General features: G+C 38.8%; 3 protein-coding genes and 1 long non-coding RNA gene across 5 annotated transcripts in view; 3 read left to right on the forward strand and 1 right to left on the reverse strand.

Annotated features, from left to right (window-relative positions):
- ccdc85al (coiled-coil domain containing 85A, like) overlaps positions 1–7,015 on the reverse strand; it is a 73,145-nt gene extending 66,130 nt beyond the window's left edge. For both annotated transcript variants that reach the window (XM_061988266.1, XM_061988265.1), the window contains exons 1-2: positions 6,767–7,015; positions 1–619 (exon numbers count right to left, since the gene is read on the reverse strand). The exon at positions 1–619 is cut by the window's left edge and continues 456 nt beyond it. In XM_061988266.1, the coding sequence (XP_061844250.1) occupies positions 1–619; positions 6,767–7,015 (868 nt within the window). The remainder of the gene's footprint in view (positions 620–6,766) is intronic.
- A 2-nt stretch (positions 7,016–7,017) lies between these two features.
- On the forward strand, positions 7,018–10,077 carry LOC133624583 (uncharacterized). Its single transcript, XR_009818024.2, has 3 exons — positions 7,018–7,162; positions 8,225–8,303; positions 9,608–10,077. It is a non-coding gene; the product is annotated as an uncharacterized lncRNA (long non-coding RNA).
- Positions 10,078–13,765: 3,688 nt separating this feature from the next.
- Positions 13,766–38,590, forward strand: sec23b (SEC23 homolog B, coat complex II component). Its single transcript, XM_061988264.1, has 19 exons — positions 13,766–13,945; positions 20,821–21,048; positions 22,385–22,442; positions 22,550–22,636; positions 22,785–23,021; positions 23,358–23,440; positions 23,537–23,681; positions 27,610–27,768; positions 27,883–27,998; positions 29,248–29,371; positions 29,501–29,581; positions 29,668–29,757; positions 29,934–30,040; positions 30,270–30,423; positions 30,512–30,589; positions 33,149–33,310; positions 33,414–33,500; positions 35,333–35,554; positions 38,105–38,590. The coding sequence occupies exons 2-19, from the start codon at positions 20,828–20,830 to the stop codon at positions 38,192–38,194; spliced, it is 2,301 nt and encodes a 766-aa protein (XP_061844248.1). The 5' UTR covers positions 13,766–13,945; positions 20,821–20,827; the 3' UTR covers positions 38,195–38,590.
- Positions 38,591–59,548: 20,958 nt separating this feature from the next.
- Positions 59,549–72,089, forward strand: part of LOC133624337 (germ cell-specific gene 1-like protein) — a 19,567-nt gene continuing 7,026 nt past the window's right edge. Inside the window, exons 1-2 of the mRNA XM_061987827.1 lie at positions 59,549–59,837; positions 66,022–66,069. Of these exons, the coding sequence (XP_061843811.1) occupies positions 59,549–59,837; positions 66,022–66,069 (337 nt within the window). The remainder of the gene's footprint in view (positions 59,838–66,021; positions 66,070–72,089) is intronic.

Consider the following 72,089-nt stretch of genomic DNA (forward strand, 5'->3'; position numbering starts at 1 on the left):
TATATGGGTACTCCAGGCTTGTACTCCGGTGGCGCCCAGCAGGGTGCTCAGGGCTGGACGCCTCCCTGTCCACCATTCCTCCTATGGCACTAATGCTGCTACACCTCGGTTTATGCACCAGCTCAGGACTCCCTTTTTCCCCTGCACTGCCAAGATTGCTCCCTCCAACCGCCAGATGCTTATGCTGATGGTGATCTGAGCTGTCGGCACTCCCTGCACTTGAGGTACTGCTGCCATCGCCAACATCCCTCATAAGGAGGCCTTGCCCAGGCACCAGCAGTAAACTATTTTGGCTGTCAATGGAGTTTCGCGACCCCACGCCTATCCCGGCGTTTCCGCCACTTCCTCCACTTCCACTTACTATTCCTTTTTCCTCATCCAGGAGGAGACAGAGTTCCTTCAGCTCCAGGTTCTCACGCATAACCTCTTCCTGCCGCAGCTCTAGTTCCTTGAGTTTTTGGAGATAAAGGGTCACCTCTTTGCGCATAATGCTCGAGCTGTAACGACCTAGACGCTGCCACTCCCTGGACACACGCTTTCCTTTCTGACGGTCGTCATCGAGGAAGCAGCATAAGTCCCGCAGCTCACGGTTGTCTTCCTGCAGCTTCTGATTGATGTCCTGACAAGGAGAAAGAGAAACATGAGGGGAAGAAAGATTCATTGGCGTGACCTTTCGGCCCAAGGACTGGCAACATTGTTAATGCTGATGAGGGCCAGAAGACAATGCAAATGTGCGTGTGTTTTGATACATTGCTAAATGCTTTGCCAGTGTTAATTGGATTCCAAAGGACAACAGTGGGTTCCAATGTAATTCCGTTGTGTTGTTATTTCATAGACATTCATATTGAAATGAAACCCTGATCCTCTCAGCTATCACTGACTCATTGTGTGAATTTCATTACTACCAATACATCAGAAATCTCTGCATTGGCCTAACCCTAAAGTACAATTATATAGTCCCTCCAGGATTTTGCTGGCTTTTATTGTGACGGTTGAGAGAGAAAAAGAAGGAACTTATTGACTACAACATCGGACTACAAAGACAGACTCGCACAAAGCTCTTCAGGTAAAACTTTACCATATATGGAGATATCCGCCGACGTCACAACTGTGAAAAAAACATGGGGCAAATTCCGAAAAGCTCGTTTGGAGGAAGTAAGACGGAAGGCAAGATTATTTTATAAATATCTCCGCCATGCCTCCACGGTTTAATTTCAAATTTCCGGGACCCTAAATACACATAACAGGTACCAATAAGAAAGAAAAATTGGTTTCGCAAAATATATCTCCTTTTGAACTAAATAAATTAGTACATTGAGTTATTAGCTTAAATCCATTCCATATTTTTAATTTCACATACTTATTTGTTAAAGGTAATAAGTGTTGTACGTACATACAAATGTTTGGGTATCAGGATATTGTTTTAGCTGTTTGCAAACGCACCAAATAATTGAATTTTAATATATTTGATTACAAAAATAAATTTAATGTTCTCTATCGCCGACAATATGTCTTATTCTCACTTTTTTGTTGTTAGTTGTGTTCTAAAATTTCTGAATTTGCGGCAGTGTTTTCAGAAAATTGCAGGAAAAGTTGCAATATTTTAGGCTTATTTTTGTCCGTTAATCAATGTTTTGGATGGTCCTTGTAACAGTGTCCTCAAATAACACAGAATACATTTTTGAAAAACAAATACCGTACCAGTTTTTTTCATAGTTTGGCCGGGGGTGCGTCTTACACTCTGGAGCGACTTATGTGTGAAATTATTAACACATTACCGTAAAATATCAAATACTATTATTTATCCCATTCACGTAAGAGACTAGGCGTATATCAGCAATCGTGACACACACACACACGTCAACTAATAAAAATTTGGCTGGGGCGGGTCATGGCAGAAGTGCATTGTGAAAAAAAAGATGCTTTGGAGTTGGCAGAGTTGTTTAGAAGCGACACCGAGGCAGAAGATTTCATCGGATTTAGCGATTAGGAGTGACAGATTGTTTGGTAAACGTATAGCATGTTTTAAATGTTATAGTTATTTGAATGACTCTTACCGTAATATGTTACGTTAACATACCAGGCACGTTCTCAGTTGGTTATTTATGGGCCATATAACGTACACTTATTCAGCCTGTTGTTCACTATTCTTTATTTATTTTAAATTGCCTTTCAAATGTCTATTCTTGGTGTTGGATTTTATAAAACAAATTTCCCCCAAAAATGTGACTTATACTCTAGTGCAACTTATATATGTTTTTTTCCTTCTTTATTATGCATTTTCGGCCGGTGCGACTTATACTCCGAAAAATACGGCACTGTATTAATGTTTTACGTGTTTTATACAGTACTAGGGCTGCAACTAAGGAATATTTTTATAGTCGACTACTACGACTGGCCATTGACTATCTTAACGATTAAGCGACTAATAGGATAATAAAGCGTACACATAATCATTGTCTATAAATTAGCCATCAACTTTTGAATTCAGCTTGAGTTATTTTGACCTTTCAAAAGAATTTGATACGGTCGACCATATCATTTTGGCAGACAGACTGCACAGGATTGGCCTATCTCAGCATGCTGTAAAGTAGTTGTCTAACTACTTGTCCGATACAACCCAATGCGTCCAGTTTGCTGGGTCCCCCTCACTCTTTTGCAAATAATTTCTGTGATAATGTGTCGGATGCTGCATTCCATTTGTATGCAGATGACGCGGTCATATATTGTTCATCCCCTGCTATAGCGCACACCTTTTGAGCTCCTGCAGTCTGCTTTTAATGTTGCTCAGTCCCAGCTGACTCAGCTGAAACTAATACTAAATGCAGAGAAATCTGAGGTGATGTTATTTTCAGGTGGCGAACGTCTGTTATTGAACATTCCAAAAATATAAACTGCTCAACAAGGTTGAACTTGAAATGGTCGCGACATATAAGTATTTGGGGATTGTTATTGATGAAAAAGTGTCTTTTAAATCCTACATACAAAAACTTAAACTTTTTTTTTTCCCTTTAGAAACAAGTCCTGTTTTTCCCTTATTATTATGACCACTTAAATGCCTTTGCTAGATTATGGAGACTTGCTTTTTATGAATGCACCCGACACTTATTTTTTTTAAAAACGGGATACTGTATATCACTGTGCCTTACGTTTTATTACTGGTTTTGGCAACCGTGTCCACCATTGCACTTTGTTTGCAAAAGGATCACATTATACTCAACCTCCTTGGTATCGTGCAAACCTTCCCCTTTATTCTGTGCAGCAATTTAACTCTCTTACTTGCACTTCCTAATTCCTATATCCTTGAGTCATTTCCATTGTAATTACGAAGCTTGGCTGGGTGGGGAGGTGACAATGTCTCAGAGAAAGACAAATGATTCCCATGTGATACTAAGAAAGGCTGGGTTTCTGCTTTAACTCTAAAACACAAGAAAGAAAAATAAAGACTGGAATTCTATTGCAATATAGATTAATTTTCCATGAATATCTATACAAAAAAAAATGTGACCACATCTTATTTAGAAGAGTGAATACATGTGCCCAAAAATCTGGCTAGTGCTGTATATGTAACCACAATTTTCATATGATTTGCTATCAATGTTGTGTTTGTAAAACCACAGTAAGGCCAAGAAGTACTTGGACAGTTTTTTTTAGTTTTTTTTATGGTTGTGCCTTTACAGTATAGACCACTACAATGGATTTAAAATACATAACTAAATGAAAGTATAGTTGTTTAGCTTTAATTAAAGAGTTTTGAAAATAATATGGCTTTTACCATTTAGGAATTGCCGTTGGGTATGGCGCCCCCTAAAGGGTATCTGTTTCGCAGCTCTGGTCCGTATGGGCCCCAACGGTACTCAGTTGTGATGCACTTTTCCACCACTTGTGGCAGTAATGACAATATCAAACAAACAGACAAAGCCTGGAGCTAAAGTCATAGAGAAGATTGTTAAGCGCAAAAATTATGACTACAGTGATGAAGCTGTTTTTTTTAATTTGCACTTTAATTTTTTTGACAGTTTAGTTGAGAAACATATTCAGTATTATTTTAGTTTATTTTTAACGCAACATAATTGTATGTACATTTATTTTTCATAAGTTATTTATGAGTGCCTTATTACGCAGTATATTTGGTTAGTACTTATTTTTTCTAATCAGCCTGACCTAAGTCTAAGGTCAGTGTCAGTTTCAGTTTCAGTTTATTTCAAACATGCATACATTACAGTGTAATTCATCACATATTTCCAGTTGTTTCATTACAGCACGTCCGAAAAGGAGTAGGAAGAAGCTGAGCTTATTTAATCCTACCCCTTGCGGAGCATGCGGGAGCCTACCCATCATCTGTGCTCTGTTGTGGGACCATAATACGATTTGATGTCTTTATATATTAGGCCCGGGGGCCATTTGCGGCCCGCAGGGCGATTTTTACTGGCCCGCGACACATTCTATAGACAAACTAAACAGGTCACAAATTACAACAAAAAACTTAATCAATCAAATTAGAACAAAAAACTATGAAAAATTCAAAGTACCGAAAAGTATCGAAATAATTTTAGTACCGGTACCAAAATATTGGTATCGTGTGTCCTGTCATGATGAAAAAGTGTACAAATTTCTTGCGATACATGATATGTTTTTGAGTGTACTAAAGCCCTCAAAAGTGTTTCAGTTGACGGTATAATAGCAATATTAGTAAATACAAGCTTACTTTAGAGCACAGTTAACATAAATACAAATAAAATCATTATCAAAATAATCATGATTGATTTTATTGCTTTGTTATCTATAACACAAAGCTAGGATGTAGAAGTGCTTTTCAAATGTTAGTATATGTTCACCCACATTGTTTTGGTTTGAGTATTTGTCATGTACAAAATGTATAAAAGTGGCCCTCGCGTCCTTCAATTTTTCTCTACGTGGCCCTCGCTGGAAAATGTTTGGACACCTCTGTGTTAGGCCAATACTAAAATACAAATCAATAAACTTCTCCCACGGATGATGGGTAGGCTCCTCCATCATTTTGGCTGTTTTACTTCCGGTTCACTAACATAGGAAAAAAAAACTTTTGCGAAATCTCTCAAAACATTTTTTTCCTCCATGTCCCTTTAGGGCAGGGTTGTCAAACTCCTTTTCATCGAGGGCCACATTGCAGTTATGACTGCCATCAGAGGGCCGCTTGTGACAATGAATAATATGAGTTTGTCCATGCATTTGTCATTATATATTTTTTTTTTTTACGCACACTGTAAAAAGAAAATGTAGACTGTAAATTGACACCTCACTCACAATAATTGTACTTTTTTTTTTTTTTTTTAAATAAAACTGTTTGGGTTTTTTTACGGACAAAATTGCCAGAATTTTACTGTAAAAATGTATGGCGGTTTTTACAAAATATTACCGTAAATTGAAAAGCAGTACAACTGTGTTTTCTAATTCTTGCAACTGAGCTGCCAGTTTTTCACAGTAAAAATAAAATAAAATGTGGCACCGTTTATTTCCGTAATGCATCGTAAAAACAACGGTAGGTTTAACGTTAAAAAACAGTGTTTTTTTTTTTTTTTTTTTTAATTTACAGTATCGTGCTATAAAAAACGCTGTAAATGTTGCCGTAAAATCTATCGTCATTTTATGTTGTACAATGTGATGGATAACTTAGCTTTAACATCATAGCCAGCTCCAGCTCGTAGTGCCCAAGACCAGACTTAAAACCAGGGGAAACGGGGCCTTCTCTGTGGTCGGCCCTAAGCTCTGGAACACTCTGCCCCTCTATGTTCGAACTGCTCCAACAGTGGAGTGTTTTAAGTCTCGTCTAAAGACACACTTTAATTCTCTGGCTTTTAACACTACGTGAGTTGTGTGGTCCTCTGTTGTCCTCTGTGTTTTTAAAATGTTGATTTCTATTTACTGTTTTAATTGGTTTTACCCTTTAAAATCGTTTTTGATCATATTTATTTTATATTGTTTTTATATTGGTTTTATATGATTGGCAACACTAAATTGGCCCTAGTGTGTGAATGTGAGTGTGAATGTTGTCTGTCTGTCTGTGTTGTCTCTGCGATGAGGTGGCGACTTGTCCAGGGTGTACCCCGCCTTCCGCCCGATTGTTGCTGAGATAGGCTCCAGCGCCCCCCGCGACCCCGATGGGAATAAGCGGTAGAAAATGGATGGATGGATGTATTTATTTTTTGTTTTTATTCAGTCATTGGTGGAGCTAAGGAGCTAAGTTTTTAATATTGTTGTGCAGCACTTTGGAAACGTTTTGTTGTTTAAATGTGCTATATAAATAAAGTGGATTGGATTGGATTGGATCATAAGTCAAACAGATATTTAACTATTTATTTTTACTTTAGCAAAATAATTGTTTGGAAAGTGTATTAATAATATTTGTTGCAATTTCATGCAGTGTGTATATTTTTTTCTGTCAAAATGGAAAAAAGCATATGAGTAAGAGCATATGAGGCACTTTTTATGAGGCACACAATTTCCAGGTGTTCGTGGGCCATATAAAACGATGTGGCGGGCCAGATCTGGTCCCCGGGCCTTGAGTTTGGCACCTGTGCTTTAGAGGCTCCGTTGAAAAGTACCGAAAAGTACCGAAAAGTATCGAAATAATTTTAGTACCGGTACCAAAATATTGTTATCGTTCCAATACTAGCCCATACACAATTTCATATTGAGCATCTCCTCCAGTTGACACCATGTTTGTCTGCTTCCACTCTCAGGTGCCTTCCTCCACACCTGCACCACGTGATCCTGCAGCCCTCACCTTCAAGCCCCGGATCTCGTTCAAGTGCAACTGCAGACTGCGGTTGACCTCGCGGATGAGATTCCCGTGGTCCAGGATGACGCTCATCTTGTCCGCCTCGGAGCGCCGCAGCCGCCGCACCAGGTCCTCCTTGGTCCACTTCAGCAGGTCCTCGTCGGACAAGCCGGTGACGTCATCCGCCGGACTGTCGGTTTTGGCAATGGACAGCTGCACCTGCGGCTGGGACGGAGGCGGAGTGGCTTTCTCCATTGGCACAAAAAAGGGCGGAAAATACTCGAGAGGCTCGTCGGCACGCACTGCTCCCGGTTACCGACTAAAGATCCGCAGCATAGTTGTTGGCCTGAGCCGACATTTCTGCATGAGCAACAGCTGACGGTGCCGGCTGGATGCTGGAAGGTAGGAGGGATGCTCCCCTTGTCACTGCAACATCCTCACCGCCGCGATGTCGAGCCGGCTAACTCTCTTCCTGTTTCCCCTTCGGTATCCAAAAGTGTTCGAACAGTCGACGAACAAACCGTCGGTGTGAGGTGTGACAAACTGTGCCTCAAAAAAAGGGGGGGGGCGGGAAAGCGGCGAGTCCTCAGCGAACGCGAGTGGATAGCATTGTCTCGCTGGAGAGATGGGCGGTTCATGAACGAGTCGTTGGAATTTACCGGGTTTTCTCAACCGAGTCACATATAGCTTTGTCCACTTACTGCTACTCCTAGGCGAGTTTAAAAAGAAAACCAGGTGACATTTTTAGGCCTTGATGTAACGCGAGGGATCCCTCCTCACATGTTCTTTGTGGAGTGACCCGAGTACCAATTCACCCGAGTTAGTAAAGTGAATCGAGTCAGCCAGCTTTTCCCCTCCTAACCGGTCTTTGCAGCTCTCTTCCTCGGGGGATGCTGGCTACCTATCAACGAACATAATGCGTAGTCGCAGCGCCATCTAGCGGTCATACCGGTCCAGCTTTCAGTATTGTCTTGTGTAATATTGAGTTTGAGTTTGAGTTTGAGTTTATTTCGAACATGCAATCATACAACATGATACATCACAATCTCCAGTTTCTCTTTTCAACATGTTCGAAAAGGAGTAGGAAGAAGCAGAGCTTATTTAATCCTACCCCTTTTCTTTTACATAACAGTTGCTAAAACTTTTGTTCACTTCCTGTTCTCAATTTATTCACAATATACTCCATAAGTAATCACAATAAAATAAGTAAATAAATAATAATTGGTGAAGTAAGTTACATTTCATATGTTGAGATAAGTAATATTATTTTGTGAGTGAAAGAATGAAAGAATGGATGAGTTAAATAAATTCAGAATGTTTATCATGGTTCTTTTTCTTTATACTTAATACTATAATATTGGTGTTTGCAGCATTTTTATTTTGCATTTGTTCAGTTTCAGTTTATTTCGAGCATGCATGCAATACAATGTAATGCATCACACAATTCCAGTTGTTTCTTTACAGCACGTCCGAAAAGGAGGAGGAAGAAGCAGAGCTCAATGGTTAACTGGACATCTTTATGTGCGCGACGCCTCAATCATTGGTATGTTTTTATCTACAAAACCATTCTGGGTATCACTCCATCTTATCTGTCTTGTCTTTTAACAAAGAAACAAAGAAGTCACAATCTTCGTTCAATGAATGTTCTGCAATTTGTCATCCCCAAAGTAAGAACTGAACTGGGCAAGAAAGCATTTAGGTTTTCAGCACCAAAGGCTTGGAATAACCTACAATCCAATATTATAATATAATATTATACTTGAATGACTTTAAAGCTTCTGTAAAATGATTGCAGTCTGTATGCACATGTGTTATGTGAGCAAATTTTAATGTTGTAAATGTGATGTTTTATGTATTTGTTTACTGTTTTTTAATGTAACTTTGCTGCTGCCCTCTTGGCCAGGTCTCCCTTGGAAAAGAGATCATTGATCTCAATGGGATTTTTACCTGGTTAAATAACGGCTAAATAAATAAAACATAAAATGTAATCCTACCCCTTTTCATACCATAGCAACGTTATCCAATTTCCTTGTTCTCTGTAACAGAACAGTGAACAAATAAATAAGAAATAAATAATTTAATATACCATAGTAAGCAAACCAATATTAAATACATGAATAATCTTTGTCTCAATAAAAAAAAAGGGTTCAAGATGTTCATCATAATGCTTGTTCTGTGTACTTTGTGAACACTTGTAGTTTGAACAGTCTCTTAAAGTGAATCATATTGGTGCTTTGTTTGATTTCTTTGCTTAATCCATTCCATAATTTAATCCCACATACTGATATACTGAAGGTTTTAAGTGTTGTACGAGCATACACATGTTTTAAATTAGATTTCCCTCTAAGATTATATTTCTCCTTTATTGTTGAGAAGAATGGTTGTACATTCTTGGGTAGCAGGTTATAGTTTGCTTTGTACATCATTTTAGCTGTTTGCAAATGCACCAAATCGTTGAATTTCAATAATTGTGATTTAATAAATAAAGGGTTTGTATGTTCTCTATATCCAACATTATGTATTATTCTAATAGATCTTTTTTGTAACACATTTAGTGAATGAAGCGCACATTTGTGGTTGTTTCCCCATATTTCTGCACAATAATTCAGATATGGTAACACTAGTGAGAAGTAAAGAAAATGAAGTGATTTTTGGTCTAGAACATGTTTTGCTTTATTCATCATTGATGTGTTTCTTGCTACTTTAGTTGTATAATTTCTACATGAGATTTCCAGTTCATTTAATCATCTATTATTACACCCAAAAATGTGTTTTCTTTTACCCTTTCAATATTTACTCCGTCTATCTGTATTTGTGTTTGACTTTCTCTTCTACTGTTACCAACAGGTGTAAAAGAAAGTGCATCTCTATCCTCCTTCAAAAAGAACACCTCCAGGCAACTACAACCCTAAATTAACACCCTCCCTTCCACATAATACCTCTTCGGATTGTAAATAATCAAATGTAAATAATCAAATGTAGACACTTTTTCTTATACTTTTTGATCTCTCTCTCTATATCCACTACTTGCTGTACATATCCTACCAAGTCAGTCCTACACTGTTTCAATGTCCATTTCTCTGATGATGCAATTGTTGATGCTGATTGTTGATGACTAAAGTGTTGATACCAACCAAACCTAACCCCCCCCACCCCCACCCCCACCCCCCTCCATATCCCACACCCCGGATTGTAAATAATGTAAATAATTCAATGTATATACTCTGATGATTATCTTGTGTGATGACTGTATTATGATGTTAGTATATATTTGATAGTATATACTGTATCTGTATCATGAATCAATTTAAGTGGACCCCGAATTAAACAAGTTGGAAAACTTATTGGGGTGTTACCATTTAGTGGTCAATTGTACGGAATATGTACTTCACTGTGCAATCTACTAATAAAAGTTTCAATCAATCAAAAAAAAACAAATAGCATTATTTTAGTCTTACTGAGATTCAAAGATAGTCTGTTTGTTTGTTTGTTTTTTATCGTGCAGTGTTTGTTATGTATGAGAATTTAAAATTTGCTGTATTAATTTTATTAAATCTGCACCGCAGGTTAGATAAAATAATATATTCTGATTCTAAAGACTTAGGAGAGGAAAGGAAGTAAGTCTACCAGAGAACACATACTATGGGTGGGAGCAAGATAACAACCTGTCAAAGGGTCCGCTTTTCCACCTTTTCCGGTCCAGTCACATGTTGTATGCGGCTTCTGCTTACACACAAAAGTGACTGCAAGACATAGTTGATCAATAGCCATAGAGGTCACACTGAGGGTGGCCGTATAAAGAACTTCAACACTGTTACAAATATGCGCCACACTGTGAACCCACACCAAACAAGAATGACAAACACATTTCGGGAGAACATCCGCACCGTAACACAACATAAACACAACAGAATAAATACCCAGAATCCCTTGCATCCCTAACTCTTCCGGGCTACAATATACACCCCCGCTACCACCAAACCCCGGTCCTCCAAACCCGCTTACCTCAAACCCCCCACCAATCTCTCGAATTCGAAGGTCTCAGGGTTGGCAAGTATGCCCTTGACAAATTCCAAAAATTCCCAGATTTCCCAGAATTCCAGGTTTACAGGGACATTTTTCCTATTCAAAATGAATTGGCCATTTTTCAAACTTCCACCATTTTCACATTTTTCAAACGATTGAAACCATTCCCTGCGATGAGGTGGCGACTTGTCCAGGGTGTACACCGCCTTCCGCCCGATTGTAGCTGGGATGGGCTCCAGCGCCCCCCGCCACCCCAAAGGGAATAAGCGGTAGAAAATGGATGGATGGATGAAACCATTCCACCTTCAACACATTCCAACATCCTGGAAATTTAAACTACCTCTTTTCCAAGTTCAAAAAAATTCCAGGTTTTTCCAGAATTCTTGGTTTTCCAAAGCCCTATTTCCACCCTTTTTTCTGGCGACTATAGTCCTTCCATATTTTTCAACGCATTCCACCGTTAAAACATTCCTCTAAATCAGGACAAAAAACAAAGTTGTTTTTTGAACTGGAAAAATTCCGGGTATTTCCCAAAATTCCAGGAATGCCGCAATACCATTTCCCAATTCAACATGTTACTACTTCAACATTTTTTGACCAACTTGAAAAATTCCAACACCAACCATTTCAACTCATTCAGACCATTTAAGTTTTTTTTACCATTTTCAAAAAAATTCCCGCTTTTCCCGAAATTCCCGCTTTTCCCGAAATTCCCACATTTTTGGAAAATTCCCATTGAAATCAATGGGACATTCTTCAAAGTTCCACAACTCCCACAGTTTTCATCTGATTCAAACTGTTGAGCCTATTCGGGAATCGCGGACTTTCCCTTGACAAATTCCCAAAATTCCCAGATTTCTCAGAATTCCAGGTTTTCCGGGACATTTTTCCCATTCAAAATGAATTGGCCATTTTTCAAACTTACACCGTTTGCACATTTTTCAACCGATTCAAACCATTCCACCTTCAACACATTCCAACAGCCTGGAAATTTAAACTACCTTTTTACCAAATTCAAAAAAATCCCAGAATTCCTGGTTTTCCAAAGCCCTATTTGCACCCTTTTTTCTGGCGACGACTCCTTCGACATTTTTCAACGCATTTCAACCGTTCCACCGTTAAAACATTCCTCTTAATAAGGAAAAAAACAAAGTTGTTTTTTGAACTGGAAAAAGTTCCGGTATTTCCCGAAATTCCAGGAATTCTGTAATACCATTTCCCAATCCAACATGTCACTACTTCAACATTTCTCGACCGATTTGAAAAATTCCAACAACAACCATTTCAACTCATTCAGACCATTCAAGTTTTTTTTTTTACCATTCTTAAAGAAATTCCCGCTTTTCCCGAAACTCCCAAATGTTTGGGAAATTCCCATTGAAAACAATGGGACATTCTTCAAAGTTCCACAACTCCCACAGTTTTCATCTGATTCAAACTGTTCAGCCTATTCGGGAATCGCGGGCTTTCCCTTGACAAATTCCCAGAATTCCCAGATTTCCCAGAATTTCAGGTTTTCCGGGACATTTTTCTCATTCAAAATGAATTGGCCATTTTTCAAACGTCCACCGTTTTCACATTTTTCAACCGATTCAAACCATTCCACCTTCAACACATTCCAACATCCTGGAAATTCAAGCTACTTTTTTTCCAAGTTCAAAAAAATTCCAGGATTTTCCAGAATTCCGGATTTTCCAAAGCCCTATTTCCACCCTTTTTTCTGGCGACTACTCCTTCCACATTTTTCAACGCATTTCAACTGTTCCACCGTTAAAACATTCTTCTTATTCAGGACAAAAAAACTAGTTGTTTGACATTTCTCGACCGATTTGTAAAATTCCAACAACAACCTCTATCTATCTATTTTCAACTGCTTATTCCCTTTGGGGTCGCGGGGGGCGCTGGAGCCTATCCCAGCTACAATCGGGCGGAAGGCGGGGTACACCCTGGACAAGTCGCCACCTCATCGCAGGGCCAACACAGATAGACAGACAACATTCACACTCACATTCACACACTAGGGCCAATTTAGTGTTGCCAATCAACCTATCCCCAGGTGCATGTCTTTGGAGGTGGGAGGAAGCCGGAGTACCCGGAGGGAACCCACGCAGTCACGGGGAGAACATGCAAACTCCACACAGAAAGATCCCGAGGCCAGGATTGAACTCACGACTACTCAGGACCTTCGTATTGTGAGGCAGACGCACTAACCCCTTTTCCCACCGTGCTGCCCCAACAACAACCATTTCAACTCATTCAGACCATTCAATTTTTTTTCAACCATTTTTCAAAAAAATTCCCGCTTTTCCCGAAATTCCCAACTTTTGGGGAAATTCCCATTGAAATCAATGGGACATTCTTCAAAGTTCCACAACTCCTACATTTTTCATCCGATTCAAACTGTTCCAACTTCAAAATATTCAGCCTGTTTGGGAATTGTGTGCTCTACTTCAACATCTATCCATCCATTTCTACCGCTTATTCCCTTCGGGGTCGCGGGGGGCGCTGGAGCCTATCTCAGCTACAATCGGGCGGAAGGCGGTGTACACCCTGGACAAGTCTAAAAAAAAAAAAAAAAAAATTCCAGGATTTCAGTTCAACTTCAGCATTGGAGCATTCACACGCAATTCCTTCAGGAATTGACTCATCTAGTCAATGTTGGTGGCATAAAATGTCGTGGAAAAACATGCTTTGCTTCCAATAATGGGAGAAATGAGGCAGTAGTAACAATGCCAAAACATATGCTGACTTATAACAATATCATAACAAGACTTATTACTAATAATGAAATGTAGTTATAACTAAAATAAAGTTCACACAATTTACTGTGAATTGTAGGAATTCCGACTAGCAGGCGGAACGGAAACGCACCATATTAATTGTTGCTTGGCCGGAAAGTCTTTTATGACGTCACTTCCCCAGTGAGGACGCGCCCCATTGTACACGTCAACAAAAAATGACCAATAGGAGCCGTTGATACTTGGAGTAACACGTCAGTATAGCAGTGCAAAAACCGGCTGATAGGAAGAGAATACCCGCAGTCCAATCTCGTTCGCTTTCCTTATGTCGGTTTTTTAAGCAACACATGCTGTAATTTATTGTAAATAGAATCATCTATTTTCTCATTATCACGACCCGGACAACGATCCAGTATTAAAGGTAAGCACATGTTTGTGTTTTATCCAAAACGAGACTGGGTGGTCAAAAAGTGGCTTGACGCTACATTCCGTTAGCTAACGTGTCGACGTAGCGCTTAGCATAGCGACTGTTAGCATATAAGAATGCTTTCATTTATACTAAATATCAACGAACATTCTCCATGTTGAGGCGTTTAGTCTGAAACTACTGTTGTATTTGAGGGAAATATAAGAGGGAATGTTTTCGGGGGTTGTCACTAAAAAATACGTTGCCTTTCCGTCTTTTTATGTGTAAAAATCGACATCGATATCGCTGTTAAAGCAGCTAACATAAACAGAACCACAGTTCAAGTGAGCTATATAATATTATATGTTGTATGTCTGTCTGTGTTGGCCCTACAGGGACACTATTGAACCGCTATTTAAGCTCCAGAAAGACAATTAGAATGATACATTATGCCCCATATAGAGCACATACCAATGATCTGTTCATAAAGAGTAATTTTCTTAAACTACATGATGTAATCCAATACAGTAGCCTTCAAGTTATGTTTATGGCCTCACAAAGGGCTCTACCTGCAAATATACAGTCTGTCTTCACTCAGAGATGGTCCACATGAACTCAGGGGTGTCCTGAAATTCAAGCATAATATGGTGAATTCCACATTCAAGGCTCAAACGTTATCTATAGCTGGGGGTGAAACTGTGGGACAATATGAGCAGATAAATTATAAGGGTCTTCGAGCCTAAGACTGTTCAACCTTGCGGTAAAACAATGTGTTGTTGGGAAACTTTTCAAAAACATGACTACCGTATTTTTCGGAGTATAAGTCGCACCTGCCGAAATTGCATAATAAAGAAGGAAAAAAACATTATGCAACTTTCATAAACTATGAAAAAAACTGCGACTTATAGTCCGAAAAATACGGTAGTTGTTTGGACTATCTAAACTGTGGGACACAGGTGCAAAATAACTCTCTGTGGAAAAGGGACATAACACACCAGACACGGCTTCAGAAGACGAAAGATACCCAGGCAAGATGGAGCTAATCTCATGGTCGCTCAATGCTATGGACAAAAGTGTTTTCCAGCATATGTTATTCTTGTTCTGAAATTGTCATGTATCCATCAAATCTGCTGTTGAAACTTGGACTATATAACCAACATATAAGTTGATTGTAAATTAGGAGCGGGACATGGATAAGCATTCTTGCTTTTTTTCCCGTATCCCTTTTGCATGTCTGTCAAATTACAAAGAGTGATGAAGTGTTGCTGTATATTAAGTTAAAGTACCAATGATGTTTTCGGGCGATTGTCACTTGTCACTAAAAAATACGTTGCCTTTCCGTCTTTGTATGTGTAAAAATCGACATCGATATCGCTGTTAAAGCAGCTAACATAAACAGAACCACAATTCAAGTGAGCTTTATAATATTATATGTTGTATGTCTGTCTGTGTTGGCCCTACAGCGACACTATTGAACTGCTATTTAAGCTCCAGAAAGACAATTAGAATGATACATTATGCCCCATATAGAGCACATACCAATGATCTGTTCATAATGAGTAAGTTTCTTAAACTACATGATGTAATCCAATACAGTAGCCTTCAAGCTATGTTTATGGCCTCACAAAGGGCTCTACCTGCAAATATACAGAGTCTGTCTTCACTCAGAGATGGTACACATGAACTCAGGGGTGTCCTGAAATTCAAGCATAATATGGTGAATTCCACATTCAAGGCTCAAACGTTATCTATAGCTGGGGGTGAAACTGTGGGACAATATTAGCGGAGATATTAAACGGTCTTCGATCCTAAGAGTGTTCAACCTTGCGGTTAAAAAAATGTGGTGTTGGGAAGCTTATCAAAAATATGACTAGTTGTTTGGACTATCTCAACTGTGGGACACAGGTGCAAAATAACTCACTGTGGAATAAGGGACATAACACAGCAGACAAGACTTCAGAAGACGAAAGATACCCAGGCAAGATGGAGCTAATCTCATGGTCGCTCAATGCTATTGACAAAAGTGGTTTCCAGCATATGTTATTATTGTTCTGAAATTGTCATGTATCCATCAAATCTGCTGTTGAAACTTGGACTATATAACCAACATATAAGTTGATTGTAAATTAAAAGCGGGACATGGATAAGCATTCTTGCTTTTTTTCCCGTATCCCTTTTGCATGTCTGTCAAATTACAAAGAGTGATGAAGTGTTGCTGTATATTAAGTTAAAGTACCAATGATTGTCATACACACACTAGGTGTGGCGAAATTATTCTCTGCATTTGACCCATCACCCTTGATCACCCCCTGGGAGGTGACGGGAGCAGTGGGCAGCAGCGGTGGCCGCGCCCAGGAATCATTTTTGGTGATTTAACCCCCAATTCCAACCTTTGATGCTGAGTGCCAAGCAGGGAGGTAATGGGTCCCATTTTTATAGTCTTTGGTATGACTCGGCCGGGGTTTGAACTCACAACCTACCGATCTCAGGGCGGACACTCTAACCACTGATGTCTGCCGGAATAAATAAATTAATTCACTCATTCACCCCTGCGACCCCAAAAGGGACAAACAGCACTAAATGGATAGATTTACAAACAAACATCACAGACACATTTAATTTGCTGTTTACAAATAAACCTTGCCCATTTGGTGCAATGGTTCACCACTCCTTTGGGCTGGGGGCAAAAGAAACACTGCCTTCACTTATGCCATCAGGCAAGAACAAATATTGTTCCCTTGGGAGACACCCGTCCAATTGCCACTGTTGGGATAATGAGTGCTGGAGCCTATTCCAGCTGCACACGGGCGGAAGGCAGGGTCAGGCCTCGAATTTTAACTTTCATGCAAGTGTTGCCTTAAAGGAGGGCTCATATTTTAGGGCAACAAGGCAAGCTGGAAAGCAATATTTTGGTAACGGTACTAAAATTATTTCGGTACTTTTCTAAATAAAGTTCTAGTATGTTGTGCCACTGGTCGTTATTTTATGGTATTTATTGTACCCACTTTGAAAATGTAGATTTATTTCAGCTTCTGTGTCATTCATTTGTTGCTGTAACCAGTGTTGTAGCGATACCAATATTTTGGTACCGGTACTAAAATTATTTCGATACTTTTCAGTACTTTTCTAAAAAAAATTGCATTATTGGCTTTATTTTAACAAAAAAAGCTTAGAGTACATTAAACATATGTTTCTTATTGCAGTTAAGTCGTTAAATAAAATAGTGAACATACTAGACAACTTGTCTTTTAGTAGTAAGTAAACAAACAAAGGCTCCTAATTAGTCTGCTGACGTATGCAGTAACATATTATGTCATATATCATTCTATTATTTTGTCAACATTATTAAGTGTTAGAAAATTAATTATTAATCTACTTGTTCATTTACTGTTAATAACTGCTTACTTTCTCTTTTAACATGTTCTGTCTACACTTTTGTTTAAAATGTAATAATCACTTATTCTTCTGTTGCTTTACATTAGTTTTAGATGATACCACAAATTTGGGCATCAATCCGATACCACGTAGTCACTGGATCCATACATTGGTCATATTCAAAGTCCTCATGTGTCCAGGGACATATTTCCCGAGTTTATAAACATAATATACATTTAAAAAAAAAACAAAGACGATGTTCTGATGCCAAAAAATATCGACGTAATCATAGTAGTATTGACGAGATACGTGCCTGTACTTGATATCATTACAGTGGATGTTAGGTGTAGATCCACCAATGGCGTTTGTTTACATTATGATGCCGGTGAAGCATGTTTAGCTATTCCTCGTCCTGCAGGGATGATACTTGTAAGAAACGTACTTTTTTTGTCGCCATGGAGACCAGGATTAGTGATCTAGAAGTAGCTAAAACACTGCCAACGGCTGATGGACGTTAGCCGCTAGTTACCTAGCCATGTCTTAAAGCAGCTCTTCCTTAGGGCGTTTCAGTGTTATAACTTCATCTTTATCGTTAGTTTTTAAGCCAAAATGCGTCTGTTCTCCCTTTTCTGTCTACACACTGTGTCTGCTTGTAAGTACTCCGTGATTGTGTGCCGCCGAACATGCTCGTCTGCTCGTAAACCAGCAATGTCACGACATGACTTCGACGCGGGACTGGTACGTTTCAGAGACGGTATCATATAGGGATGAACATTTCTTATCACGGTTACCGTGACCAAAATTAAAGCGGTTATTATTATCGCAGTCATTTTAAATGTGCTGAAAATGTTCTAAAACTACTTATACTGAAAATCTTTTAACCAAATTTTTATTCTTTAAAAACACAAACGCATTCAAAATGTATATATGTACCTCAAGTAGAAAGTTGAATGTGCATATGAAAGCAACACAAGCATTATAAACAAAGTAATATGTCAGAAACTAAATAATACTATAAATAAAGACACATTAATGTGAACAATTCGCATGATGGCACCTTATGGATATAAGACGTAACTGCACTTTTTGTCCATATAGATAAAAATAGTGTTAACATATGAGGTCAAGTCTTATACATAGGACTGCACGATTATGGACAAAATAATAGTTACGATTATTTTTATCAATATTGAAATCACGATTGTTAATCATGACTATTCACTAAGTTTGGTAAAACAGTGTTGGAGTGTGAAGGAGACGCCATCATGTCATTTGTAATATCTCATAAAAATGCTCTTGATTCTGAATCTATATATGCAAAGACAAATATTTGTGTTTTTGTTCATTAATAGTATCAGCGTGTCAGATTTTCTATTACATGATGCCTTTATCTCTAGTCTTACATTTTCATAGAGAGAGGTATTTTTTAAGTTACGGTATGTACATTTACCGTATTTTTCGGACTATAAGTCACAGTTTTTTTTCCAGTGCGATTTATATATGTTTTTTTTCTTTTTTATTATGCATTTTCGGCAGGTGCAACTTATACTCCGGTGCGACTTATACTCCGAAAAATATGGTACATGTACTAATGTGTGTACATGTACATGCTGTATCAGGACAGATCCATTGAGAGTTTGAGGAGAAATCGGTCGTATTGGAATTATACACCATAGCACACCCCCCGCAACCCCGAAAGGGCCAAGCGGTAGAAAATGGATGAATGGATGGAAAATATTAACAAAGTGCTATGTCACATGAATGGTTATTAAAGTAATTACTTTGTGGAATGAAAAAAACACAAGTAATGTAAAAAAAAACAACTGGTGTTTACTTTTTGATATGAATATAAAAGACAAAGCAGTTTGGCTAATGATAATAAAGTCAAATAAACAAGCTTTGTTCTTCAACAACAATTATGTACTTCAGTGCAACAGTTTCGCCAACAAAAATAAAGATTGTTACCTCGCACGTCTAATATACAATCTGTGCCTCACCGACAACTCAGCCTGCGTTCAATTCGATGACAAAACATTTTAGCTAGTATTGATGTTATTGGAACACTGACAAAGTTAGAAGTTAAATAAAGGAGGAGTGAACATCCCAGTAAACAAACTAACAACTTTATAAACAAGTTGTGGCAACGTTCCCGACACATCGCTTGCTGCATGCTAACTGTCAGTCCCTGCAGCTGACTGAAGGACGCCAGCTGCATGTTCAAAATGAAACTGCAACATCAAATATTGTTCTCCTCTTTGCGCTCTTAATCGCACACCGAGACTCCACAGAAGTAGAAGCAATCGGCTCCGTTAGCTCGGAGGGAATATTTTCAAAACAAAGTCCATGGAGTCGGCGCCATGTTTCCCGAGCCGAACGGCTCTAGTGCGCATGTGCAGACTCTGCGGCGCTTCAGTGTTCAGGAAGTAAGCAGTTGCCTAAAATGCATTAATAAATGACGGCTTTTTGGTGATTAAAAATTTAAACAGTATTACCAACAGTCTGGAATTTTACCGCTGTCTATCATTATACCGTTTATTGTTACACCTAGTCCATTAACTAGTAAGAAGTCAAGGGCGGTCACGGCATGTTCTTGCCGTAAATGTTGGTCAGTTTTTAGGGCATTACTCCAAATCACAAGGGCGGTCGTGGCAAATGCCACAGTTATAATTCAAGCCCTGCAGGGTACACACTGCACAAGTCGCCACCTCATCACAGGGCCAACACAGATAGACAACATTCACACTCCCATTCATTCACACAACTATATATTCTAACACAAAATAAAATAGCAATTTATTGATGCATAATTGTGCTTACCTGGTGTAGATGGTCCACAGCCCCCTTGCAAGCATTATAGTCTCATAATCTGTCATCTAGTGGTTTAGTGTCTGTTTTTTGGTTAAATCAAACTCGAGGGTTAAACAAAAGGTTAAAATCATATTTAAAGAGCACAGCCAAATCCTTAGAACAGGGTTCTTTAACTGGGGTCCTCCTGATTGGATCCATTGAGTCCAAGGATTCTTGATCAGCTGTAAATGAACCATTCAATTAATAACGATGACGGGCCCCCAAGGTTTTGCAGAACAATTTGTGTATTCTTTAGTGGACTTCTTTTATTATCTTTACTTTTCACTAATTATATATAAAGTTGATGTAAATCATAGCTTTTATTGGATCTTTAAAGTTGTCTGTGACTCATAAAAAAAGTTGAGATCCATTGTCCCCAACTAACATGGGCTGTTTTTGTTTGACAAAATGTGTCCTCCAACAGGATTCATGTGTTTGCTAAAGGTGTAACATTTCACTGAGACATGGCAATAAAAATGAAGCCAAAACATTAGTATGTTTCATTCACTAATCCTAACAGTTTCCCAGGGATTCATGCTTTTAAAACATGTTTTACATACTTATCTTACAAACAGTTCGAAGAGCTTCTGTACTGTTGCTGTAAGACAAAAGTGTTGTGTGACTCGGTCTTCCGCATTGTCACACGTTGTTTTTTTCCCCTGCTTTAGCTTACTGATGGCCACCTATCAGGAGTTCATCCAACAGAATGAGGACAGGGATGGGGTGAGATTCAGCTGGAACTTCTGGCCCTACAGCCGACTGGAGGCAACCAGGCTTGTGGTGCCGGTCTCTTGTCTCTTCACACCCATCAAGGAGAGGCCTGACTTGCCCCCAGTCCAATATGAACCTGTCATGTGCAGCCGAGCTAACTGCAAGGCAGTACTCAATCCATTGTGGTGAGTTGCAGAAAAAATAGAAACGATGCTTGTTGCCACCTGAGAAGTACTTGTCTTAATTTTACCAATGCTTCACTTGTTTTTACTCTTGAAAGACATCAATGAAATGGCTTGAAGGGGGTCGTATTATGATTTTTTTTTCTACATTTAAAACACTTCCTTCTGGTCTACATGGGATGTAACACTGGTGCTGTGGTTAACATTTTGCATAGATTTAGTTTTACGGACCATCTTCAAGCCACTTTCTGAATGTCTCTTCAGGATGCGTCCTATTTACGAAGCCCTCCTCCAGGCCAGGCCTCCTTCGACTGTGTCTCCACCCTTGTCAGACATGATATAGTTTTTAGCGCTTCCATATTGAGTCTACTGACAGATATAAGTTAGACCTATACAGTACTTTTTTATTTAAAAAAATGGCAACAGGAAAGGATTTTAATATGCTTGTGCATTTACAAGTTTGTCTGCCCCACACAAGAGGATAGAGAAAAAATAAGGAACTTATTAAAAATGGCTGACTCGCGCAAATCTTTGGGTATCCGCTAACATAAGTAAGGTAAAATATGTCACTCAAATCGCAAATTCCAAACGGCTTGTTTGTAGCAAGTTTGGGCAAACATTTTGTAACATGTTGAAATTAGGTGAGTGGAGGGGAGTGCTACACTGTTGAAGAGCAGACAGGGTTTCTGGAATCATAAGTTGCAAAAATGTATGGGTCTTTTTTCTGGATGATTACTGTTGCTATAACACATTCATCTCCTGCAGTTGTCTGCTATGTTAAAAGGGCTGTTTGCAACTTGCTCACGGTTACATTTTTCTAAGCAAAACATATAAACAAAAACAGCTTATGTTGCCGTTAGTGGTTTAACAGAACACATTTGTTTTACAGTTGTCTGTATTTTTCACAATTACTAAGTTTATGTAATAAATTTTTTTACTGGCCCTGATATGTTTATGGCAGTCATTCACCCTGTCCCGTCGACACGTTGCTGCGCTTACACACGTACAAGAGCAGTCCAAGAGAAGCAACAAACAATTTGCCGTCATGTTGTTTTTATGATATACATTCTTTACGTCATTATGTTCTTGAAGCCGTAAGAGGGTGGGATATACCGGTACAGTGTAAAATACATTGTAAAAGTTAACGCCCTTTTAAAATCTGTGTAAATGTTGCAAACCCCTCCTTTAATACTGACTCATAATCAAATGTGATCAAACAACCACAGATGAAGTCAATAGCTAAATTGACCTTAAAAGTTTTTGCCTTTTATTACTCAAGGGTTTTTTTAAACACAATATTCCTCTTGACTTTGCAAATGCTTGTTTTGTTGTTTTACAGTCAAGTTGACTTCCGAGCAAAGATTTGGGCGTGCAACTTTTGCTTCCAGAGAAACCCGGTAAGTACCGGTACTCAAAATCTAAAAGTTTAATAAGCTCTAATTTTGTGTGGACTAGCTACACTACTAGTTTAGCACAATCAAACTATTTTCTTTTTTTTTTGCAGTTCCCTCCTTCTTATGCAGGAATATCAGAAGTGAACCAGCCAGCTGAACTCATGCCCCAGTTTTCCACCATTGAGTACATAGTACAGGTACACACTACACACATGTTTGAACTCTGACTCTAGGCATGGAACTGATAAAGTACAGTGTGTACTCTTCCAATGCTGGCTATTTGGACATTAGTTTACCAAACACATTGAATCAACACTGAATGTTTTGCAATCTTGCTATTTATAGCGTGGAGCCCCAGCTCCCCTGATCTTCCTCTATGTGGTAGACACATGTTTGGAAGAAGAGGACCTCCAGGCTCTAAAGGAGTCACTTCAGATGTCCCTCAGTCTTCTGCCTCCCAATGCTTTAGTAGGCCTCATCACATTTGGACGCATGGTCCAGGTTCACGAGCTCAGCTGTGAGATGATCTCCAAAAGCTATGTGTTCAGGGGCACCAAGGATCTCACCTCTAAACAGATCCAGGTGAGTAGAGCAAGAGAGTGATGATTAGCTAATGTTTTTTCTGACAAACATACTTGCAATGCTGACATCCTGCATGATAGGTCAAATGTTCTAGTTTTGTGATTTTAGAGTAACATTTTTGAATTGGTGACATCAGGGGTGTTGCTTAACGTACAACTTGGTAGAGATTGGATTAATGGCTCTTTCAAGGGAGCAGTTCCTGTCAAAGAGCCCTTAAAAAGACTAGCTCATTTTTTTCGAGATTTTTAGAGTTTAATTTGAATAAAGATTGATACCAACGTTTGTTCCATTTAATATACCTGTAAAATTAACTTCAACAACTGTTGTATATTTTAGGAGATGCTGGGTTTAACCAAGCCAGCAGCAACAGGACAGCAAGGACGCCCTCCTGCACCTCAAGATGTCGCAGCCTCTTGCAGGTAGCGGAACTTCCTGTGCAAAGTCTGTCGGTAAATGGCAGACATTTGAAAAGTAAAAAAAAAAAAGCTGCTAATGTTTACTCTTTCCTTTTGCAGATTCCTTCAGCCTGTGCACAAAGTTGATATGAACTTGACTGATTTACTGGGGGAGCTTCAGCGAGACCCCTGGCCAGTTCCTCAGGGTAAACGGCCTCTCCGTTCTACTGGCGTTGCTCTGTCTGTTGCTGTTGGTCTGCTCGAGGTAAATCAACTACAGACACATTAACAAAATCGCAACTTGAAGATCATACATTTATCAAGAAATTATCATAGCATTAAAAAAAAAAACTATCACCAAGTCATATATACATTAAAAAAAAACTATCACCAAGTCATATATATATATATATTTGTACAATAGGTTGTATTCACCTGATGTGTGGTCCGTAATAAAATATGTGAGACTCAAAGAGGTGGGCCAGCGACAGTCTGTTCTCATAGTGTTTTGGCTGCATTTTGCCTTTCTCAAAGAAAGATGTCCTATGCTTGTTATTTTAGGCTGTTGGAACTGTTTAAAACACAAAAAGGATAAACGTTTCTTCAGAGTTCCTCGAAAGGTAATCAAGAAGGGTCAAAAAGTGCAAGATTTTACAAAAAACGTCAAAAGATGCACAACTCCAGTCCCATGGAGCAAATTGAGTCGAATAACGCACAAGTTTACAGTGATCACTTGTTTGATACATTTTTAACGTTTACTATTGCCTATTTAAGTGTTACCTTGATATTATTTGTATTTCATCCTGTTTTGAAGCTTTTAAAAACACATTTTTGCTGCAAGTGTTCCGTAAAGCACCAACTAGGCAAGTCTAAATAAAAGAAAGCAAATGTGAAAAACATGAATATTTGTAAACGCTGCGTCCAACAAAAAGGCAACAAACATGGCTGTAGACGCAAAGTGAAATCATGAATTGCAACCTTACCCAAGCAAAAATTATGCATATTTATCCGGGAGAGTCTTTATACACATTTCCTTGACGCAGCCACACAAAGAAGTTGTAGACCTCAATGATTTTCCAAGTTTTCATCTGTGTTGTGTAGAATGACGTCTGGAGCACCAGATAGTTCAACATGTATGAGAACATGACCGACGGTTAATCCCTGATAGCACTCGACCATCCTTTTTTCTTTTCTTTTTTGATAACGTATAGGGGTAGATTCCATTGCATATTTAGATAGTTTGCTGCAATCTGCTTTTTAGTGGTATGGTCTAGGCCCCTTGTGTACTCAGAGTTCGCACTCTGTTTGCTGCACATGGGTTTGGTAACCCACCACTTCGTTTACTTGCGTTCAAAAGGCACGTGACGGAATACAACTTATTCTTAACACTGTCTTGTTGTTCCTGGATTGTTGCTTGTTTATGAATTATAGCTATTTTATACTCTCGTCAAAGGTCTCCAATCAGTAGCTCACCAAATAATTTTTAGTTACTGTTCAAATTAGACATCCTGACTTTTTTTTCTCCACAACCAAATACCAAAACTACATTACATTTGGTGTTTGAGAAGAGACCTGTCATGTAAATTGACACCAAGGAGATTATACCAATCATAAATACTAATCACAAATAGCTCCTGGCTGTGTGATTTGTCAAAGGAGTGCAAATGGGGTAATGGTTTAAGACTTCAAACATTAACAGTTTCTTTAAGTAGAAAAAGTTACTACCCAATATTTCATTGCACTCTGACAAGAGAACCTGGATTTTAACTATCAGTTTTTGTTATTCAGTGATATGGAAACTCATATTTATTGATTTAGATATGACCATATAAACAGTCAGTTAATAATGTATGGTTCATGGTTTTAAGTTTATTTCAAACATGAATACATTAATGTATCATATTGGTACATGAATAGTTTCAATATGATGCATATTTTTTTATAACATGTCCAAAAAGTAGACCGTAGTTAATCCAATCCCTTTCCAATTTCATAGAGATTACTAGAACATTTGTTCAAATCCAGAAATAATAACGTTTATAATAAATAGTAAAGTATTTTTTTAATTCACATAATGGGATAAATTGTCTTAATTTTCAATAAAGTTTAAAAAATTTTCTCAGGGTTCTTCTTTGTACTTTGTAAATATTTGTAGTTTGAACAGTTTCTCAAGCTGGATCATATTAGTATTTTGTTTGACTTCTTTGTGTAAGCCATTCCATAATTTATGTCCGCATACTAATGTACTAAAGGATTTAAGTGTTGTACGTGCATACAAATGTTTTAATTTAAAAAAAAAAATTCTCAGGTAATATTTCTTTTTTTTTGCTGAGAAGAATTGTTGTACATTCTTGGGTAGCAGGTTATAGGATGTTTTGTACATCATTTTGAATTTACATGTTTTTGATTCAATAAATGAAGGGTTTGAGTATTTATATTATTTTGTATTATTCTAACTGGCCTCCTTTGTAACACAGCGACTGACTGGAGCGTACTTTTGTAGTTATTTCGACACTCTAATATGGTAACTTTAGCGAGCTGTAGAGCATATGCAGTGATTTTTGGTCCAGTGCATATTTTATTCATTATTGACATATTTTTTGCCAACCTATGTTGTATATTTTTATATGAAATTTCCAGTTCATTTTATCGTCTTTCACCCCAAAATGTGGTTTATTTTACTCTGGCAACATCTACTCTGTTTATTTGTATTTATGTTTGACTTTCCTTTATGCTGTTACTGAATAACATTATTTTAGTTTCACTGAACTTCAAAAATAGTTAGTTTTTGTCAAACCATCTCTTTACAAAACGCTCTTGTATCGTCTGCAAACAGTACTAAGTCTTTTGTAGCTTTAAAAATGTTCTCTATATAGTGATTGAACAATTTTGGTCACAGTATTGGTCTCAGAGGTATGCCATGCCGCAAGATGTATTTAGCACTAAAGACGTGTGTTCACCCAGCTTCACCTCATGCTTCCTGTTGGTTAAGTAACTTCTTATACAGTTAAAGATTAACCCTCTGATGCCATACTGTTTTAATTTTTTAGTTAAGGTATCATGGGTAATTAAGTTCAAATGCTTTAGTTGGGTCCAAAAACACTGCAGCTGCACACTGTTTACCATCTATTGTGTTGGTAATCTCTTGGGTTTTCTCAAGTCGTGCCATCAATGTTGAAATGTTAGTTATGTATCCGTATGGGTTCTCCGCATGAATTCCAATTGTATTTAGGAATTTGTCCAATCTGTTCAATTGTTTTTCAATAATTTAAGAAAACTGGAAGTAAGGAGACTTATTTATAGTGGTGTTGGTCTCCAGTCTTTGGTACAACTATCTACATTTTGTTTGGGAATTTGCCTCTTTGAAATGATAGGTTGCTGATTAATGTTAAATGTTCTGAAATCTCTTTAGTAACCTTTGTTTCCATATAAACTCTGTTACAATCAGTTAAGGTCTTAGATTTCCATTTATATCAGTGCAGCCGGAACTTTAGTCTCTTCCACGTTACTGTTTACATGGATGCACATTGCATGAACATTGTCTTCCACCGAAACTGTGCATGTGATTTTGCTAGTTCAAAGGCCAGTGCCTGTTGCCTTCTACCGTCATTATCCCCTAATCTCTATGATTATATAATGCTAGGGCAACTAAAAATTCTACTGATGTACTCCCCTCCTACACGGAGAAGAGGCCTGATAAAATGTGTCCTGTCAGTGACTTCAGACTTAATGGGTTTTTCCAGGCATATTTACTTCTTAGATGTGTGAGACAGCATGGCAAAAATGTGTCTGCTTGCACTTTGAGTTGTTTTCACTGACTTAACCTGAATCAGACATAAAATAATTGTGTTTGAGACGTCTGACCTTTTGTCAGCAATCTGAAGGGGCTTGGCTTTGCTCGAACTATATTCATAAGACTTTTAATTGCTTAGCTCTGCAAAATAATTTTTTGGAAAAATGTTTTGAAATGGTGGACCAAATTTATCAGTTACTACGTTGTGCAAGTAATGATTATTGACTAGTGAATCTTTGCCCTTAACACAATGCTTCTAATGGCAAACTTTAGCATCTATTGTCATTAAAACTTAATACGAAACTACTTCAACCTTACTAATGTTGTAGAAAAGGATAGTGCCCTTTTTTTCCCCAGACATGTTTGTTATACACATTTTTCTTACTTTCCACCACTTTAGGGCACATTTCCCAACATTGGTGCTCGCGTGATGCTGTTCATCGGCGGACCCCCCACTCAGGGACCTGGCATGGTGGTGGGAGACGAACTGAAAACCCCCATCCGCTCCTGGCATGACATCCAGAAGGATAACGCTCGCCACTTGAAAAAGGCTACCAAAGTCAGTGGCGTTCAGTCAAACCACACTTTGGAATAAATGTTTACATTTCTTTAAACAACACACATAATCTGTCCTCATTGACTGAACTTTATGTATGTTCTTTCTGACACACAGTACTATGAAGCCCTGGCCAACAGATCAGCAGTAAATGGCCACAGTATTGATATCTATGCCTGTGCTTTGGACCAGACGGGACTGTTGGAGATGAAGTGCTTATCTAATCTTACTGGGTACGTCACCACCTGACAGCAAAACACTTGTGGGTGTGTAATTGCTTGTTTAAGTATTACGTAGACTGTATTCTGTCCACACGGAACAATCTTTCTATTCTGTGGATGATTCATTCTCAATGAGCAAGAAATGTAAGGAACTCCTTGTTAGTTTTAGTTCAAATTTGAATTTTAGAGTTCAGTATGCCTCACCTTGTGCTGTTCAAAATGGAAAAAATATATTTATATGTAATATATAGCCCGAATGCAGCTGAGATAGGCTCCAGCACCCCCCGTGACCCTGAAAGGGACAAGCGGTAGAAAATGGATGGATGGATTGATGGATGGATATAGGTAATAGTGTATCGTGTAGTATTTCTTTTTGAAATTATATATTTACAGACAAGAAGTTAATGCCATGTTTATCTTTTCTCCTTTTATTTATAAAGCATATTTTATATATTAAAAAGGACAATAAAATTAAATAATTTAAAGTATTTTTATTACCAGTCGTTCTTTTCTACAATGTCTATACCGTACTTGAATTTAGAGTACCAGTAGAGTGGAAAAACAAGTTGTCTCTATATTAAAGCTATTATCATAAATATATCTGATGTATGACACCGAACGACTTCCAAAGTTTGCGAGTAAATGGATATGATCAAAATAGTATCATTCTCGCAAGAGATTCCCGAGCCATTTTAAGAGATAATGAGGAAGCCCGTCACCTCATCTCGTGACGTAGAGGTAGCAACCACAGATCCTTTCATCACCAACAACAATGCAAATCATGCAGACTTTGTGAGAGCCAACAACTATTACTTTGAAAAAAAATATGGTCCATAAATTGTTGATCCTGAATGTAAGGAGTATGAGCTATAACTTAGAAGCTCTGCTAAACCGATTAAGCTTTAGTGAAACACTACGCATCATGTAGCAGTATTGCTAAGTGATAAACAAGAAATACAAATTACAAACATAATAAAAACGATAGCTTACTGTACAATGTCTGCTCTCACTTCGATAACGACTGATAGGATGTTCATATTTTCCCGTTTATATGAAGAATTAATCATGTTGCATACATAATATTGCATAGCACTGCCTAACCCCTTTCACATTATAGCCTAAGTTCCGGCTATCACTACTAATTATGACAGCATGTAGGAAAGCCCAATTAGACTGCCAAGTGGAACTATATAACCATGATGCAACGGAGTCCATCCAAAGCAATCAAACATCAGAACTCTTGTCTTTTTTCTGTTCTCAGCGGCCACATAGTGATGGGAGACTCCTTCAATACTTCGTTGTTCAAGCAAACCTTCCAAAGAGTTTTCAACAAAGACTATAATGGAGACTTCCGCATGGCCTTTGGGGGCATCATGGAGGTCAAGGTAAAAAAAAAAGTGATTTGGAGTAGCAATTGAAGTTTCTCAATTTGTGTAAACATTGCTAAATTATGAATTGGTTCAGGAGTTAAAATTATATGATCAAAGTTCTTGAAAAGTTTTTTGTCTATGTAGACTTCGAGAGAGCTGAAAGTTTGCGGGGCCATTGGACCTTGTGTTTCGCTGAATTCTAAGGGCTCCTGCGTATCTGAGAATGTGAGTCATGGTACTACTAGTACTCCATTGACGTTATTTCAGTACTCCCTTGTTATTCACTACAATGCATTGTTTGTTTTGTGTAGGAGATGGGTGTTGGCGGCACAACCCAGTGGAAAGTGTGCAGTCTCAACCCTTCCACCACTTTGGGCATTTATTTTGAAGTTGTGAATCAGGTAGAAAATATTTGCTTGATCATTACGCTAATTTACATTAATTACTTACCACTAATGAGTATAAATGACATCTCATTAGTCATTTATCGGGTGAAATTCACTTTCTAGGCATGCATAGTTCAGTCCATGTAATGAACATGAGCTGCCTTTTGACTTGTCTCATGTTGTGTGTGCAGCACAATGCACCAGTGCCACAGGGGGGCCGAGGTGCAATCCAGTTTGTAACCCAGTACCAGCACTCCAACACTCAGAGAAGGATAAGGGTTACAACCATTGCCAGGAAGTAAGACCACTTTTATTATACAGTACAGTGGAAATATTGTGCTGTGATGCTCATACAAACGTCTGTCCTCACATTCGGTAGACTTATAACAATATTGACCTAGCTAAATGCTGACTAATGTAAAATAATAGTAATAATAATAATAATAAGCCTTTTGTGTCACTTGCACCACACCAACTGCACAACTGCACCCACAATGTTCTTCCTATTCTTTGTGTCCCCACCCAAGCTGGGCAGATGCACAGTCTCAAATTCAGCACATTGAGTCGTCCTTCGACCAGGAAGCAGCCGCTGTGCTCATGGCTCGTCTGGGAGTGTTCCGAGCCGAGTCAGAGGAGGGGCCTGATGTCTTACGTTGGCTTGACAGGCAGCTTATTCGCCTGGTGAGTGGAATGTGAAGAACACTTGATTGGTTATCGCATACCGTGTGTTTTGTGTCGTCTCCTTTGACTGTCTTTCATGTCTTTGCAGTGTCAGAAGTTTGGTCAGTTCAATAAAGACGACCCTACATCCTTCAAACTGTCCGAGTCCTTGTCACTTTACCCCCAGGTACATTGTTGTGACCATTTCTATTTGTGAACTATTAAATTAGGGCTGTCAAAATTATCAAGTTAAAACATGTGATTATTGACAAAAATTGTTTACTTTAATCATATATGTACGCAGATTAATCACACAATATATTTTGATTGTCATGCTTATTTACCTTAACTGCGGATGATTACCTGAAAGATGACACGGGTTGCTTTATGGTATGTGATCAGGTCAATATATGAACCAGTGCAAAGATGAGTGACGAGACTAAAGACAGGTTTGGTTGCTCGCAAAGTTAACTACAAAATACACCCAGACTGGAATTTAGATAAAACTGTTACCAATTTGTGAGCAAATAAATGACGTACATTCAAGTAAAACATTTTAAAAATGTTCCTGGATGATGTCCTGACAAATTGCATTAGTGTCCAACAATTGAGGTACTTTTTAGGTTGAATTTAAATTATGCAAGCCAGGGATTAATGACAAGTAATCCAAATTTCAATGTGTAATTAATCTTATTTAAAATATGCGTTATTTAACCGCACTAAATTAAACTTATAATGGAAAATTCAATTATTGTGTTGCACTTTGTTAGCAGTTGGGAAGCAAAATTTCCTCAACAAAAAGTATCGATTTCAGGATGTAAACCGTGACCATCCGATCCCAAAGCCAAGTACTTAATGACTAAGCTACTGCCACCACAGCTGCTACTAATACTTAATTAAATACATAAACTCACTAGTCTTTTTATTGGGGACATCTGCACAATCAAATGAGTTCCAATGACAAACCTCATCTTGATGGTGTGTTAGTGAGCAAGAGAGTCAGAGCGGACAGACTTTTTTTCAAAGTTGACCAACGTCCCAGCTGGGTGCTACAACCTTCTGCAATTCAAGCAGCGTCTTGGTAGCTACCTGGAATCCTCTTGCATTCAAGAGGAGCAGCGCAGCAGCAGCGAGCCGGTGAGATACTACCAGGGCCGGGGCAACAACATCACAACCAACATGGGGCCAAAGAAGGCACTTACGGCCGAGGAGTGCGAAGACATAAGGAAAGTGTTAGAGTTTTTGCTGTTAAGCAACAACAACAAATAATAATGCAGCTGGTGGAGGAGGTGAAGTTTCTTAGCATACAGAATGACAATAAGGATCGGCATGTGCGGGAGTTGATAAACAGGGTGGCTAAGCTGGAGCGGTATACCAGAGTCAATGATGTTGTGACGGTGGCTGCCAACAGTGGGGAGGAGGTAGGGAGTTGAACGCCAGCTCCACAAAGTGGCAAGTGGCTGTGTTCTTGCAACCACTGGGGAAACTTGTTCTGTCAACTTGACAACAATAGTCCTTCTGACTAAAAGCCGAAATCACTTTTAACAGTGTACAGTGAAGCATGGTGGTGGCGGCAGCATCATGCTGTGGGGATTTTTTTTCAGCGGCAGGAACCTAGAGGCTAGTCAGGATGCAGGGAAAGATAAATGCAGCAATGTACAGAGACATCCTGGATGAAAACCTGCGACAGAGCACTCTTGAATTCAGACTGGAGCGACAGTTCATCTTTCAGCAGGACACAGACCCTAGTCAAGATTTAAAAGGAATGGCTTCTGAACAAGTCTGTAAATGTCATTAAGTGGCCCAGCCAGAGCCCAGACTTGAATCGGATTGAACATCTCTGGAGAGATCTGAAAATGTTCTGGACCAAGAATCACTCTATATTCTCTACTGTTTGTAGTGTAAACATATCTGAGTTGTTGTGTAGAATATGGGGAAATACCTACAAAAGTGCACTAACCGTGTGACAAAAAGGTCAGGGTGTTGGACACTTAAAGCCTTTTTTTATTTATTCAAAAATATTGAAATTCAATGATTTAGTGCATTTGCAAACAGTAAAAATTATGCACAAAGCAAACTGCAACCTTCTAGCCAAGAATGTACAATCATTCTTTACAAAAAAGGAGAAATATAACCTTAGAGAAAAATGTACCTTGAAACATTTGTATGTACATACAACACTTAAGTAACATTAGTATGTCTGATTAAATTACGGACTGGATTAATCAAAGAAGTCAAAAAATATGCTAATAGGATCCAATATAGGAAACTGTTCAAACTCAGCGTTGACAAAGTACAAGGAAGAATAATTCTGATAAATGTCTTGAACCTTATTGAAAATTAGATAATTTTCATCTCATTATGTAAATCTTAACTGACTTAATTATTATTTAAGGAAACCATTGTATTCATAACTCATGGATTTTAATTATGTTCCAAAATGAGAACAGAAAGTCAACAATTGTGTTGGTAATTGCTATGAATTAGAAAAGGGGTAAGATTTATTAAGATGTTCTTCTTCCTACTCATTATCGAACATGTAAAGAGAAATAAATGTATGATGAATATGTGATTTGTCATATTGTAACTGTATGCATGATTTAAATCAACTTAAACTGTAATGTTTAATGTATGATTCTATCCTAATGAATATAAGTAAGATACTAGCACTTATTTTCTCCTTCATACCATTTAGCGTTCGCCAATATATTACTTTTTAACATTGTCTTCTCTTCCACACCTGCAGTTTATGTTCCACCTGCGGCGATCTCCCTTCCTGCAGGTGTTCAACAACAGCCCAGATGAGTCGTCCTATTACAGGCATCACTTTGTCAGGCAGGACCTGACACAATCGCTCATCATGGTCCAGCCCATCCTCTATTCGTACTCCTTTCATGGGCCACCAGAGGTCAGAGTTGCACCTTGTTCCCGTTGATCTTTGCACTGAGGTGCATAGTCTATTCTCGGTAGTAAAGTCAGTATTCACATACGTGTTGTTCCTTTCCTATCAGCCTGTGCTTCTGGACAGTAGCAGCATTTTGCCAGATCGAATCTTATTGATGGACACGTTCTTCCAGCTGGTTATCTTCCATGGAGAGGTATTCCGATTAAATAATCTATTCCTCATCCTGCTGCTTAGATTCTGTGGGATGGGACAAGCAACTACAAAACCCAAAACCAGTGAAGTTGGCACGTTGTGTAAATCGTAAATAAAAACAGAATACAATGATTTGCAAATTATTTTCAACTTATATTCAATTGAATTGCAAAGACAAGATATTTAATGTTCGAACTAAGAAACGTTGTAATTGTTTGCAAATATTCGCTCATTTGGAATTTGATGCCTGCAACATGTTTCAAAAAAGCTGGCACAAGTGGCAAAAAAGACTGAGAAAGTTGAGGAATGCTCATCAAATACTTATTTGGAACATCCCACAGGTGAACAGGCTAATTGGGAACAGGTGGGTGCCATGATTGTGTATAAAAGCAGCTTCCATGAAATGCTCAGTCATTCACAAAAACAAGGATGGGGTGAGGGTCACCACTTTGTGAACAAATGCGTGAGCAAATTGTTAAACAGTTTAAAAATAACATTTCTCAACGAGCTATTGCAAGCAATTAAGAAATTTCCCCATCTACGGTCCGTATTATCATCAAAAGGTTCAGAGAACCTGGAGAAATCCCTGCACGTAAGCAGCATGCCCGTGACCTTCGATCCCTCAGGCGGTACTGCATCAACAAGCGACATCATTGTGGATATCACCACATGGGCTCAGGAACACTGCTGAAAACCACTGTCAGTAACTACAGTTTTGTCGCTACATCTGTAAATGTGCAAGTTAAAACTGCACTATGCAAAGCGAGAGCCATTTATCAAAAACACCCTGAAATGCCGCCCACTTCGCTGGGACCGAGCTCATCTAAGATGGACTGATGCAAAGTGGAAAAGTGTTCTGTGGTCTGACGAGTCTAGACTGGCCTGCCTGTAGTCCAGACCTGTCTCCCATTGAAAATGTGTGGCGCAATGTGAAGCGTAAAATACCTCAGCGGAGACCCCGGACTGTTGAACATCTTAAGTTGTACATCAAGCAAGAATGGGAAATAATTCCACCTGAAAAGCTTCAAAAATTGGTCTCCTCAGTTCCCAAACGTTTACTGAGTGTTGTTAAAAGGAAAGGCCATGTAACACAGTAGTGAAAATGCCCCTGTGCCAACTTTTTTGCAATGTGTTGCTACCATTAAATTCTAAGTTAATGATTACTTGCAAAAAAAAATTGTTTCTCAGTTCCGACAATAAATATCTTGTCTTTGCAGTCTATTCAATTGAATATAAGTTGAAAAAGATTTGCAAATCCTTATATTCAGTTTTTTACACAATGTGCCAACTTCACTGGTTTTGGGTTTTGTATAAAGACAATTAATGAAGCAGTTTGCACATCCAGTGTTTTGTTTTGTTTTGTTTTTTTAATTCAGAGGCTAATTCAGAATGAAAGCATCAAAGTGACGCTTAAGACATTTTCCTGGTGGGCCACATCGCAGTTGCGGTAGCGCTCAGAGGGCAGATTCATGATATTATTCAATTTCCCTATTGTTAACCAACACATTGATTGAAAACTCATTTTGGAATTAGAAGTCAAAATGACAAGAAGATCTTAAAAAGTTCAGCTATTGTAGAATTTGCTTCAAAAGTTTCAATGACTAAATAAACTTAAAGTAGCTTACTGCATTAAATAATATTGAGTTAATAACTGCATTTGCCTGCAGTACATTTTTTTTATTCAAATTTTTAAGTCAAAATTTCAATACTATTTTCCAGAAACTGACTGAAGACATTGGATTTCAGACACGTGATTTCCTTTAGAGGGCCTCAGTTCACTCTTTATATTTTACTCTTTGACTTTAAATTTGTTCCTCCCCCTTTTGCCCTCAGACCATAGCTCAGTGGCGAAAGGCCGGTTACCAGGAAATGGCTGAGTATGAAAACTTCAAACAGCTTCTGCAGGCTCCTCTAGATGACGCGCAGGAGATTCTGCAGACACGCTTCCCCATGCCACGCTACGTTGACACGGAGCATGGAGGTTCACAGGCCCGCTTCCTGCTCTCAAAGGTCAACCCTTCCCAGACGCACAACAACCTCTACGCCTGGGGACAGGTATAATTTGGATTTCTATGAAATATACATTGTGCAATTAGGCAGTCAGTATGTTTACATGCACTAAAGAAAACCAAATTATTACATGAACTGGCTCTGAATAAGCTTTCAACAGCACATGTAAACTTGTTTATTTGATTGTGTTTGGCTTTTTGAAAATCGGATTAACACACCGAGATTATGCAATTGGAAACCAGCTGAATTGGTTGGGGTTGGAATTGTTTGAAGAAATGTTGAAGTAGTAACAGTTTTTTTAAATTGAGAAATTTGTATTATGGAATTTCGGGAAAACCGGGAATGTTACTAGTTCCTAAACCAACTGGTTTTTTTTGTCCTGACTAAGAAAAATGGTTTGGCAGTGGAACGGTTGAAATGGGATGAAAAAAGGAAAAGGAGTAGTCAAACGAAAAAGGTTGGAAATAGGGTTAGAAAAAAAACAGGAATTCCTGGAAATTTGTTGAACGTGGAAAAATGGTAGTTTGAACGTCCAGGATGAGTTGAATGTGTTGAAGGTGGAATGGTTTGAATCGGTTGAAGAATGTGGGAATTGGGGAAGTTTGAAAAATGGCCAATTCATTTTGAATGGGGAACATGCAAAGAAAAAAAGGAATTATGGGAAATCCGGGAATTCTTTTTAGAATTGTTGGAGTAGAGCACACAATTCCTGAACAGGCTGAATATTTTGAAATTGGAAGAGTTTGAATCGGATGAAAAATATGGGAGTTATGGAACTTTGAAGAATGTCCCATTGATTTCAATGGGAATTGCAGAAAAAATTGTGAATTTCGGGGAAAAGCGGGATTTTTTTTTTTAAATGGTAAAAAAAACTTGAATGGTCTAAATGAGTTGAAATGGTTGGTGTTGAAATGTTTCAAATCAGTTGAGAAATGTTGAAGTAGTAACATTGAAACGTTGAAACGTGGAAGGAGTAGTCGCCAGAAAAAAGGGTGGAAATAGGGCTTTGAAAAAGCAGGAATTCTGGAAAATCTTGGAATTTTTTTTTAACTAGGAAAAATGATAGTTTGACTTTCCAGAATGGTGGAATGTGTTGAAGGTGGAATGGTTTGAATCGGTTGAAGAATGTGGGAATTGGGGAAGTTTGAAAAATGGCCAATTCATTTTGAATGGGGAACATGCAAAGAAAAAAAGGAATTATGGGAAATCCGGGAATTCTTTTTAGAATTGTTGAAGTAGAGCACACAATTCCTAAACAGGCTGAATATTTTGAAATTGGAAGAGTTTGAATCAGATGAAAAATATGGGAGTTGTGGAACTTTGAAGAATGTCCCATTGATTTCAATGGGAATTTCAGAAAAAAATTGGGAATTTCGGGTAAAACGGGATTTTTTTTTTAAATGGTAAAAAAAACTTGAATGGTCTAAATGAGTTGAAATGGTTGGTGTTGAAATTTTTCAAATCGGTCGAGAAATGTTGAGGTAGTAACATACATCCATAAACGTGGACGCATGTGGAAAAGTGCAATATATTTATCTGTACAGTAACCTTTAATTTATTTATTTATATATTCACCTTATAGCTTTTTTATCCTGCACTACCATGAGCTTATGTAACGAAATTTCGTTCTTATCTGTACTGTAAAGTTCAAATTTGAATAACAATAAAAAGGAAGTCTAAGTCTATGTTGAATTAAGAAATGGTATTACGGAATTTCGGGAAAACCGGGAATTTTTCCAGTTCAAAAAACTTTTTTTTTTTTTTTTACACTGATTAAGAGAGGAATGTTTTGACAGTGTAATGGTTGAAATGCGTTGAAAAATGTGGAAGGAGTAGTCGCCAGAAAAAAAGGGTGGGAATAGGGCTTTGAAAAAGCAGGAATTCTGGAAAATCCTGGAATTTTTTTTTACTTGGAAGAATGATAGTTTGAATTTCCAGAATGGTGGAATGTGTTGAAGGTGGAATGGTTTGAATAGGTTGAAAAATGTGGAAAAGGTGAAAGTTTGAAAAATGGCCAATTCATTTTGAATGGGGAAAAATGTCCCGGAAAACCTGGAATTCTGGGAAATCTGGGAATTTTTCAAAAGAAAGCCCACAATTCTCGAATAGGCTGAACAGTTTGAAGTTGGAATGGTTTGAATCGGATGAAAAATGTGGAAGATAGAACGCCAAAATCTGGAGAAGAATAAATTCAATAAATAGATTAATTTTGGTGTAGAAAACCACATGTGTGAATGCCTATGGAGCATTCACACAATGATACTCCATATACAGAACATATTTACTGCCTTATTTGGCATACCAGACAACAGTTTGAGAATCAGTGTGTGCAGAATCATCTGCACACCGGGTACATTTCAAGTATACTTCCAACAACTGGGGTCATGGATTAAGTGGGACTGAGGAAAGCTACAAATGTTTCTAAGATGATGTGCAGCATTAAGGGCTTCATCAAAGTGATTACGAGTAACTTCTACATAAACTAATCTTAGTGACAAATGCATTTAGTTCATCCGTGATCAGAGACGAATAATAAGATGGTATGGTAATATAACAAAGTGTTTTTCTCCTCCTTCGCTTGGTGTGTAACCACAGGAATCGGGGGCGCCCATCCTCACTGATGACGTCAGTCTGCAGGTCTTCATGGACCACTTGAAGAAGCTGGCTGTGTCCAGCTCGGCATAGACATCGCTCCTGTACGTCCCACCCCAACGTGACAAAACACAAGGAATCGTGATAAGACATTCCAGTGTAGCTGTTAACATCCGTAAGCATTTCTTGTTGGTTACCATCATGTCTCCTCTAAATGTTCACTTGGTTTTATCGGCCGCTGCCACGACCACATTTTCATAAACGTTACCTGCTAAACTACATCGAATTATCCTATTTTATATTTGATATGAACTTTAACATGCATATTGATTTCCTTGTTTTGTGTGTGTGTTTATCCGAAAGGCGTATCAACTACAGTACACCTAAAATTTCTGGTAAATAAGATGCTTCCAATTGTGTGTGCTTTGTCTACGATTAAACAAAATGAAGAGTAGACGTACAGTATATCCTTAATAAATTGTAACACAACTGTGACTCTTAAACTTCCAGCAGACTGCACTTAACTTTTTTTTTTTTTCCACACTTCTTTTGGTATTAAAGGCTGTTCTAAGAATATTCCCTCCAAATAATGAAGATTACTGGTGCAAGAAATTGAAGTTGAGCACATCATGTGGGTTTTTTTAATGATAAACATTACATTTCATTAGACCAAAGTCCACTCATCCAGTCTTGATCACCATCTGGTACTTCCATCCAATAGCTGTCTGAATATTTTTGTAATCAAACTCTAATGATGGATTTGTCTGGTTTTTCAATGTGCTCATGTAGACGTCTAACCTCAAAGCAACCCCTATTTGTGTCAAACATGTCACATTTGTTGAATGGCTAACTGCAACATAATTGTACAACTGTAAAGCAATCTAATAAAAGAACGAATGGATGATTGCAAATATGTTGTGATTGATGCTATCAAAAAAAGTATCAAATGTGAACATACTGCTTTTTGTTCAAACAGGATATGATTATGTTTGTTCAAACAGGATATGATTATGCTTAATCATGATTATGCTTAATCAAGTGTGCAGTTTAAAATGTTTTAGTAATGTCACGATACCAGAATTTCAATTGTTATATTAATTGATTTCCAATATTGTCGATATTTCTTCGACACCACAATGAAAAAACAAACAAACTGAAGCTACACAATATAGTGTAGCTTCGCGTTTTTTTTTTGGCCACCCATCCAAATAATCAGAATCAGGTGTCCTAATCACTTGGCCCGGCCAAAGGTGTATAAAATCAAGCACTTATGCATCAAGACTGTTTCTGCAAACATTTGTGAAAGAATGGGCCGCTCTCAGGAGCTCAGTGATTTCCAGCGTGGAACTGTCATAGGATGCCACCTGTGCAACAAATCCAGTCGTGAAATGTCCTCGCTCCTAAATATTCCAAAGTCAACTGTCGGCTTTATTATAATATAATGGAATAGTTTGGGAACAACAGCAACTCAGCCACCAAGTGGTCGGCCACGTAAACTGACAGAGAGGGGTCAGCGGATGTTGAAGCCCATAGTGCAAAGAGGTCCAAGCTTCATGTGTCCTTCCAATTAGCCCACGTACGGTACGCAGAAAGCTTCATGGAATGGGTTTCCATGGCCGAGCAGCTGTGTCTAAGCTAAACATCACAGAGTCCAATGCAAAGCAGTGGTGTTAAGCACGTCGCCACTTGACTCTAGAGCAGTGGAGACGCGTTCTCTGGAGTGATGAATCACGCTTTTCCATCTGGCAATCTGATGGATGAGTCTGGGTTTGGAGGTTGCCAGGAGAACGTATATAAGGCACGTTTTTATTTTTTTTTATTTTTATAAACTGCAACATGTACAAACAGCTGAGAAACAATCAACATAAGTATGGTGCCAGTCTGCTGTTTTTTTTTTTTTTTTCAATAAAATACTGGAAAGGATAGAAATGTAGTTTGTCTCTTTTATCCGATTATTAATCGATTAATCAAAGTTATAATCGACAGATTAATCGATTATCAAATTAATTGTTAGTTGCAGCCCTAGTGTGTGTGTATGTATATGTATATATATATATATATATATATATATATATATATATATATATATATATATATATATGTATGTATGTATGTATGTATGTATGTGTGTGTGTGTATATATATATATATATATATATATATATATCCATCCATTTTCTACCGTTTATTCCCTTCGGGGTCGCGGGGGGTGCTGGAGCCTATATCAGCTACAATCGGGCGGAAGGCGGGGTACACCCTGGACAAGTCGCTACCTCATCACAGGGCCAACACAGATAGACAGACAACATTCACACACTAGGACCAATTTAGTGTTGCCATCAGCCTATATGTATATATGTGTGTGTATATATATATATATATATATATATATAATATGTATATAAATATGTGTATATATGTATATAATATGTTTATATATAAATATGTATATAATATGTTTGTATATAAATATGTGTATTATATATATATGTATATATATGTATGTATGTATGTGTATATATGTATATATATATATATATATGTGTGTATGTATGCATGTATGTATATATATATACAGGTAAAAGCCAGTAAATTAGAATATTTAGAAAAACTTGATTTATTTCAGTAATTGCATTCAAAAGGTGTAACTTGTACATTATATTTATTCATTGCACACAGACTGATGCATTCAAATGTTTATTTCATTTAATTTTGATGATTTGAAGTGGCAACAAATGAAAATCCAAAATTCCGTGTGTCACAAAATTAGAATATTACTTAAGGCTAATACAAAAAAGGGATTTTTAGAAATGTTGGCCAACTGAAAAGTATGAAAATGAAAAATATGAGCATGTACAATACTCAATACTTGGTTGGAGCTCCTTCTGCCTCAATTACTGCGTTAATGCGGCGTGGCATGGAGTCGATGAGTTTCTGGCACTGCTCAGGTGTTATGAGAGCCCAGGTTGCTCTGATAGTGGCCTTCAACTCTTCTGCGTTTTTGGGTCTGGCATTCTGCATCTTCCTTTTCACAATACCCCACAGATTTTCTATGGGGCTAAGGTCAGGGGAGTTGGCGGGCCAATTTAGAACAGAAATACCATGGTCCGTAAACCAGGCACGGGTAGATTTTGCGCTGTGTGCAGGCGCCAAGTCCTGTTGGAACTTGAAATCTCCATCTCCATAGAGCAGGTCAGCAGCAGGAAGCATGAAGTGCTCTAAAACTTGCTGGTAGACGGCTGCGTTGACCCTGGATCTCAGGAAACAGAGTGGACCGACACCAGCAGATGACATGGCACCCCAAACCATCACCCAACCATGCAAATTTTGCATTTCCTTTGGAAATCGAGGTCCCAGAGTCTGGAGGAAGACAGGAGAGGCACAGGATCCACGTTGCCTGAAGTCTAGTGTAAAGTTTCCACCATCAGTGATGGTTTGGGGTGCCATGTCATCTGCTGGTGTCGGTCCACTCTGTTTCCTGAGATCCAGGGTCAACGCAGCCGTCTACCAGCAAGTTTTAGAGCACTTCATGCTTCCTGCTGCTGACCTGCTCTATGGAGATGGAGATTTCAAGTTCCAACAGGACTTGGCGCCTGCACACAGCGCAAAATCTACCCGTGCCTGGTTTACGGACCATGGTATTTCTGTTCTAAATTGGCCCGCCAACTCCCCTGACCTTAGCCCCATAGAAAATCTGTGGGGTATTGTGAAAAGGAAGATGCAGAATGCCAGACCCAAAAACGCAGAAGAGTTGAAGGCCACTATCAGAGCAACCTGGGCTCTCATAACACCTGAGCAGTGCCAGAAACTCATCGACTCCATGCCACGCCGCATTAACGCAGTAATTGAGGCAAAAGGAGCTCCAACCAAGTATTGAGTATTGTACATGCTCATATTTTTCATTTTCATACTTTTCAGTTGGCCAACATTTCTAAAAATCCCTTTTTTGTATTAGCCTTAAGTAATATTCTAATTTTGTGACACACGGAATTTTGGATTTTCATTTGTTGCCACTTCAAATCATCAAAATTAAATGAAATAAACATTTGAATGCATCAGTCTGTGTGCAATGAATAAATATAATGTACAAGTTACACCTTTTGAATGCAATTACTGAAATAAATCAAGTTTTTCTAAATATTCTAATTTACTGGCTTTTACCTGTATGTGTGTGTGTGTGTGTGTGTGTGTGTGTGTGTGTGTGTGTGTGTGTGTGTGTGTGTATATATATATATATATATATATATATATATATCCATCCATTTTCTACCGTTTATTCCCTTCGGGGTCGCGGGGGGTGCTGGAGCCTATCTCAGCTACAATCGGGCGGAAGGCGGGGTACACCCTGGACAAGTCGCCACCTCATCACAGGGCCAACACAGATAGACAGACAACATTCACACTCACATTCACACATTAGGGCCAATTTAGTGTTGCCATCAGCCTATATGTATATATGTGTGTGTATATATATATATATATATATATATATATATATGTATATATATATAATATGTATATATGTATATAATATGTTTATATATAAATATGTATATAATATGTTTGTATATAAATATGTGTATATATATATGTATGTATGTATGTGTATATATGTATATATATATATATATATATATATGTATGTATGTGTATATATATATATATATATATATATGTATGTATAAATGTGTATGTATGTATGTATGTGTATATATGTATATATATATATATGTATGTATAAATGTGTATGTATGTATGTGTATATATGTATATATATATATATGTGTGTGTGTGTATATACACACACAGCTTGGCCCCTGGACAAATGTTTTAAACCCAATGTGGCCCCCGAGTCAAAAAGTTTGGGGACCCCTGATTTAAACGATGTTGCCGACCACAAAAAATGATTTGGCAGGCCAGATCTGGCGCTCAAGCCTTGAGTTTGACACCTGTGTCCTACAGTATGTGCATATTGTAAAATGGCACTCCCCCCTTTTAAAATGGTCATGTTCTCATTTGTTGCTACTACTCTCCGTAAAACCCCACGTGTGCAAGCAGCTGCAATCCTGCAGCACTCCCACAGCATCCACTGTCACTGTAAGCTGATTTCAGAGCACCCAGACAGTATGATTTCGAGGATCAGCGAACGACAGATTATGAAGACTAATCCTCAGGGGCGATCTGTTTAGCGGAAAATTCTACTCTTAGCAGCTTTGAGGCCGAGTTGCCACTGAAATACAAATGAAGTGTGTGTCTATCAAGAGCTTAGAGGCCTACAATGTTGCACTCCCAATCCACATATGCTCCAAAGGTATTCAAGGCCAAAAAAAAAAAAAAAAAAAATGTGCGCTCGTAATCTTTTTTGACATAGATACTCTTGCAAAATAGCAAAAGCTTATTTATATCCATTTATTTTCCTGCCCGTTGTGGTGCAGAGCCGTGACATTTGGGAGCGTTTCCTATGGCGGGAAATGATCCCCCTCAAAGGACGACAATCACAACATCCATCCATCCATCCATTTTCTACCACAGTGTCGTCTTTTTTTAATCTGTTTGTTCCTGCTGGGACATCTTGAGGCATGCAAAGACGGCAGCTGTGCCGACATTAGGTTGGACAAAAGAGCATTACAATTGCTTCCTGACCACTTTTTTCCTTCCCTTTGGTGATCACTGAGGATGCTTATGTCCATGTGACTCACCGGCTTAGGCAAAGCTGTGAGGAAATGTGTTGTCTTGCTATTTCTTATCAAATCCTGACAAATCAGGACGGCCATCAGCCCAGAAAAAAATACATTGGAGCTTCTATCCCTGATAAATGATGTAAGGATGCTGTATGGAATACGTTCTGGAGTGTTTATGGATTAACTCTGACACAGTGCTGACGTCAGCGAATGCATAGATGATGTGTGTCTGTCACTTGCTCGTGTTTTTCAACCTTTTTTGAGCCGAGGCACATTTTTTTCATTGAAAAAATCTTGAGGCACACCACCAGCAGAAATCATTAAAAAAACGAAACTCAGTAGCCGATATTGACAATAAAAAGTTGTTCTCGCAATTGTTGGATATGACTTTAAACCATAACCAAGCATGCATCACTATAGCTCTTGTCTCAAAGTAGGTGTACTGTCACCACCTGTCACATCACGCCGTGACTTATTTTGAGTTTTTTGCTGTTTTCCTGTGTGTAGTGTTTTAGTTCTTGTCTTGCGCTCCTATTTTGGTGTTTTTTCCTGTTTTGTTGGTATTTTCTTGTTGCAGTTTCAAGTCTTCCTTGAGCGCTATTCCCCTCACCTGCTTTGTTTTCGTAATCCAGACCATTTAAGTTGTGCGGACGCTTTCCTTCTTTGTGGGGACAATGTTGATTGTCTACTTTGTGGACGCCGTCTTTGCTCCACACACTGTAAGTCTTTGCTGTCGTCCAGCATTTTGTGTTTTGTTTACTTTGCAGCCAGTTCAGTTTTAGTTTTGTTTTGCATAGCCATGCCTAAGCTTCAATGCCTTTTCTGATTGGTTCAAGCATAAGATACCTTATTACCTGCATGCTGCTTCCCGTTGTTGTCTGCATATTGTGATCACGACACAACGTGTTCCCGACATCTACAAACCCCGTTTCCATATGAGTTGGGAAATTGTGTTGGATGTAAATATAAACGTAATACAATGATTTGCAAATCCTTTTCAACCCATATTTAATTGAATGCACTACAAAGACAAGATATTTGATGTTCAAACTCATAAACTTAATTTTTTTTTTGCAAATAATAATTAACTTAAAATTTCATGGCTGCAACACGTGCCAAAGTAGTTGGGAAAGGGCATGTTCACCACTGTGTTACATCACCTTTTCTTTAAACAACACTCAATAAACGATTGGGAACTGAGGAAACTAATTGTTGAAGCTTTGAAAGTGGAATTATTTCCCATTCTTGTTTTATGTAGAGCTTCAGTCGTTCAACAGTCCGGGGTCTCTGCTGTCGTATTTTACACTTCATAATGCGCCACACATTTTCGATGGGAGACAGGTCTGGACTGCAGGCGGGCCAGGAAAGTACCCACACTCTTTTTTTTTTTTTTACGAAGCCACGCTGTTGTAACACGTGCTGAAAGTGGCTTGGCATTGTCTTGCTGAAATAAGCAGGGGCGTCCATGAAAAAGACGGAGCTTGGATGGCAGCATATGTTGTTCCAAAACCTGTATGTACCTTTCAGCATAAATGGTGCCTTCACAGTTGTGTAAGTTACCCAGAGGTGTATATAGAGCAGGGGTCACCAACCTTTTTGAAACCAAGAGCTACTTCTTGGGTACTGATTAATGCAAAAGGCTACCAGTTTGATACACACTTAAATAAATTGCCAGAAATAGCCAATTTGCTCAATTTACCTTTAACTCTATGTTATTATTAATAATTAATGATATTTATCTTTGTGGAAACACTGATCATCTTAATGATTTCTCACAATAAATATATATAGAAACAGAGAAGTATCAATATGCAACACTTTATTTTTATATTTTCTCTAAGTGCACATTTTTCAAATTCAACATTTTCAAATGATCACTTCTAAGACAGTCTTGTGAAATCACAATATCCCATTTTAACTAGCGTCTGCTAACGTTAGCTTGTTTGTAAGAGCGCAACAAACGCTACGTTTTGGTCATGCGCACAATACTGACCTTTGAACTATACTAGGTCAGAGTTCATTTATACTAAACACAAAAAACACTTTACATTTTAAGTGTTTATATATATATATATATATATATATATATATATATATATATATATATATATATATATATATATATATATATATAGCAGTGAGAGGCGACGGGCTGGGGTGGCAATTCTTGTTTCCCCCCCGGCTCAGAGCCTGCACGTTGGAGTTCAACCCGGTGGACGAGAGGGTAGCTTCCCTCCGCCTTCGGGTGGGGGGGACGGGTCCTGACTGTTGTTTGCGCTTACGCGCCAAACAGCAGCTCAGAGTACCCACCCTTTTTGGATTCACTCGAGGGAGTACTTGAGGGTGCTCCCCCGGGTGATTCCCTCGTTCTACTGGGGGACTTCAACGCTCATATTGGCAACGACAGTGAAACCTGGAGAGGCGTGATTGGGAAGAATGGCCGCCCGGATCTGAACCCGAGTGGTGTTTTGTTATTGGACTTTTGTGCCCGTCACGGATTGTCCATAACGAACACCATGTTCAAGCATAAGGGTGTCCATATGTGCACTTGGCACCAGGACACCCTAGGCCGCAGTTCTATGATCGACTTTGTAGTTGTGTCATCGGATTTGCGGCCTCATGTTTTGGACACTCGGGTGAAGAGAGGGGCGGAGCTTTCTACCGATCACCACTTGGTGGTGAGTTGGCTGCGATGGTGGGGGAGGATGCCGGACAGACCTGGCAGGCCCAAACGCATTGTGAGGGTTTGCTGGGAACGTCTGGCAGAGTCTCCTGTCAGAGAGAGTTTCAATTCCCACCTCCGGAAGAACTTTGAACATGTCACGAGGGAGGTGCTGGACATTGAGTCCGAGTGGACCATGTTCCGCACCTCTATTGTCGAGGCGGCTGATTGGAGCTGTGGCCGCAAGGTAGTTGGTGCCTGTCGTGGTGGTAATGCTAGAACCCGTTGGTGGACACCGGCGGTGAGGGATGCCGTCAAGCTGAAGAAGGAGTCCTATCGGGTTCTTTTTGCTCATGGGACTCCTGAGGCAGCGGACAGGTACCGACAGGCCAAGCGGTGTGCGGCTTCAGCGGTCGCGGAGGCAAAAACTCGGACATGGGAGGAGTTCGGGGAAGCCATGGAAAACGACTTCCGGACGGCTTCGAAGCGATTCTGGACCACCATCCGCCGCCTCAGGAAGGGGAAGCAGTGCACTATCAACACCGTGTATGGCGGGGATGGTGTTCTGCTGACCTCGACTGCGGATGTTGTGGATCGGTGGAGGGAATACTTCGAAGACCTCCTCAATCCCACCAACACGTCTTCCTATGAGGAAGCAGTGCCTGGGGTATCTGTGGTGGGCTCTCCTATTTCTGGGGCTGAGGTTGCTGAGGTAGTTAAAAAGCTCCTCGGTGGCAAGGCCCCGGGGGTAGATGAGATCCGCCCGGAGTTCCTTAAGGCTCTGGATGTTGTGGGGCTGTCTTGGTTGACAAGACTCTGCAGCATCGCGTGGACATCGGGGGCAGTACCTTTGGATTGGCAGACCGGGGTGGTGGTTCCTCTCTTTAAAAAGGGGAACCGGAGGGTGTGTTCTAACTATCGTGGGATCACACTCCTCAGCCTTCCCGGTAAGGTCTATTCAGGTGTACTGGAGAGGAGGCTACGCCGGATAGTCGAACCTCGGATTCAGGAGGAACAGTGTGGTTTTCGTCCTGGTCGTGGAACTGTGGACCAGCTCTATACTCTCGGCAGGGTCCTTGAGGGTGCATGGGAGTTTGCCCAACCAGTCTACATGTGCTTTGTGGACTTGGAGAAGGCATTCGACCGTGTCCCTCGGGAAGTCCTGTGGGGAGTGCTCAGAGAATATGGGGTTTCGGACTGTCTGATTGTGGCGGTCCGCTCCCTGTATGATCAGTGTCAGAGCTTGGTTCGCATTGCCGGCAGTAAGTCGGACACGTTTCCGGTGAGGGTTGGACTCCGCCAAGGCTGCCCTTTGTCACCGATTCTGTCCATAACTTTTATGGACATAATTTCTAGGCGCAGTCAAGGCGTTGAGGGGATTCGGTTTGGTGGCTGCAGGATTAGGTCTCTGCTTTTTGCAGATGATGTGGTCCTGATGGCTTCATCTAGCCAGGATCTTCAGCTCTCACTGGATCGGTTCGCAGCTGAGTGTGAAGCGACTGGGATGAGAATCAGCACCTCCAAGTCCGAGTCCATGGTTCTCGCCCGGAAAAGGGTGGAGTGCCATCTCCGGGTTGGGGAGGAGATCTTGCCCCAAGTGGAGGAGTTCAAGTACCTCGGAGTCTTGTTCACGACTGAGGGAAGAGTGGATCGTGAGATCGACAGGCGGATCGGTGCGGCGTCTTCAGTAATGCGGACGCTGTATCGATCCGTTGTGGTGAAGAAGGAGCTGAGCCGGAAGGCAAAGCTCTCAATTTACCGGTCGATCTACGTTCCCATCCTCACCTATGGTCATGAGCTTTGGGTTATGACCGAAAGGACAAGATCACGGGTACAAGCGGCTGAAATGAGTTTCCTCCGCCGGGTGGCGGGGCTCTCCCTTAGAGATAGGGTGAGAAGCTCTGTCATCCGGGGAGAGCTCAAAGTAAAGCCGCTGCTCCTCCACATCGAGAGGAGCCAGATGAGGTGGTTCGGGCATCTAGTCAGGATGCCACCCGAGCGCCTCCCTAGGGAGTTGTTTAGGGCACGTCCGACCGGTAGGAGGCCACGAGGAAGACCCAGGACACGTTGGGAAGACTATGTCTCCCGGCTGGCCTGGGAACGCCTCGGGATTCCCCGGGAAGAGCTGGACGAAGTGGCTGGGGAGAGGGAAGTCTGGGCTTCCCTGCTTAGGCTGCTGCCCCCGCGACCCGACCTCGGATAAGCGGAAGAAGATGGATGGATGGATGGATATATATGTGTGTATATATATTGTCATTTGTAAGTTACATGCAAGTGTGATTTAAAAAAGAATACCGTAGCTAAATAAATCTATATATATAAAAAAATGGGTATTTCTGTCTGTCATTCTGTCGTACATTTTTTTTCCCTTTTCCGGAAGGTTTTTTGTAGAGAATAAATGATGAAAAAAACACTTAATTGAACGGTTTAAAAGAGGAGAAAACACGAAAAAAAAATGAAAATTAAATTTTGAAACATAGTTTATCTTCAATTTTGACTCTTTAAAATTCAAAATTCAACCAAAAAAAAGAAGAGAAAAACTAGCTAATTCGAATCTTTTTGAAAAAAATAAAAAAAGAATTTATGGAACATCATTAGTAATTTATCCTGATAAAGATTAATTTTAGAATTTTGATGACATGTTTTAAATAGGTTAAAATCCAATCTGCACTTTGTTAGAATATATAACAAATTGGACCAAGCTATATTTCTAACAAAGACAAATCATTATTTCTTCTAGATTTTCCAGAACAAAAGACTTTGAAATAAGATTTAAATTTGATTCTACAGATTTTCTAGATTTTCCAGAATAATCTTTTTGAATTTTAATCATAATAAGTTTGAAGAAATATTTCACAAATATTCTTTGTCGAAAAAACAGAAGATACAATGAAGAATTAAATTAAAATGTATTTAACATTCTTTACAATAAAAAAAATACATTTACTATAACATTGATTTAAATTGTCAGGAAAGAAGAGGAAGGAATTTAAAAGGTAAAAAGGTATATGTGTTTACAAATCCTAAAATCATTTTTAAGGTTGTATTTTTTCTCTAAAATTGTCTTTCTGAAAGTTATAAGAAGCAAATAAAATAAAAAAAAGAATGTATTTAAACAAGTGAAGACCAAGTCTTTAAAATATTTTCTTGGGTTTTCAAATTCTATTTGAGTTTTGTCTCTCTTAGAATTAAACATGTCGAGCAAAGCGAGACCAGCTTGCTAGTAAATAAATACAATTTAAAAAATAGAGGCAGCTCACTGGTAAGTGCTGCTATTTGAGCTATTTTTAGAACAGGCAAGCGGGCGACTCATCTGGTCCTTACGGGCGACCTGGTGCCCGCGGGCACCGCGTTGGTGACCCCTGATATAGAGTAATACCTGAATCTTTTCTACAAAGGACAAAAAAGTCCTTTCTTTTTGATGTCTTTCATGGTAAAAAAAAAAAATAGAACTACGTGATGAATTTTCTATATTTTCCCTTTTTCTCCATGGAATTTCCCTTATTTTCAAATGCAGACAGAAACAACAAACCGTATTAAAATGTCCACGAGGTGTCTTTTTGTCACTGTGGAGGGGGGCGTGGCCTGCGGGCCTGCCGCGGAACGAGGTGTGCAAGGACCGGCCTCGAAGACAGCGACAGGTGAGTAGATGGCCCAGGTGGACCTTGTTATCTAATCACCTGTCGCCTTTATTAGCAGCAGCTGGAGTGGGAGCCAGAGAGAGAGAGACACGGACTGAGGGAAAGACAATTTGCTAGAAAGTAAAAGCCTACCACTATTTATGAAAATAAAACAGGTTGTGTCGTGGCAGTGTGTGGTGGTCCGCAGAACCCACTAGAGGGCAACCTCTACAGTCACGTTTAATCCCGGACAGATTATGGGACTACACTCCTTCAACTGGGGTCAGTCTGTAACCATCCGTCACTTCACTTCTGTTTGTCTTTCCTTGTTTTGTGCTTATTTCCTGTCAGCGCTCTTATTTGATTTCCATTTCCTGCACGTCTCCTCTGAGCGCTCGTTTCCCTCACCTGTCCCTGATTGGCAGCCTGGCACACCTGGTTGCAGTTGCCAATCAGGCTGCTATTTAAGCCTGCCTCACCTGTTCCTCAGTGCTCAAAGATAGTGATTATGTTGAGAACCCAAACATGCGTGACTGCTCCTCCTATGTTTGTGAGTGTATTAAAAGACTCTTACCTGCTCATCACTCTCTATTTCCTGCATCTCTGGGTCACAACTATCGCAGACATGCGAGTTCCTGACACAGATCACCCGTTTGGTACAGCCCTACAGTAGGAAGGGGACTCATATTGCCCCATTCGTCACGGTTTACCTGACACATGAAACGTGACGAATTGGGGGTTGCAGTATCCGCTTTAGTCGCCAGACTGTGTTGAATATCTTAAAATGTGTTTTTTTTTGGGGCAATTTCAACTTTGACCACAGCGTCAGTTGTTATGTATATACAATTAACACTTTTTTTTAATGGAACAAAGTGTCTTGCACATATTTGCATATTCAATTCATTTTTAAATTTTCAAAATGTATAAATGCAAAATACAATTAACTATTTTATTTTTATGGAGCAAAGTGTTTTGCACATATTTGCATATTTTTTTTTTTTTTTTTTTTTTTAAATGTATAAATGCAAAATACAATTAATTATCTTTTAATGGAGCAAAGTGTCTTGCACATATTTAATTAATGTTTAAATCTTTAAAATGTATAAATGCAAAATACAATGAACAATTTTTTAATGGAGCAAAGTGTCTTGCATATATTTGCATATTTAATTCATTTTTACATTTTTTAAATGTATAAATGCAAAATACAAGTAACTATTTTTTTAATGGAGCAAAGTACCTTGAACATATTTGCATATTTAATTCATTTTTTTTTTTTTTTTTATGTATAAATGCAAAATAAAATTGACTATTTTTTAATGGAGCAAAGTGTCTTGCACATATTTGCATATTTAATTATTTTTTTAATTTTTAAAATGTATTAATGCAAAATACATATAACTATTTTTTTAAATGGAGCAAAGTGTCTTGCACATATTTAATTAATTTTTACATTTTTAAAATGTATTAATGCAAAATACAATTAACTTTTTTTTTAATGGAGCAAAGTGTCTTGCACATATTTTCATATTTAATTCATTTAAAAACATTTTTTAAATGTATATATGCAAAATACAATTAACTATTTTTTTAATGGAGCAAAGTGTCTTGCACATATTTAATTAATGTTTACATTTTTAAAATGTATAAATGCAAAATACAATTAACTATTTTTTTAATGGAGCAGTGTCTTGCACATATTTGCATATTTAATTAATTTTAAAATGTTTTTTTTTTTTTGGCAATTTCCACTTCGACCACAGCGTCAGTTGCTATGTAGAGTGGCGCTTTTCATAATTTTCAGCAGACTGCATTGCAAAATAATTAACCCACCCTCTTCCTCTCACGCGAGATCCACCCAGGAATGGGGCCATATGAATCCACTCCCTTCTGTATGTTCAGTGGACTGCACTCACCCTTGACCAAATAAACCGGACTAGCATAGCAAACATCCTGGAGTTTGTTTTAACCAAAGCAAACTTGACACTTGTGTACACACACGAGACATATCTCTAAAGCGGTGTCGGTTCTCCTGTTCGGTCCGCGCCAGAATTCAGATAATTGGGTTCACAACTTCACACTGATACCAAACGACCCGCACTAGCAGAACAAACGCACCAACGTCTGTTTTAAGCGCATCAAACATGACGAGTGTGAACAACCTTAACGCCATGCATGCCAGGATCGTTGTCCGCATCACAAAGCGACAGTGATACAAAACGACAACGTTACAAACCGACAACATTACAAAACAGCAATGTTACAAAATGACAACGTCCCGACCAGTTGGATAAAGAGTGGGGAGTTCGAGATAAGAAATAGCAATATTCAAAAAGATTAGGATAAAGCAGAGCCTATTTGTTTCTGCCTGTGTCCCATGACAAGTATCTGGTAGTAACATCAGACACTTTGCTTTAACATCTATTTTCTATACTCTGTAAACACCATCTGCTTGTACAGGTTCTTAAACTGGCTCATTTTAGTACACTGTTTGACTTATTTACTAAATCTATAATTTCATCCCACATACAGTTACACTAAATGCTTTGTAAAGTTTTGCATGGACATATCGTATTTTCCAGACTATAGAACCCAAACCCAGTAAGTTATAGAAAATATAATTATGGAAAAAGATATTTTTCCATATATAAGCTGCAAATATATACTTTGCAAAATAAGTTATTTACACAGAACGATAGAAGTTTATTTACATAACTTAATTGTTTCCAAACACTGTCTGTAACGCGGCAGTAAAACGGCCGAACAAACAAAACAGAAGTCATCGTCATGGACCCACTCGCTGCAGAAGCTGGCTCTCCAATCAGCTAAAAAGACTCAATAACTCTGCAGTAATGTTTTGGTGAGTTTACTGAGGAATTTGTGAAACTGAAACAATACAAAAAGATTGCTGTAGTAAGTTAATAATACTAACACAGACATTCGTAAACGTGTTAGCATATTAGCTAAGGCTAACGACGCTAGCGTTATTATATAAAGATAGCACGTACAAATGAAAACATTCTTACAGATATCAAACATGGGATGGTTTAGGAAGTATAAACGGTTTAAGTTGTACTGTAAAACTTACAAACGTTGCTTGGAGTGATGAATGAAGAATTTATACGAGTAGAGACGCTATTGACGGCTAGAAGACTGATTGCTATTCCGGTTGGGAAAAACACAAAAACAAAAAGCACCAGTGGAAGGACACTGTAGCACCTGCACCATAGCACAAACAATGAAACACCTCATCAGCGTTTGTGCTTGTTTTGTTTGTTTTTTTACTTTTTTTTTAATGGCCCTAGCTACAACAAAATACATAAATTAGCCGCATCGTTTTATAGGAAAAAAGTATTGGCTAATAACTTTTAAGTTCCATTTATTCCTGAGATTGTATCTTACTTCTCTTGTTGAGAAGTACTGGTGCACATTTATGGGCAGCAGGTTGTTATTTGCTATATATTTTACGGTTTGAAAATATACGAGACCTGCTAGTTTTAATATTTTAGAATTAATAAATAAAGGATTTAGGTGTTCTCTATATCTAACTAAGGGCTGCAGCTATCAGTTAATTTATTGACGAGTAATCCATCAATTAGTTTGTTCGATTAATCATGTAATCAGATAAAACACACAATACAGCAGGGGTGTCATCTCATTTTAGATCGGGGGCCACATGGAGAAAAATCTACTCTTAAGTGGGCCAACTGGTAAAACCACGGCACGATAACTTAAAAATAAAGACAACTTCAGATTGTTTTCTTTTGTTTAAAAATAGAACAAGCACATTCTGAAAATGTACAAATAATAATGTTTTTTTTACACTGACATGTTGCGGTTAATAGTATTCTATCTTTAGTTGTCGTTATTTATATTTTCTGAATAAATTATGTGATAATGTTCATCAGTCAACTCATTTGACTGATGTATAGCCTCAATGCTTGTTTTAGGGTAACAGTTGAAATAAACATTGTTTATGCCTGCTTTGCTTGTTTATGCTTATGTTTATGATTGTTTTCACTTACATTTTTTTTTCCTTAATAAATGCACATCACCAAAATTGAAATTTCACTTTTAACATTTATGCATTAATAAATATTATATTTTCAAAACTCTCTACTGTTCGCTGCCACACAGATCACAGCACTCACACACCACCACTTTTTGTGTGTCTTATTGCAGTGGCCCCGCAGCAACGATGTCCGCGTATTTAAAGTTCCCAGCACTCTATGCAGTTCGGATTTGATGTTTATGTTCCCATTTTTCTGAAGCCCTGTGCTTTTTTGCAAGTTAAAGTTACAACAAACACTTAAAACATTGAGAGAGAAAAAAAAAAATCACAAGTTGATTTTATGTTGTTGAAAAAAAAAAGCCTCAATACATCCAAACTTTTGATACAACTTTCTAAAAAAAAGCTGCTGCGAATAATCGCGAACAATCGGGAAAAAAAAGCTCTTGAAATTCTAAAGAGGCTGGTTAAGGAGTGATACTGTTGTTAATTGGGTAAAGTAATTAAGTATACCGTATTTTTCGGACTATAAGGCGCACTTAAAATCTTTTCATTTTCTCAAAAATCGACAGTGCGCCTTATAACCCGGTGCACCTAATGTACGGCATAATTCTGGTTGTGCTTACCGACTTCGAAGCCATTTTATTTGGTACATGGTGTAATGATAAGTGTGACCAGTAGATGGCAGTCATACATAAGGGGTAAAGAACACCAAAACTTTAAATGTTCCATTGAAAATATAGAACATAACACACGGCGCTCAAAAATCTGTCAAAATGTTTTTAGTACGACTTCGGTAAGCTGTGAAGCCGCACCTCTTGATGGATTGTCGGCGCATTAAACATACAAGTATTACTATGGTGTGTGTATAAGGACCGCAGAATGGCACCTATTAGCAGACATATAATCTGGCGTTATGTTTTGCAATATTATGCAAAGCCAACTTCTCTTACCTTCTGGTACATGCTGATCTGTATTTGGGATCTGCGTAAGTCCTGAAAATCAGAATCAGAATCAGAATCAGAAATACTTGAATAATCCCCGAGGGGAAATTAAGATTTTCAGCACAATCCCATTCAAGAGCAGACAAACATTACAAGGAGACAGAACAGGATCGCTGACGGGTCTGCCAACTTCCGGTGCCCGTTACAAAAAAGGTGAGAAACAGGTAAACGCTAGGGAAGGGGAGAAAGGGTGAGAAAAAACAAATTCAGTCTAAGCCTGGGCCCCTGGAGAGGGGGCCCAGACTGGGGCCAAGGAAGAAAAAACTCATAGTCATAGCACACATAAACATGTGTGTAAGAGGGAAACATCAAAGAACACAAAGGACATTTAAAGACATTAAAAGAGCAGAGCTGATGCAACCAGCCATTTATACACACAGCCACAAAAGTAAAACAACAACAACAACAACAAAAAAACATATATACTGTGGCGGCCTCTGCGGTGTTCCACGCCATCGTCTACTGGGGTCGGGGGAGCATGGCCAGAGACAGGAGTAGACCCAACAAAGCAACCAAGAGAGCCGACTCCACCCTCGGCCGCCCACCAGCTCTCGGCCAGTGTCCAGTCCGCATGGATGAGCAAGGATACATGTGCGCGTCCGCCCTTTTAGTCCGTGCCGACACCATAGTCATAAGCTTCTTCTTGTTCTCTACCTTATTATGTGGCAATCATCTTCCGCTGTTGCCATTTCTAATATAAAGTTCTCACTTATATCTGAAAGTAGACTGGCTATCAAAGCGCTAAAAACTGTAGTGGGTTTACATAATTCACCCACGGAACTTTAGTTATTAGAGAGTTCCGGTCGGACGGTTTTTCACGGGTCACATTTCCGGTGTTGTTGTTGCATTATTGAGCCACAGATGAGGAGATGCTGCTCCGTTATTGATTTAAGTAACGTCTGTGTAACGGTACAGTGGGAGAAGTAGACTGCACGGAGGCAGGGACATTGTTAGCTTGCAGCGTGTTTATTGAAATATATAAATATATATGAAGTTTGTGATTAACCCAAAGGTATAAGGTGTGACTATGTGTAGTAAGTATATGAGGAGTGTTACCAGGTGGTGTTGAAGGTGCGTGTTGAGATCAGTGCGGGAGTCCAGAAGGGGCAAGACAGGCTCGGAGATCCAGGGACAGGCAGGAGGTCAGGGGCTGGAGAGAGGCATCGAGGTCGTGAGGTCGAGCTCCAGGAAGCAGAGGTGGGACCAAGTCATTGTTTTGCAAGTCACAAGTAAGTCCCAAGTCTTTACCCTCAAGTCCGAGTCAAGTCCCGAGTCAAGACAGGCAAGCCCCGAGTCAAGTCCAAAGTCAAGACTGGAAAGTCTCAAGTCAAGTCCTAAGTCCTGCATTTTGAGTTTCGAGTCCTTTCAAGTCCTTTTAACCACAGACTAATATATTAACACAGATTGTGTATGCTTTTCAAACGCTGTATTTATTTATTAAAACAAGTGCATTTTAAATTGCAGGAAAGAAAATTGTGCTGACATTGCACTTTATAATAGCACTATTAACCAGTCATTTTAAACATTAACTCATTCCTTTACAGAACAAACACATTGAAAAATAAAGTGCAAATGTACTTATTTGTACAAAAGTGTTAACATTGAAAAAACATGACATATACGTGAACATAACAAAAAAGTTGTACTTTTTATATGTCAGGGCCCTATGCTGCATTGCATTTGCAAAAGACCAAATTAGCCAAGAGTCTGTCAGTCATTTGTGCACGATGGGGGCGTAGTATGATGCCACCATGGCTGAAAACTCGCTCCACTGGAGCACTGGAGGCAGGCACTGCCAAGACTCTCATGGCCACTCGGATCAGTGAAGGAAGAGTCTTCATGTTCAATGCCCAGAACAAAAGGGGGGAGAGAGTTGTTTTGGGTTGGTGCACTACTTGTAAGTGTATCTTGTGTTTTTTATGTTGATTTAATTAAAAAAAGAAAAGAAAAAAAATGTATTTCTTGTGCGGCCCGATACCAATCGATCCACGGACCAGTACCGGGCCGCCGCCCGGTGGTTGGGGAACACTGAGGTAAACAACCAACAGTATGTCAGAAAGCTAGCTAAAACGGTACACATATTCATAATATAGTATACATTTTAACTGACCTTTATTTTACTATTTTTGTCTTTTTTTAGGTGGCTAAAATACGCGGTGCTGCTGACCGCTGTCTAACGTTACGTGTGATATGTTGACTAACGTAACCCTGCTTAAAAAAATCACTGAACAAAAAGTATGAATAAGGTAGTGAACTGCAACAGATTCCCGTGTTTGCAATAACGTTAGCAGTGAGTTTACAACCTCACTGATTTAACTACACAGCAAATAAAAGTCACGTTACTTAGCCAATAAACGTTATCTTGCATTCAAAACTTACCGTTCTTTGTGCAACTTCAAATGCCGGACAAAGTTGGAAGTTGTTGCCTCTCCATCAGTAATTTTCGAACCGCATGTGTTGCATACTGCAAACCGTTTTGTGTTGACTACCTCGGAAATTTAAACCCAAACAAAATTATTTTAGGTATCATTTTTTGTTCACTGGCGTGTGGTTTGGACATGTCTTCTTCGTTGGTTGTCCTGCAATTTGATTGGATGAATGCTGTGTGATGAAAACAAAGTAGATCTAATTTGATTGGCTGTTGTACTGAGACCACACCAGCTGACACACGCAACGCTGATAGACAAGTACACAATGAAAAATACGGAGCGCTCCCGAATAACTTTTTCATCTTTGGGTTTTGGGGAAAGTAACAAGTCATGTCAAGTCATGTCAATTCAAAAGGCTCAAGTCCAAGTGAAGTCATAAGTCATTGATGTTAAAGTCTAAGTCGAGTTGCAAGTCTTTTTACATTTTGTCAAGTCGAGTCTAAAGTCATCAAATTCATGACTCGAGTCTGACTCGAGTCTAAGTCATGTGACTCGAGTCCACACCTCTGCCAGGAAGGCAGCAGAGAGTACAGAGGGGATCCAGGGAGACGAGACACACAGTCCGAAACCAGGGGAAGACGACGGGTTGCTGGATGACGACACAGGACAAGACGCAGTGAGCACGACGGAGGGGAAACACAAAGAGCGAGGAAGCACATGAGCAAAGAAGCGAGAGGCGCGAGAGGCTTACTGAGCACGTACAAGTAGCTACGTTCTGGCACTGGAACGCAGGACACACCGGCTTATGAAGGCAGGAGACTCATCAGCGTCAGGTGTGTTGATTGTATAGTGACTGCGGACAGCAGAGTGAGAGGCGGCAGGTGTATGAATGTCATTAAAACGGTTATCTCCATTTTTTGACACTTCTTCTTCCACACCCGTCCTTGCATGCTACACCGCTACAACAAAGACGACGGGGAGAAGACGCTGCCTGTCAAGACTTGGTCCCTGGGGTTGGTTTTTCCGGAAGGCAACGGAAAGTTGGCTCGGGCGAGACGGGAATGTGGGTACATGATTTTATTTAATATTATCAAAAAAGAACAAACGAAAGGCGCGCACAATGGCGGAGGTAAAAAACTTGGCTAATGAAAACAAAACTTGCACAAAGGCAGAGTCTGTGAAAAATGAAACAAAAACTTACTTGGCATGGGACTGTGAACATGGCATTATGCAGAGTGACGATAAAGAGTGATGTTGCCATGCAGACTAACTGAAAACAATGAACTTAAATACTACCGACAAGATTGACAACAGGTGTGTGAGACCGAACGTGAAAACAGGTGCAACTAATCGGTTGTCATGGTGACAAAACAAGAGTGCACAAATAGTCCAAAAACAAAACCGAACATAACTAAAACAAAACATGATTACACAGACATGATACTGCTGAAGGTAAGCCATGTAAATAAGACCGCCCACAAAACGGCGCATCCTGGAGAGACGCTCAGAAAGCTACTTGAAAATGATCTGTAAAACATAACATATGCAACATTTTGACCAAAGAACCACCATCACATGTTGTGTAGACCACAAGATAGTGTTTTAAATTGAGAAAAAAATCATAATATGACTCCTTTAATGCGCCCTATAATCCGGTGCGCCTTTTGGATGAAAATAGACCCGCTCATTGGCAGTGCGCCTTTTAATCCGGTGCGCCCTATGGTCCGAAAAATACGGTAACTATTTTTTAAAGTACATTTCCAAGCACACACACACACACACACTGAAATGAACAGTCTGTGTTTCTTTGAATGAAGTTGTTTTCAGTGTGCACAAGGGATGGAAGGATGCTGATGCAGAGGATGAGTGGGAGGATGCACAATCCCTCATTGATACAAGGAGGAGTCAAATCCTTGGACCACGTGACTTCCTATAGCTTACACTCCGGTGGAAGGAGGGTCCAATGATGCAAAAGTCATCCCAGCTTGAAGAGGCGAAGTGTTTCTTCCACCTAATGGATCTTTTCTGGAAATGCTGCAATATGTAGCTACTGACTTCCTACTTGAAGCATTCAGGACGTCTCCTCTTTTCTTTCCCAGACAATGAAGACAACTCGCAAATGCAGGACTCTTCTGTCGGTAGGCTTGAACTTCTTCGCCTTGTTCTTCTCCATCACGGCTTTCATCACCACCTACTGGTGTGTGGGTACGCAGAGGGTGCCCAAGCCCAAGTGCAGCAAGCTGCGGACCCACCAGTGCATCGATTACGGCGTCAACGAGACCGACCCCAACAAGGTGGTCTACAGCTGGGAGACCGGGGACGACCGATTCCTGTTCCGACAGTTCCACACCGGCATCTGGGTCTCTTGTGAGGAGAACATCCACGATGAAAGTAAGAGCGTCAGGTGTGTGTGTGTGTGTGTGTGTGTGTGTGTGTGTGTGTGTGTGTGTGTGTGTGTGTGTGTGTGTGTGTGTGTGTGTGTGTGTGAGAGACACTTTTTCCTAACATTAAGGGCCATTTCACTGCATCTGGAGGAAATAAAATGTATAAATGCAAAATTATATATTTTTTAATTTTTTTTAATGTAGCAAAGTGTCTTGCACATATTTGCATATTTAATTCATTTTGTAATTTTTCAAATGTATAAATGCAAAATACAATTAATTATTATTTTTAATGGAGGAAATAGTCTTGCACATATTTGCATATTTAATACATTTTTACATTTTTAAAATGTATAAATGCAAAATACAATTAACAATTTTATTGATGGAGCAAAGTGTCTCTCACATATTTGGATATTTAATTAATTAAAAAAAATTTAAATGTATAAATGCAAAATACAATTAACTATTGTTTTATTGGAGCAAAGGGTCTTTCACATATTTAATAATTGTTTACATTTTTAAAATGTATAAATACAAAATACAATTAACTATTTTTTTTAATGGAGCAAAGTGTCTTGCACATATTTGCATATTTCATTATCTAAAACAAATGTAAAAGTATAAATGCAAAATATAATTAACTATTTTTGTTAATGGAGCAAAGTGCCTAGCACATATTTATTTATTTTTAAAATGTTTAAAATGTATAAATGCAAAATACAATTAATTATTATTTTTAATGGAGGAAATTGTCTTGCACATATTTGCATATTTAATACATTTTTACATTTTTAAAATGTATAAATGCAAAATACAATTAACAATTTTATTGATGGAGCAAAGTGTCTCTCACATATTTGGATATTTAATTAATTAAAAAAATTTTTAAATGTATAAATGAAAAATACAATTAACTATTTTTTTATTGGAGCAAAGGGTCTTTCACATATTTAATAATTGTTTACATTTTTAAAATGTATAAATACAAAATACAATTAACTATTTTTTTTAATGGAGCAAAGTGTCTTGCACATATTTGCATATTTCATTATCTAAAAAAAATGTAAAAGTATAAATGCAAAATATAATTAACTATTTTTGTTAATGGAGCAAAGTGTCTAGCACATATTTATTTATTTTTAAAATGTTTAAAATGTATAAATGCAAAATACAATTAACTTTTTTTTTTTAATGGAGCAAAGTGTCTTGCACATATTTAACACATTTTTACATTTTTAAAATATATAAATGCAAAATATAATTAAATATTTTTTTAATGGAGCAAAGTGTCTTGCGCAATTTGCATATTTAATTCATTTTTACATTTTTAAAAAGTATAAATGCAAAATAAAATCAACAATTTTTATTACCATGTACAATATTACAGTATATGTGACAGCAGCAGAAATAGAGAGTAGATCAGCAGAAAATAGAAAATAGACATTAAAAACAAAGATAAGTAGCTGACATAGAAGGTGTCAGGTAGTAGGCAGATATCATCTTGCACATATTTGCATATTTAATTCATTTTTAAATGTTTAAAATGTATAAATGCAAAATTTTATTATTTTTTTTTTAATGGGGCAAAGTGTCTACCACATACATTTTTACATTTTTAAAATGTATATATGCAAAATACAATTAACTATTTTTTTTTAAATGGAGCAAAATGTCTAGCACAAATTCAATTAATTTTTACATTTTTAAAATGTATAAATGCAAAATACAATTAACTATTTTTTTATTGGAGCAAAGTGTAAATATTTAATTCATTTTAACATTTTTAATATGTACAAATGCAAAATACAATTAAAATGTTTGTTTTTAATGCAGCAAAGTGTCTAGCACATATTTAATTAATGTTTACATTTTTTAAATGTATAAATGCAAAATACAATTAACTATTTTTTTAATGGAGCAAAGTGTCTTGCACGTATTTGCATACTTACTTAATTTCAAAAAAATGTTAAATGTACAAATGCAAAATACAATTAACTATTTTTATGGAACAAAGTGTCTTGCATATATTTGCATATTTTATTAATTTTAAAATGTATAAATGCAAAATACAATTAACTATTTTTTTAATGGAGCAAAGTGTCTTGAACATATTTGCATATTCAATTCATTTCAAAATTTTTAAAATGTATAAATGCAAAATAAAATAATTATTCTTTTAATGGGGCAAAGTGTCTTGCACATATTTAATACATTTTTACATTTTAAAATGCTAGAATGCCAAAATACAATTAACTATTTTTTTTAATGGAGCAAAGAGTCTTGTACATATTTTCATATTTAAGTCATTTTTAAATTTTCATTTGAACTACCTTGAAAACTGAATTTTTTTTTGTCTGGCCAAGGTTCCTAAAATTTCAATTTACCATGAAATATATAACTGAAATCCTTTGGAAATTATATATATATGTTACATATTTGCAACAAACTATTCATTTTTCAAACACAATTGAGTTCAAACTCTCACTTTTGTAGTGCTTCTGGGTATTCACTCAGTACAGTACGTAAAAAACATTTTGGATTCATACTTTTTTTTTTTTAAACGTTTTTTTGAGTATCAATCTTGAAAAAGACGCTTTAGGCCATCTCTGCACTCATTCACTTTTTAAACCTGTAACATGATTTGATAATGTTGTCGAATAATGCCGAATAATATATTGTGAGAATCGGTTTGAATCGAGAATCATGGTGAATCGATTCTAAATTACATTGTCACCAACGAATCGGATTCGAATTGAATTGTGAGTTGTAAGAGTCATATTGCAGGCGTGTCCAAATGTTTCCCACCGAGTGCTGCGTACTAAAACATTAAAGGGTGATTCAGTATTTAAAAAAATACAATACAATAGTAAAAAAGCTCAAATAAACATACCGTATTTTTCGAACTATAAGTTTTAGTTTTTTTTATAGTTTGGCCGGGCTTCAGTGCGATTTATATATGTTTTTTTCCTTCTTTATTATGCATTTTCGGCAGGTGCGACTTATACTCTGGTGCGACTTATATTCCGAAAAATACGGTATATGTTAGGGCTGTCAAAAATAAGTTAACTCATGGGATTAATCACAAAAATTGTACACATTAATAATTTAACTCATTAATCATCTGTTTTGCCTGTACATACTCCTTTACTGTACTTTCATCGTGAAGTTATATGGTCAGTGAACAGGTTCATGCATACGTCAGTGCAAAGTGGAGTGAGGAGACTCCAACAGGTGTGCTGACTGGCAAATTTCACTGCAAAATACACCCTGACTAGACTTTAGATAAAACTGTTAGCAAGTTTTAAACAAAAAAATTACGAATGAACACATAAAAGGTGAAATAACTGAAAACATGTTTTATATTCTACTTTCTTGAAAATAGTCACCCTTTGCTCTGATTACTGCTTTGCACACTCTTGGCATTCTCTCGATGAGCTTCAACAGGTTTAGGGTAGGGGTAGGGTTAGGGTTAGGGTTGGGGTTGGGGTTAGGGTTAGGAAAGACTCTAAGTTGATGGCTTACTGGTTGTATAATAAGGCCATGCAGAATAAGGCATTAATAAGTACTTAATAATGACTAATTATCAGCCAATATGCTACTAATTTGCATGTTAATAAGCAACTAATTAATGGTTCATATGTTCCCCTTACTAAAGTGTTACCAAAAGTTCAATTGCTTCCGTATATTGCTGGTAAAGGTATGTCCTCCTCTTGATATAATAGCAACTTTGGAATTTAAATGTCGGCAAAATTCGGTGCGTTTCTCCCGCCCTGGCACCCCCATGTTGCTTTCTGACATCATTGTGCGGGAACTGCTCAGGGAATTGTTTGAAAAAATGGCAAGCGATTCCAAGGAATTGATACACTGGGAGCCAGTTCTGAACAAGAACCGTCCCTAATACCAAGTGTGTGTGTATTAAAAAAGTTAAAGTACCCATGATTGTTACACACACACACTAGGTGTGGCGAAATTATTCTCTGCATTTGACCCGTCACCCTTGATCACCCCCTGGGAGGTGAGGGTAGCAGTGAGCAGCAGCGGTGGCCGCGCCCGGGAATCATTTTTGGTGATTTAACTCCCAATTCCAACCGTTGATGCTAAGTGCCAAGCAGGGAGGTAATGGGTCCCATTTTTATAGTCTTTGGTATGACTCGGCCGGGGTTTGAACTCACGACTGTCATGTCTGTGTGATCATGATTTGTTTTAGTCATGTTCGGTTTTGTTTTTGGACTTTTTGTGCACTTTTGTTTGTTTTGTCACCATAGCAACCATTAGTTTTCACCTGTCACGTCACGCACCTGTTTCACGTTTTGAGTCACGCACCTGTTTTCACTAATCATGTCACTATTATTTAAGCCTCGAGATGCTAGGCTGTCTTTCTGGCAACATCACACTCTCCACACACCCTTATGACCCTTGCTGCTCTTTTTCATGCCGTTTTCTCATCCAAGTAAGTTTTCTTTATTCATGCCATAGTTTGCAAGTTTTGTTTCATTGTTCATAGTTTCTGCCTTTGTGCAAGTTTTGTGTTTATAGTCAAGTTTTGTACTTCCGCCCTTGTGCGCGCCTTTTGTTTATTCTTTTTTTGAGTGTTAAAATTAAATATGTTAAATAATCACCTGCACGTCATGTCTGGTCCAAATCATTTGCACCTCGGGAGAACAAACCACGCCATAGTCCAAGTCTTGACAACGACCTACCGATCTCAGGGCGGACACTCTAACCACTAGGCCACTGAGTGATTGTCAGGTAATGGGTCCCATTTTTTTTATAGCCTTCAATCAATCAATCAATCAATCAATCAATCAATCAATGTTTACTTATATAGCCCTAAATCACGAGTGTCTCAAAGGGCTGCACAAGCCACAACGACATCCTCAGCTCAGACCCCACATCAGGGCAAGAAAAAAACTCAACCCAATGGGATGACAATGAGAAACCTTGGAGGGGACCGCAGATGTGGGGACCCCCCTGGTCCTCCCCATAGTCTTTGGTATGACTCGGCCGGGGTTTGAACTCACGGCCTTGGATTTAGGGTGGGATCGGCTGCCCAGAATTTGATGCTACGCCCCTTGTCTATGAGCTCAGGGAGCGTAGCATCAAAATCAGCTGGGATAGGCTCCAGCTCACCTGTGACCCTGATCAGAATAAGTGGTATAAAAAACAAGGATGGAAATATCCCATGACGCCAAATTGTTAAAGAACATATTTCATAGTTGACAGAAATTAAAGTGACCTTAGGGTCTCCACTCTTGCATGAACACGACACATAAACGAGTAATTAAAGAACAAGCGACTTGTAGTGGGAGATAATTGTGACGTGTGTGTGTGAGGTCAAGTCAAGTGGAGGTCAAAGCTGTTCTCTGACAAGATTACTCTTCTGCGGCTAAATCTGGATTTGCCACGGTGCTCATTTCCTAAATGTATTAAAGACCCTTGCAGCATCAGTTGGTCGCCGTCTAATGTCTAGTTTCTTGTACATAAAAACGACGCACGGGAGGGAATTGCCAGCAATTGTGCAGCCCTTTGAGACACTTGTGATTTAGGGCTATATAAATAAACATTGATTCATCAAGCGCCCGCACCACGGAGGGGCAGCTGAGCGAGCTTGAGTTAATAAGGATTACGTAACAGCCGCCTTGATGAGTTTTTCCTCAAAACAGCTGTCCGTCTACCTGATTAATGTGTCCCTTTTACAACATTCTCCGTCCAACATATGACAAAAGCCTTAAATTGTGAGTTATATTTATATAGCGCTTTTCTCTAGTGACTCAAAGCGCTTTTACATAGTGAAACCCGATATCTAAGTTACATTTAAACCAGTGTGGGTGGGCACTGGGAGCGGGTGGGTAAAGTGTCTTGCCCAAGGACACAACGGCAGTGACTGCGGGGATCGAACCTGGAACCCTCAAGCTGCTGGCACGGCCACTCTACCAATGGACACGTTGTATTGTTCATTAGGCTCCATGTATTTGCTTTTTAAATATAGTTCTTTGCAAAGTGAGATCATGCAGTGAGTCAAGAAGCAGATGCTGAGAGGGCTTGGCAACCGACTGACCATCTGGCGGAGGTCAATTAAACGATACCAATCCCTTTGAAACTCGCCGCGAATGTTGGTGTTTTGTACCGGGATGTGGACGATGCAAATAACAATGATGACATTTTTTTTTTTTTTGCTGTGATACCAGGTGAGAGATGCAGAAGCTTCATTGACTTGGCTCCTGCGTCGGAGAAAGGTGAGCTGAACTGAAACGTATAAATGTTTTTATTTTACACTGTTTCAATGTTGATAGGGGTGTCTCGGTGCAACTTTCTCACTTCCGATAGGATACTGACAATATTAATTTAATACGATATCAGCAGAAATCATTGTATATACTAGGGTTGCACGGTATACCGGTATTAGTATAGTACCGCGATCATAATGAATAATTTTCGGTACGATACCGTGTCTAAAACGTACCGATCCCGCACCGAAGTCACGTCGTGTCACTGCTAGTTTACGAGCAGAGGAGCAAGTTCGGCAGCGCACAATCACGAAGTACTTACAAGCAGACACAGTGTGTCGACAGAAAAGGGAGAACAGACGCATTTTGGCTTAAAAACTAACGATAAAGGTGAAGTTATAACACTGAAACGCCCTCAGGAAGAGGTGCTTTAAGACATGGCTAGCTAGCTAGCGGCTAACGTCCATCTGTTGTCGGCCGTGTTTTAGCTACTTCTAAATCACTAATCCTGGTCTCCATGGCGACAAATAAAGTAAGTCTCTTACAAGTATCATTATCACTGCAGGACGAGGAATAGCTAAACATGCTTCACTACACACCGTAGCTCACCGCCGTCAAAATGTAAACAAACACCATTAGTGGATCTACACCTAACATCCACTGTAATGATATCAACTACAGGCACGTATCTCGTCAATACTACTATGATTACGTCAATATTTTTTGGCATCACAACATCTTCTTTCGTTTAAAAAAAATTAACATTATGTTTATAAACTCAGGAAATATGTCCCTGGACACATGAGGACTTTGAATATGACCAATGTATGATCCTGTAATGACTTGGTATCGGATTGATACCCAAATTTGTGGTATCATCCAAAACTCATGTAAAGTATCAAACTACAGAAGAATAAGTGATTATTACATTTTAACAAATGTATAGATAAGTAAAGTAAGCAGATATTAACAGTAAATGAACAAGTAGATTAATAATTCAATTTCTACCGCTTGTCCTTAATAATGTTGACAAAATAATAGAATGATAAATGACACAATATGTTACTGCATATGTCAGCAGACTAATTAGGAGCCTTTGTCTGTCAGATATTAACAGTAAATGAACAAGTAGATTAATAATTCAATTTCTACCGCTTGTCCTTAATAATGTTGACAAAATAATAGAATGATAAATGACACAATATGTTACTGCATATGTCAGCAGACTAATTAGGAGCCTTTGTCTGTTTACTTACTACTAAAAGACAAGTTGTCGAGTATGTTCACTATTTTATTTAAGGACTTAACTGCAATAAGAAACATATGTTTAATGTACCCTAAGATTTTTTTGTTAAAATAAAGCCAATAATGCAATTTTTTTGTGGTCCCCTTTATTTAGAAAAGTACCGAAAAGTATCAAAATAATTTTAGTATCGGTACCAAAATATTGGGATCGTTACAACACTAGTACATACTATTTTGTGGTGTGGTATGTTAGAAAAAGGCTTGATCAAGTGAAGTTGCTCCGAGAACAACAGTGCGTATGAAAACACTAACCTAATGACAAATCCATGCTTTCGAGGTGTCGTGTTAATTCGTTTTTGTTAGTACTTCATTCAACTATGTGCATGACGCAGTAAATAGAATGATGCGGACATGGTTGTTTTCCTGGATACTCTCCAATACGCATCTGCCTATGGAGACTTTGTATGTGTAAGTGATATACAACTACAGCATACCTATGTGATACTTGTTCATATTGACAAACGTGGTGTTTTAGACTGCAGTATTGTTAAATTAAGAACACATATTACATATGTCTTGTTATGATCCGTTGCCCGGATTATAGTTTGTTTACGTTTTGACTCACTTGTTGTTTAAGTTCTGTTTCAGCGCCCCTGTTTTGTGTCTCCTTGGTTGCTATGGTAATTCATTGTGTTCACCTGCCTCTGATTAGTGTTCGGGACAATCACCTGCTCCTGGGTACTAATCAGAGAGCTATTTAGTCCTGCCTTTTCGCTTCACTCAGGCTGGTGCTTTTTGTTTGCTCTCATGCAAGATGTGTTTCTTGCGCTAAGTTACGCCTTAGTTTTCCTGTGTAACCAACCCGTTATCTTCCAGTGCTATACGCACGCTTGTTTTGTTTGTTTTCTTGTGTTTGTTTGTTCCGGCCTGATTTATAGGAATAAATCGTACTCTTACCTGCACGCCGTTTCCCGTCGTTCCGTCTGCACCCTGCAAGAACAATCCGCGCATCACCATGCGACCCAGCCGCTACATGTCTAGCTTGTGTGCTATCGTTTGCTCAGCTGTTGTGTAGCTGCTGGCTCCAAGTAGCCTGTTTAACTTTTGTAAATGACCTCACTAAAATACGAGACTGACCATGTGCGCTTTTTGGAGGATGTTTAGAACTGACTTACCAGCTTTGCACAAGTAAACACGCGGCAGGACTGCTTGTATCAGAGCTTATATTCGAGAGTTTAGATCAGTGGTTCTTAACCTGGGTTCGATTGAACCCTAAGGGTTCGGTGAGTCAGCCTCAGGGGTTCGGCGGAGGTCAAAACACACCCGACTCATTGTGTAAATACAAACTTCTCCCTATCGGCGTATTACGGATACAGCAACAGCTGACTGATTTGCAGGTGTGTAATTTGTTGTGAGTTTATGCACGGTGTTGGTTTTGTTGTTTGAACAAGGTGATGTTCATGCACGATTCATTTTATGCACCAGTAGAAAAAACATGGTTACACTTTAGTATGGGGAACATATTAAACATTAATTAGTTGCTTATCAACATGCAAATCAGTAACATATTGGCTCTTAACTAGTCATTATTAAGTACTTTTTAATGCCTTATTCGGCATGGCCTTATTATAACCCTAACCCTCTAACCCTGGCCCTAACCCATACTTGCCAACCCTCCCTATTTTCCTGGGAGACTCCCGGATTTCAGTGCCCATCCTGTAAATCTCCCGGGGCAACCATTCTCCCGAAATTCTCCCGATTTCCACCCGGACAACAATATTGGGGGTCTTCACGTCCGCTGTTCCTCCAAACAAACAGCGTGCCGGCCTAGTCACACTATATTTGTGGCTTTTACACACACTTAAGTGAATGCAAGCATACTTGATCAACAGCCATACAGGTCACACTGAGGGTGGCCGTATAAACAACTTTAACACTGTTACAAATATGCGCCACACTGTAAACCCACACCAAACAAGAATGACAAACACATTTCAGGAGAACATCCGCACCGTAACACAACAGAACAAATACCCAGAACCCCTTGCAGCACTAGCTCTTCCAGGACGCTGCAATTTCCGGGACGCTACAATATACACCCCCCGCTACCACCAAACCCCCCACCCCCCCACCTTATACCCCCCCACCCACTCCCCCATCTCTCGAATTCGGAGGTCTCAAGGTTGGCAAGAATGCTCTAACCCTTACCAAATAACTCTAAATTAAGTCTTTATTACTTAGAATATGTTCCCCTAGTGTCCAAATAACTCTAAATTAAGTCTTTGTTACTTAGAATATGTTCCCCATACTAAAGTGTTACCAAAAACATATAACTTTGTCTTGAATTTGAAATTTTTTTAAATTTATTTTTCACTCAAGAAGGGTTCGGTGAATGAAACTGGTGGGGTTCGGTACCTCCAACAAGGTTAAGAACCACTGCTTTAGATAGAAGGCGATATCATCCGATACTTGTTTTTTGTTGATATTGAACTGATATCCGATATAAATATCCGTTTGAGACACCTATCTATGATACAATCTTTTTCCACAAGGATGGTCTGAAATGTGTGTCTGAAAGCATTAATAATCCACTCTACTGCATTGTAACTTGGATATTTAGCTATAATCGGTAATTGCCTGTCTGATGCTGAATTGTTAAATGTTAAGCTCTTTTGTCAGATCTTGTCAGAGAAAGCAAATATTAAACATCCTTTTAATTTCACAAAACCATAAAAACAGTCCACCTGTGTAGTAGATGACTCTCGACTGTTTATTTATTCCTGTTCAAAACAACACATTGAAGCCATTTGGATCAGTTCTAAGTATTTACACTACAATAGGTCTAAGTATGTTCCTCAAAATACAGTTCAATGTGACATTAAATAGTCGTACTATTGTCAGGGACTGCTATCGGTCTTGAACCCTCAGATGCAGAGATAGCAGGTGTAGCGCAGGAAAACATGACTTTAATGTCCAAATGCAGGGAAAACAAGAACCAGGAACCAGGAGACAGGCAACAGTATACAGCAGTGGTCCCCAATCACTGGTTCCGGGACCGTTACCGGTCCGTGATGCATTTGCTACCGGGCCTCAGAGAAGCATTAAGTAATTTATAAACGACTGCATTTTCTCCGACTTAACATTCGCCTGTCCCACTAGACACACCAATAACCTTGTTTATTGATGTACAATAAAACATCTCATTGGAAGTTGCCATTTGTTATATTTGTTATAACTTTGTGACATAATACAATGCACATTAATGACCATATAAAATATAAATGTGACAGATTGTAGCCAAAGGCTGATTTCCATCTGCAGGTTACCATCAACCTGCTGGGGATCTCATTGCAAAAAAACAAGCCCTGGGCTCCCACTAATTCAGCGTTATAGTGGGTTGTATTTTTCATGTACTTATTTTTGCTGTATTTATCTGGCACAAGTGGAAATAATGCCAACATTAAACCGGTCCGTGGTGGAAAAAAGGTTGGGGACCACTGGTATACAGGATGCAATCTTTGAGCCCTGACTGGAAGGCGAGACAGGCATAAATAGTAGCCTGATTGGCAACTGCAACCAGGTGTGCCAGGCTGCCAATCAGGAACAGGTGAGGGGAAACGAGCGCTCAGGGAGACATGCAGGAAATGGAACCAAAATAAGAGCGCTGACAGGAAATAAACACAAACACAGAGGAAAACCCAAATATAACCAAACTGTCAGTAACAAGCCTGACAACTATTGATAATAAATAAAGTTTTGTAGAACTCCGCAAATCCGCGATTAAAGGTTGAATCAAGACTGTCCTTGTTTGCTTTAAGATATATCACCTTTTGTCCAAAAGGCATCTTAACCCTCCTGTTGTCCTCGGGTCATTTTGACCCGCCACTGTGTTAAAAAACAAAAACAAATCCCCTAAACGATATTTTTTTAACTTGAAATTTTATGACTTTTCCTAGATTGGCACCAACAGTAGAAAAAGTGAAATGTTGCTTTTATTCACATTATCATGTAAGCTGTAAAAAAAAATGTACAAAGGTGGTCTTCGGGTCAGAATGACCCGTGAGTCACAAAGTGTTGAAATCAAAGTCACAGAGTTATTTATACATCACAGAATGTTACAATGTTTTAGTTGTTATAGTCCATCAGTAGCAGAGCTCTTTTTCTGTGGATTTCCAGAGATTATAGGTCATGACCTACAATGTTCCACCAGAACATCAACCTCTGGTAACAGCAGGAGGCACTGTGCTGAAAGAAGTTGAGGACTTCAAATACCTGGGCGGATGGGTCAACTCAACTGAGCAAGATTTAAAAGTGAGGAAGGCACTTGCATGGAGGGCCCTGAACGGCATGACCAGTGTATGGAACTTCAACCTCCCCCGCCAAATCAAACTCTTCTTCTTATATGCGACAGTTGAGTTTGTTCTCCTCTATGGCAGCGAATGCTGGATCCTGAAGCCAACCCTGGAGAGGTCTCTGGATGGTTGCTACACCAGGATGCTGCGTGCAGTGCATAACATCAAAAAGAGTGCGCACGTAACCAACAGAATCCTCTACAAGGGAATACCAAGGATGAGCGAGAAGATTGCTGTAAGGAGAATGAGACTAGCAGGACACTGCCAAAGGCATCAGGAGCTGCCAGCCAGCAAATTGGTGCTGTGGGAACCAACACATGGGCATCGGTCAAGAGGACGTCCCACACTAACCTACATGGACATACTCTAGAAGGATGCAGGAGCTCAGAGTACCAAGGAACTGGCCAAATGTATGGAGAATCGGGATGACTG

This window comes from Nerophis lumbriciformis, linkage group LG27, assembly GCF_033978685.3.
Source record: "Nerophis lumbriciformis linkage group LG27, RoL_Nlum_v2.1, whole genome shotgun sequence".
NCBI lineage: Eukaryota > Metazoa > Chordata > Actinopteri > Syngnathiformes > Syngnathidae > Nerophis > Nerophis lumbriciformis.

Excerpts from the sequence above, each read along its gene's own strand:
- sec23b (XM_061988264.1), top strand. The coding sequence starts at position 20,828 with ATGGCCACCTATCAGGAGTTCATCCAACAGAATGAGGACAGGGATGGG. Across the intron at positions 27,999-29,247 it reads TGCTTATCTAATCTTACTGG|CGGCCACATAGTGATGGGAG; the intron begins GTACGTCACCAC and ends TTCTGTTCTCAG. Across the intron at positions 29,372-29,500 it reads GGGGCATCATGGAGGTCAAG|ACTTCGAGAGAGCTGAAAGT; the intron begins GTAAAAAAAAAA and ends TTGTCTATGTAG.